Below are 65,797 nucleotides of genomic sequence, written 5' to 3'. Positions count from 1 at the left end.
ACTGAGTGCATAGTGTAGGAAGGGAGGGAATGAACTGATTGCATCCTGTAGGAAGGGAGGGAATGAACTGAGTGCACAGTGTAGGAAGGGAGGGAATGAACTGAGTGCATAGTGTAGGAAGGGAGGGAATGAACTGAGTGCACAGTGTAAGAAGGGAGGGAATGAACTGAGTGCATAGTGTAGGAAGGGAGGGAATGAACTGAGTGCATAGTGTAGAAAGGGAGGGAATGAACTGAGTGCATAGTGTAGGAAGGGAGGGAATGAAGTGAGTGCACAGTGTAGGAAGGGAGGGAATGAACTGAGTGCACAGTGTAGGAAGGGAGGGAATGAATTGAGTGCACAGTGTAGGAAGGGAGGGAATGAACTGAGTGCATAGTGTAGGAAGTGAGGGAATGAACTGAGTGCATCCTGTAGGAAGGGAGGGAATGAACTGAGTGCATAGTGTAGGACGGGAGGGAATGAACTGAGTGCATAGTGTAGGAAGGGAGAGAATGAACTGAGTGCATAGTGTAGGAAGGGAGGGAATGAACTGAGTGCATAGTGTAGGAAGGGAGGGAATGAACTGAGTGCATAGTGTAGAAAGGGAGGGAATGAACTGAGTGCATAGTGTAGGAAGGGAGGGAATGAACTGAGTGCACAGTGTAGGAAGGGAGGGAATGAACTGAGTGCACAGTGTAGGAAGGGAGGGAATGAACTGAGTGCACAGTGTAGAAAGGGAGGGAATGAACTGAGTGCATAGTGTAGGAAGGGAGGGAATGAACTGAGTGCACAGTGTAGGAAGGGAGGGAATGAACTGAGTGCATAGTGTAGAAAGGGAGGGAATGAACTGAGTGCATAGTGTAGGAAGGGAGGGAATGAACTGAGTGCACAGTGTAGGAAGGGAGGGAATGAACTGAGTGCACAGTGTAGGAAGGGAGGGAATGAACTGAGTGCACAGTGTAGAAAGGGAGGGAATGAACTGAGTGCATAGTGTAGGAAGGGAGGGAATGAACTGAGTGCACAGTGTAGGAAGGGAGGGAATGAACTGAGTGCATAGTGTAGGAAGGGAGGGAATGAACTGAGTGCATAGTGTAGGAAGGGAGGGAATGAACTGAGTGCATAGTGTAGAAAGGGAGGGAATGAACTGAGTGCATAGTGTAGGAAGGGAGGGAATGAACTGAGTGCATAGTGTAGAAAGGGAGGGAATGAACTGAGTTCACAGTGTAGGAAGGGAGGGAATGAACTGAGTGCATAGTGTAGGAAGGGAGAGAATGAACTGATTGCATAGTGTAGAAAGGGAGGGAATGAACTGAGTGCACAGTGTAGGAAGGGAGGGAATGAACTGAGTGCATAGTGTAGAAAGGGAGGGAATGAACTGAGTGCACAGTGTCGGAAGGGAGGGAATGAACTGAGTGCATCCTGTAGGAAGGGAGGGAATGAACTGAGTGCATAGTGTAGGAAGGGAGGGAATGAACTGAGTGCACAGTGTAGGAAGGGAGGGAATGAACTGAGTGCATAGTGTAGGAAGGGAGGGAATGAACTGATTGCATGGTGTAGGAAGGGAGGGAATGAACTGAGTGCATAGTGTAGAAAGGGAGGGAATGAACTGAGTGCATAGTGTAGAAAGGGAGGGAATGAACTGAGTGCACAGTGTCGGAAGGGAGGGAATGAACTGAGTGCATCCTGTAGGAAGGGAGGGAATGAACTGAGTGCATAGTGTAGGAAGGGAGGGAATGAACTGAGTGCACAGTGTAGGAAGGGAGGGAATGAACTGAGTGCACAGTGTAGGAAGGGAGGGAATGAACATAGTGCACAGTGTAGGAAGGGAGGGAATGAACTGAGTGCATAGTGTAGAAAGGGAGGGAATGAACTGAGTGCATAGTGTTGGAAGGGAGGGAATGAACTGAGTGCACAGTGTAGGAAGGGAGGGAATGAACTGAGTGCATAGTGTAGAAAGGGAGGGAATGAACTGAGTTCACAGTGTAAGAAGGGAGGGAATGAACTGAGTGCATAGTGTAGGAAGGGAGGGAATGAACTGAGTGCATAGTGTAGGAAGGGAGGGAATGAACTGAGTGCATAGTGTAGAAAGGGAGGGAATGAACTGAGTTCACAGTGTCGGAAGGGAGGGAATGAACTGAGTGCACAGTGTAGGAAGGGAGGGAATGAACTGAGTGCATAGTGTAGAAAGGGAGGGAATGAACTGAGTGCACAGTGTCGGAAGGGAGGGAATGAACTGAGTGCACAGTGTAGGAAGGGAGGGAATGAACTGAGTGCATAGTGTAGAAAGGGAGGGAATGAACTGAGTGCACAGTGTCGAAAGGGAGGGAATGAACTGAGTGCACAGTGTAGGAAGGGAGGGAATGAACTGAGTGCATAGTGTAGGACGGGAGGGAATGAACTGAGTGCATAGTGTAGAAAGGGAGGGAATGAACTGAGTTCACAGTGTAGGAAGGGAGGGAATGAACTGAGTGCATAGTGTAGGAAGGGAGGGAATGAACTGAGTGCATCGTGTAGGACGGGAGGGAATGAACTGAGTGCATAGTGTAGAAAGGGAGGGAATGAACTGAGTTCACAGTGTCGGAAGGGAGTGAATGAACTGAGTGCACAGTGTAGGAAGGGAGGGACGAACTGAGTGCACAGTGTCGGAAGGGAGGGAATGAACTGAGTGCACAGTGTAGAAAGGGAGGGAATGAACTGAGTTCACAGTGTAGGAAGGGAGGGAATGAACTGAGTGCACAGTGTAGGAAGGGAGGGAATGAACTGAGTGCATAGTGTAGAAAGGGAGGGAATGAACTGAGTTCACAGTGTCGGAAGGGAGGGAATGAACTGAGTGCACAGTGTAGGAAGGGAGGGAATGAACTGAGTGCATAGTGTAGAAAGGGAGGGAATGAACTGAGTGCACAGTGTCGGAAGGGAGGGAATGAACTGAGTGCACAGTGTCGGAAGGGAGGGAATGAACTGAGTGCATAGTGTAGAAAGGGAGGGAATGAACTGAGTGCATAGTGTAGGACGGGAGGGAATGAACTGAGTGCATAGTGTAGAAAGGGAGGGAATGAACTGAGTTCACAGTGTCGGAAGGGAGGGAATGAACTGAGTGCACAGTGTAGGAAGGGAGGGAATGAACTGAGTGCATAGTGTAGAAAGGGAGGGAATGAACTGAGTGCACAGTGTCGGAAGGGAGGGAATGAACTGAGTGCACAGTGTAGGAAGGGAGGGAATGAACTGAGTGCACAGTGTAGAAAGGGAGGGAATGAACTGATTGCACAGTGTAGGAAGGGAGGGAATGAACTGAGTGCACAGTGTAGGAAGGGAGGGAATGAACTGAGTGCATAGTGTTGGAAGGGAGGGAATGAACTGAGTGCATAGTGTAGAAAGGGAGGGAATGAACTGAGTGCACAGTGTAGGAAGGGAGGGAATGAACTGAGTGCATAGTGTAGAAAGGGAGGGAATGAACTGATTGCACAGTGTCGGAAGGGAGGGAATGAACTGAGTGCACAGTGTAGGAAGGGAGGGAATGAACTGAGTGCATAGTGTAGGAAGGGAGGGAATGAACTGATTGCATAGTGTAGAAAGGGAGGGAATGAACTGAGTGCACAGTGTAGGAAGGGAGGGAATGAACTGAGTGCATAGTGTAGAAAGGGAGGGAATGAACTGAGTGCACAGTGTCGGAAGGGAGGGAATGAACTGAGTGCATCCTGTAGGAAGGGAGGGAATGAACTGAGTGCATAGTGTAGGAAGGGAGGGAATGAACTGAGTGCACAGTGTAGGAAGGGAGGGAATGAACTGAGTGCATAGTGTAGGAAGGGAGGGAATGAACTGATTGCATAGTGTAGGAAGGGAGGGAATGAACTGAGTGCATAGTGTAGAAAGGGAGGGAATGAACTGAGTGCATAGTGTAGAAAGGGAGGGAATGAACTGAGTGCACAGTGTCGGAAGGGAGGGAATGAACTGAGTGCATAGTGTAGGAAGGGAGGGAATGAACTGAGTGCACAGTGTAGGAAGGGAGGGAATGAACTGAGTGCACAGTGTAGGAAGGGAGGGAATGAACATAGTGCACAGTGTAGGAAGGGAGGGAATGAACTGAGTGCACAGTGTAGGAAGGGAGGGAATGAACTGAGTGCATAGTGTAGAAAGGGAGGGAATGAACTGAGTTCACAGTGTAAGAAGGGAGGGAATGAACTGAGTGCATAGTGTAGGAAGGGAGGGAATGAACTGAGTGCATAGTGTAGGAAGGGAGGGAATGAACTGAGTGCATAGTGTAGAAAGGGAGGGAATGAACTGAGTTCACAGTGTCGGAAGGGAGGGAATGAACTGAGTGCACAGTGTAGGAAGGGAGGGAATGAACTGAGTGCATAGTGTAGAAAGGGAGGGAATGAACTGAGTGCACAGTGTCGGAAGGGAGGGAATGAACTGAGTGCACAGTGTAGGAAGGGAGGGAATGAACTGAGTGCATAGTGTAGAAAGGGAGGGAATGAACTGAGTGCACAGTGTCGAAAGGGAGGGAATGAACTGAGTGCACAGTGTAGGAAGGGAGGGAATGAACTGAGTGCATAGTGTAGGAAGGGAGGGAATGAACTGAGTGCATAGTGTAGGAAGGGAGGGAATGAACTGAGTGCACAGTGTAGAAAGGGAGGGAATGAACTGAGTGCATCCTGTAGGAAGGGAGGGAATGAACTGCGTGCATAGTGTAGGAAGGGAGGGAATGAACTGAGTGCACAGTGTAGGAAGGGAGGGAATGAACTGAGTGCATAGTGTAGGAAGGGAGGGAATGAACTGAGTGCACAGTGTAGGAAGGGAGGGAATGAACTGAGTGCATAGTGTAGAAAGGGAGGGAATGAACTGAGTGCATCCTGTAGGAAGGGAGGGAATGAACTGAGTGCATAGTGTAGGAAGGGAGGGAATGAACTGAGTGCACAGTGTAGGAAGGGAGGGAATGAAGTGAGTGCACAGTGTAGGAAGGGAGGGAATGAACTGATTGCATAGTGTAGGAAGGGAGGGAATGAACTGAGTGCATAGTGTAGGAAGGGAGGGAATGAACTGAGTGCACAGTGTCGGAAGGGAGGGAATGAACTGAGTGCACAGTGTCGGAAGGGAGGGAATGAACTGAGTGCACAGTGTAGGAAGGGAGGGAATGAACTGAGTGCACAGTGTAGGAAGGGAGGGAATGAACATAGTGCACAGTGTAGGAAGGGAGGGAATGAACTGATTGCATAGTGTAGGAAGGGAGGGAATGAACATAGTGCACAGTGTCGGAAGGGAGGGAATGAACATAGTGCACAGTGTCGGAAGGGAGGGAATGAACTGAGTGCATCGTGTGGGAAGGGAGGGAATGAACTGTGTGGATTGGGAATAGATGAAGGGAATGAACCGAGTGGATTGGGAATAGATGAAGGGAATGAACCGAGTGGATTGGGAATAGATGAAGGGAATGAACAGGGTGCATACGGACTGAGGAGAAAGAATGAACCGATTGTGTAGGGAGCATGGGAAGGGAATAAACCTACTGCGTAACGACTAGGGGAAGGGAATGAACCCAGTGTATCTGGACTAGGGGAAGGGAATCATAGAATCATTACAGCATAGAAGGAAGCCATTCAGCCCATCGAGCCCGTGCTCGCTCTTTGTTAAAGCAATCCAGTTAGTCCTATTCCCCCGCTCTTTTGCCCTCGCCCTGCAAATTTTTTCTCTTCAAATATTTATCCAATTCCTTTTTGAAAGTCACAATTTAATCTGCATCCACCACCCTTTCAGGCAGTGCATTCCAGATCCTAACTACTCACTCCGTAAAAAAGTCTTTCCTCGTGTCATCTTTGTTTCTATTGCCAATCACCTTAAGCCTGTGTCCTCTGGTTCTCAACTCTCTGACAATGGGAACAGTTTCTCTCTATCTACTCTGTCTGGACCCTTCATGATTTTGAATACCTCTATCAAATCTCCTCTCAACCTTCTCTCCTTTAAGGAGAACAACCCCAGCTTCTCCAGTCTATCCATGTCACTGAAGTCCCTCATCCCTGGAACCATTCTACTAAATCTTTTTTGCACCCTCTCCAAGGCCTTCCCATCCTTCCTAAAGTGCGGTGCCCAGAACTGGACACAATACTCCAGTTGTGGCCAATCCAGTGTTTTATAAAGATTCAACATGACTTCCTTGCTTTTGTACTCTATGCCTCTATTTATAGAGCCCAGGATCCTGTATCCTTTTTTAACCACTTTCTCAACCTGTCCTGCCATCTTCAAAGATTTGTGTACATATACCCCCAGATCTCTCTGTTCCTGCACCCCCTTTAGGATTGTACCATTTAGTTTATACTGCCTATCCTCATTCTTCTGGCCAAAATGTATCACTTTGCATTTCTCTGCATTAAATTTCAACTGCTACGTGTCCACCCATTCCACCAGCCTGTCTATGTCCTCTTGAAGTCTATCACTATCCTCATTACAGTTTGCTACACTACCAAGTTTTGTGTCATCTGCAAATTTTGAAATTGTGCCCTGTACACCCAAGTCCAAGTCATTAATATATCTCATAAAAAGCAGTGGTCCCAGTACTCTCTCTTTGCCCCTCATTTCCTTTTTCACTTCTCCTCTGTACTTTCTATATTCAGCCTGATTCTCACTTGTATTATCAACCTGACGTCTGTCATATGCCCCCTTTTCCTGCTTCATCTTACTCTCTACCTCTTTCATCATCCATGGAGCTCTGGCTTTGGTCACCCTACCTTTCCCCCTCATGGGAATGTACCTAGACTGTAACCGAACCATCTCCTCTACTGGAGAACACCGCTGTAGACCTTCTTCCAGTTCGAAAAACAACCATTCACCACCACTCACTGTTTCCTCTCACTTAGCCAATTTCATATCCATGCTGCCACTGCCCCTTTTATTCCATGGCCTTCAATTTTGTTGACAAACCTATTATGTGGCACTTTATCAAACACCTTTGGAAAGTCCATATACACAACATCAACCGCAATGCCCTCATCGACACTTTCTGTTACCTCATCAAAAAACTCAATCAAAGTAGTTCAACACGATTTGCCTTTAACAAATCCATGCTGTCATTCCGTCATTAATCTACACTTGTCCAAGTAACTATTAATTTTGTCACGGATTATCGTTTGTAAAAGCTTCCCCACCACCGAGGTTAAACTGACTGGCCTGTAGTTGCCGGGTTTTTCCTCACACACATTTTTGAACAAGTGTGTGACAATGGCAATTCTCCAGTCCTCTGGCACCACACCTGTATCTTTTTTTTATTCGTTTATGGGATGTGGGCATCGCTGGCAAGGCCAGCATTTATTGCCCATCCCTAATTGCCCTTGAGAAGGTGGTAGTGAGCCGCCTTCTTGAACCGCTGCAGTCCGTGTGGTGAAGGTTCTCCCACAGTGCTGTTAGGAAGGGAGTTCCAGGATTTTGACCCAGCGATGATGAAGGAACGGCGATATATTTCCAAGTCGGGATGGTGTGTGACTTGGAGGGGAACGTGCAGGTGGTGTTGTTCCCATGTGCCTGCTGCTCTTGTCCTTTCAGGTGGTAGAGGTCGCGGGTTTGGGAGGTGCTGTCGAAGAAGCCGTGGCGAGTTGCTGCAGTGCATCCTGTGGATGGTACACACTGCAGCCACTGTGCGCCGGTGGTGAAGGGAGTGAATGTCTAGGGTGGTGGATGGGGTGTCAATCAAGCGGGCTGCTTTGTCCTGGATGGTGTCGAGCTTCTTGAGTGTTGTTGGAGCTGCACTCATCCAAGCAAGTGGAGAGTGTTCCATCACACTCCTGACTTGTGCCTTGTAGATGGTGAAAAGGCTTTGGGGAGTCAGGAGGTGAGTCACTCGCCGCAGAATACCCAGCCTCTGACCTGCTCTTGTAGCCACAGTATATATATGGCTGGTCCAGTTAAGTTTCTGGTCAATGGTGACCCCCAGGACGTTGATGGTGGGGGATTCGGTGATGGTAATGCCGTTGAATGTCAAGGGGAGGTGGTTGGACTCTCTCTTGTTGGAGATTGTCATTGCCTGGCACTTATCTGGCGCGAATGTTACTTGCCACTTATGAGCCCAAGCCTGGATGTTGTCCAGGTCTTGCTGCATGCGGGCTCAGTCTGCTTCATTATTTGAGGGGTTGCGAATGGAACACAACACTGTGCAATCATCAGCGAACATCCCCATTTCTGACCTTATGATGGAGGGAAGGTCATTGATGAAGCAGCTGAAGATGATTGGGCCTAGGACACTGCTCTGAGGAATTCCTGCAACAATGTCCTGGGGCTGAGATGATTGGCCTCCAACAACCACTACCATCTTCCTTTGTGCTCGGTATGACTCCAGCCACTGAAGAGTTTCCCCCTGATTTCCATTGACTTCAATTTTACTGGGGCTCCTTGGTGCCACACTCGGTCAAATGCTGCCTTGATGTCAAGGGCAATCACTCTCACCTCACCTCTGGAATTCAGCTCTTTTGTCCATGTTTGGACCAAGGCTGTAATGAGGTCTGGAGCCAAGTGGTCCTGGCGGAACCCAAACTGAGCATCGGTGAGCAGGTTTTTGGTGAGTAAGTGCCGCTTGATAGCACTGTCGACGACACCTTCCATCACTTTGCTGATGATTGAGAGTAGACTGATGGGGCGGTAGTTGGCTGATTGGATTTGTCCTGCTTTTTGTGGACAGGACATACCTGGGCAATTTTCCACATTGTCGGGCAGATGCCAGTGTTGTAGCTGTACTGGAACAGCTTGGCTAGAGGCGCGGCTAGTTCTAGAGCACAAGTCTTCAGCACTACAGCTGGGATGTTGTCGGGGCCCATAGCCTTTGCTGTATCCTGTGCACTCAGCCGTTTCTTGATATCACGTGGAGTGAATCGAATTGGCTGAAGACTGGCTTCTGTGATGGTGGGGATTTTGGGAGGAGGCCAAGATGGATCATCCACTCGGCACTTCTGGCTGAAGATGGTTGCAAACGCTTCAGCCTTGTCTTTTGCACTCACGTGCTGGACTCCGCCATCATTGAGGATGGGGATGTTTACAGAGCCTCCTCCTCCCGTTAGTTGTTTAATTGTCCACCACCATTCACGACTGGATGTAGCAGGACTGCAGAGCTTTGATCTGATCCGTTGGTTGTAGAATCGCTTAGCTCTGTCTATAGCATGTTGCTTCCAGCTGTTTAGCACGCATGTAGTCCTGAGTTGTAGCTTCACCAGGTTGGCACCTCATTTTTAGGTATGCCTGGTGCTGCTCCTGGCATGCTCTTCTACACTCCTTATTGAACCAGGGTTGATCTCCTGGCTTGTTGGTAATGGTAGAGTGAGGAATATGCCGGGCCATGAGGTTACAGATTGTGCTGGAATACAATTCTGCTGCTGATGGCCCACAATGCCTCATGGATGCCCAGTTTTGAGCTGCCAGATCTGTTCTGAATCTATCCCATTTAGCACAGTGGTAGTGCCACACAACACGTTGGATGGTGTCCTCAGTGCAAAGACGGGACTTCATCTCCACGAGGACTGTGCAGTGGTCACTCATACCAATACTGTCATGGACAGATGCATTTGTGACAGGTAGATTGGTGAGGACAAGGTCAAGTAAGTTTTTCCCTCATGTTAGTTTGCTCACCACCTGCCACAGGCCCAGTCTTGCAGCTATATCCTTCAGGACTCGGCCAGTAGTGGTGCTACTGAGCCACTCTTGGTGATGGACATTGAAGTCCCCCACCCAGAGTACATTCTGTGCCCTTGCTACCTTCAGTGCTTCCTCCAAGTGGTGTTCAACATGGAGGAGGACTGATTCATCAGCTGAGGGAGGGCGGTAGGTGGTAATCAGCAGGAGGTTTCCTTGCCCATGTTTGACCTGATGCCATGAGATTTCATGGGGTCCTGAGTCAATGTTGAGGACTCCCAGGGCCACTCCCTCCTGACTGTATATCACTGCACCGCCACCTCTGGTGGGTCTGTCCTGCCGGTGGGATGGTGATGGAAGAGTCTGGGACGTTGGCTGAAAGGTATGATTCTGTGAGTATGGCTATGTCAGGCTGTTGCTTGACTCGTCTGTGGGACAGCTCTGCCCAATTTTGGCACAAATTCCCAGATGTTAGCAAGGAGGACCTTGCAGGGTCAACTGGGCTTGATTTGCCGTTGTCGTGTCCAGTGCCTTGTGGTCTGTCCGGTTTTATTCTTATTGTGACTTTTCGTAGCGAGATTTTACAACTGAGTGGCTTGCTTGGCCATTTCAGAGGGCAATTAAGAATCAACCACATTGCTGTGGGTCTGGAGTCACATATAGGCCAGACCGGGTAAGGACGGCAGGTTTCCTTCCCAAAAAGACATTAGTGAACCAGATGGGTTTTTTATGACAATCCAGTAGTTTCATGGCCACCATTACTGATACTAGTATTTTAATTCCAGATTTTTATTTAAGTAATTGAATTTAAATTCGCCAGCTGCTATGGCAGGATTTGAACTTATGACTCCAGATTTTCGTCCAGGTCTCTGGATTATTCGTCCAGTAACATAACCATTATGCTCCCGTACCCTTATGAATGAATCAAGTGCATAGGGAGTAGGGGAAGGGAATGAATGGGCGTGTAATGGGCAAATGAATTTCAATATGGTCAGTGTGAGGTGGTACATTTTGGTCGGAAGAAAAGGGAGGCCAAATATTCCTTGGAAAATAAGAGTCTAAATGGGATAGAGGAGCAGAGGGATCTGGGGGTACAGATACACAAATCACTACAAGTAGTGACGCAGATTAATAAGGCCATTAAAAAAAGCAAACCAAACACTGGGGTTCATTCCTAGAGGCATAGAATTGAAAAGCAGGGTAGTTGTTTTAAACTTGTATAGAACCTTGGTCAGACCTGCCTGCCTTTTCATGGGATACGTGGAAAATTCTTTATTCCAGTCCTCTTCAAGTCCCCTCCCTCACCTCTTTTTCCGATACATTGATGACTGTATCGATGCCGCTTCCTGCTCTCACCCCAAACTGAAAAATGTTATCAATTTTGCTTCCAATTTCCACCCTTCCCTTGCCTTCACATGGTCCATCTTCCCTTCCCTTCCTTGACTTCTGTATCTCCATTTCTGGAGATGGGTTGTCAACCAATATCTACTATAAGCCCACCAACTCCCACAGCTACCTTGGTTACACTTCCTTTCACCCCGCTTCCTGTAAGGACTCTATTCCATTCTGCCAGTTTCTCCGTCTCCATCGCATCTGTTCCGACGATGCCACCTTCCACACCAGTGCTTCTGATATGTCTTTCTTTTTCCTCAACCAAGGACTCCCCCCCCAACTATGGTTGACAGGGCCCTCGACCGTGTCCATCCCATTTCCCTCACTTCTGCCCTCACCCCTTCCCCTCCCTCCCAGAACCATGATAGGGTCCCCCTTGTCCTCCCCTTCCACCTCACCAGCCTCCACATTCAACGGATCATCCTCCACCATTTCCGCCACCTCCAGCGCGATGCCACAACCAAACACATCTTTCCCTCCCCTCCCCTTTCAGCATTCCGAAGGGACCGATCCCTCTGCTTCATCCTGGTCCACTCTTCCGCCACCTCCAACACCCACGGCACCTTCCCGTGCAAGCACAGGAGATGCAATACCTGCCCCTTCACCTCCTCCCTTCCCACTGTCAAAGGCCCCAAACACTCCTTCCAAATGAAACTGCGGTTTACTTGTAGTTCTTTCAATTTAGTAAACTGCATTCGCTGCTCACAATGCGGTCTCCTCTACAGTGGGGAGACCAAACGCAGATTGGGTGATCGCTTTGCTGAACACCTTCGTTCAGTTCGCAAGCATGATCCTGAGCTTCTGGTTGCTTGCCATTTTAATTCTCTGTCCTACTCCCACTCTGACCTCTCTGTCCTCGGTCTCCTATGCTGTTCCAATGAAGCTCAACGGAAGCTTGAGGAACAGCACCTCATCTTTCGTTTAGGCACTTTACAACCTTCTGGACTCAACACTGATTACAATAACTTCAGATCATAACCACTGCTCCCATTTTTTGCGGTATAGCAGGTGCTGGTAATGGTTCTGCTGTTGCTATTTACAGCTCCTCTAGACCCATCTCTTGTTTCTTTACTTGTCCCATTACCATCCTCCTTGCCTTGCACCATCATTCCTTTTATCATTTAATCACTCCTGCCCTCCACCCTAATAGAGACCTTCCCCTTTGTTTTTTCCTCCTCTCCTTTCCCCCTCCCCACCCTTTCCCTGGCTCTGTACTTGCTTAAAAACTGTTAAATCTTTACTACTCCCAGTTCTGACGAAAGCTCATCAACCTGAAACGTTAACTCTGTTTCTTTCTCCATAGATGCTGCCTGACCTGCTGAGTATTTCCAGCATTTCTGTCTTTATTTCTTGGTTAGACCGCACTTGGAGTATTGTGAACAGTTCTAGTCTCTGCATTATAAAAAGGATATAGTGGCACTGGAGAAGATGCAAAAAAGATTTACCGGGACGATACCAGAACTGAAAGGCTGTACTTATCAGGAAAGATTGAACAGGCTGGGGCTCTTTTCTCTAGAAAAAAGAAGACTGAGGGGTGACCTGATAGAGATCTTTACGATTATGGAAGGGTTTGATAGGGTAGACGTAGAGAAGATATTTCCACTTGCAAGTAGGCCAGAACTAGGGGCCATTAATGTAAGTTAGTCACTAATAATTCCAATAGGGAATTCAGGAGAAACTTTTTTATCCGGAGAGTGAGTAGAATATGGAACTCCATACCACATGGAGTAGTTGAGGCGACCAGCATAGATGCATTTAAGGGGAACCTAGATAAACACACGAGGGGGAAAGGAATAGAAGGATATGTTGAAAGGGTTAGATGAAGATGGGTGGGAGGAGACTCGTATGAAGCAAAAACACCAGCATGGTGGTATGGAGCATAAACACCAGTCCTGTTGGACCGAATGGCCTGTTTCTGTGCAGTGTAGGGAGAGAGGGAATGAACCTAGTGCATAGAGACAAGGGGAAGGGAATGAACCGAGTGCATAGGGAGTAGGGGAAGGGAATAAATCTAGTGAAAAAGCTGAAGAAAACACTGCATCATTTGTAACATCTATCAATTTATCTATCCAACATATATCAAAAATAGTAAGGCCAATTTTCCTGGATGCCTTATGTCTGGCACTGGAGCGGAACAGAGCACCAGAAGTGCACAGAGCCTTAGAACAGCTGAAATTAATGAGCAGGGTCATTATCATGGCCCGCGGGGTCACACCTCCACCGGCGGATGCAGAACCATCCCCTCGCAGGGCTTTGCCCTGGGAAGTGAAGCAGGAAAGTCGGCTGCTGCTGTGGTCAGGGCCTTCTGACTTCTGTTGGATGTCAGTCAAACTGAGGCCATCATCTTCAGTGCCAGGCAGCACCTCCAAGCCCTGGCCACCATCAACCTCTTCTGCCATCTCAAGCTTGGCATGATGCTTGACCCCAAGTTTTGCTTCAAATCTGCTTTTTTATCAAAACCATTTTCTTCCACCTCCATTACATATCTGCCTCTGCTCCTACCTATTCCCTTCTTCTGCTAACATCCTAGTCCAAAACTTCATCACTTTCAGGCTTGACTTCTCCAATGCCCTTCTAGTTGGCCTCCCCAACTCAACCCTTCACACACGATGTTATAAATGAGCAATGAACGAACACAGATATCACAGGGAGCAGACTGCATGGTCTTAGAAGTAATGTCACACCGTACCAATCTACTGGAATTCTTTGAGGGGAAAACAAAACAGTTGGAGCCAGAAGCAAGCGGTCTTTGTGATGAAGAGGCGATGCCAGAAATTCAGGTTGGCATCAAACAGATGGTCTGGTTCAGCCTGAGGTAGCGGGAGGGAGTGAGGGGAGGAAATCAATGGCAACCTGCACACATCTCTGAGGCAGAAAATGATGCTTTCCGTATATTCAAAGTATCAGAGGGCTACCAGATGGCCTCCTCCTCCTTCCCTACAATCCCCGAACCCAAATGAAACATCAGCGTCATACGACTGCTCACAAAGGATCTACTGCCAGCGGAAATGGCAAACTTCTACCCTAGGGTTCGGAACCTCAGCAAAAATAAGTACCTACAAAGTATAAATTTACCAAGAAAAAGAAGCAGAAAGAACTCTCAGTGTTGGCTTTTTCATCTCTTTATTGCAGGAAGTATTAGAAACCAGGCTCATGTGATGGATCAGCAAGTTTATCCACAGCTCAACCACACAGATGAGGTGGGGTCCCAGTTTTGATCCCTAGCCGGTGTTCAGTTAGCTGATCTCTGCTGGGACAACAATGGGGACATCACAATGGGTTTCAGCTGCCCTGGGTTACAGAGAGGGGGAAAATCGGCCAGGGTTCTGATCACAGCCAAAGATGCTTTTGTAAAAATGCACTGTATTCTTCCCTCGATTTTCTTCCCTCCTTTCGTGAAGGTGCAGGCACGTGTACCACAAGCTTTGGCAGCCCCCACCCCAGGTACTTCTTCCAAGCAGTTGTCCTTCATACGTGAGCCTAGACAGTGAATGTTGGCAGGCTATTCGATCATAGAAGGCATCACATCCGAGCTCCATCCTCTCCTGACCTGATGCTCACACACACATACACTTTGCAGCAGAGGTCTAATGGATAGCGATCAGGAGCGAGAACCCTGGCTCATTTTTCCCATCCCTAACCCAGAGGTGTTTGGGCCCATTATTGCGCTCCCACTGCTTCCCTCTGAGGTCAATTAACTCAATACAAAGCATCACCTGGTCTGTACAGCTCAGTACTGCCCCAGGCTGTACCAGAAGTGCAGTGCTCAAAGTTAAACAGTTAAAAATTGTAAAAAGGCATACACGCTCACTGAAGGAAAAAAAAAGAAAATATTTTTTGCAAGGGAGCGACAGAAACATTTATTCTTCCCCACTCCAGAAAAATAAATAAATGTAGTTTATGTAACATTTCAATTATTAATGCACAAAGTGAAATTTTGTGTAATACTTGCTCGAATTCTTCTATCACTTCCTTTACGTCCGCCGTTCATTTAGTTTTGACTGTGGTAATCCTGGAACTAAAAAACGCAGAGACGGTGATAAAGAGAGGGAGCGCATCAATTATTCATACACTTAACAAGTAAAATATTCATAGTCTTAAGCTAAATGTGCACCCATTTGGCTTACACAAGATTCAGCGACTTCAAGTTATTTTACAGCTCCTACATGAAGTAGACTTGAATTGTCAGGAATCGGTGACCTGCCATCAAGCTGCATGTAAGCCTGTGTTTGCACAGAAATGACCGGAGCTGATCTTCGTCCCTAAACTTTTCTTCCTCTTAAGTCAAACTAGCTATTTTGGACATAATGGTGGCACATACCAAATATACCAATTATTCACTATTAGTGTAAAACGGGCGATAGTGTAAAACGGGCTGCCGATGCACAATCACCCATTTTGCACTGTCGCTCAAGACGATTTTTACTCCCAAAGTCTCTTGTACATAATGGAAGCAAAGAAATAGAACGGATAGAATTAAATTTGAATTCACTAAAACTGTCTTAGTTTTATGTGTGGTGGGGTCCACTTTTCTGTTTCCATGGGTGCTGTGTGCATTATTATAACATCATAACTGGAGCAAGAAAAATGGATTAAAATGCCCTTCAGTAATGAGCTGGGGATGAGCGTCGACCGAGTCCTTCGCTGCCTGGCTTGGGTCAGTTCCCACATGTGTGTGGACACACATACAAAGTTGATGCTGTTCAGAAATGATTCATAGATCATAATCTTTTTGAGAGTCAGGCAGTTAGAAATCACAGACTCAGATAAGTGCTAGTCCTGTAATAATACAGCACGGGAGGGAGCCACATACAATTGCTCTGGGAGTGCCCAGTCATCACTGCATTCTGGAGTGACATTTTTAGCCTGCTGGAATATGTTTTTTTCTTGTGAATTATTCCAAGACAGCTGAATCGGGCTGTTCGGGGAATACTTGAGTCATGAGCTAAAACTGTTTAAAAAATGAATCATAGCTTTTGCTATTGATACTGATATTGGCCAAATGAATCATTCTTTTGAAAGAAAAATTTAAAAATAAAATCGTGCTTCTTGGGGAAGGGGAGGGTGGGAGGGGTGCGTGTTTGAGGCCAGCTGGATTCCTGGAAGAGCGAGTAATAGCCCATAACTAGAACATTGTCCCGGAAATTGGTGCAGTCGCAATTTGCATGAAAGCCACCAAAACGCAGCGCCACAGAGGGCCGGGAACTACGATTGTGTCTACCACAGTCACCTACGCAGCTGAATCGGTGACCTTTAGCCATACTGGTGAGGGGATAGGTCGTGTGAGGACCTGGCATCTTTCTACAGGGAGGGAGAGTGTTCTTTGGGCTGCTCTTACGCACCTCTTGGCGAATGGGTCCAGAGTGGACAAGGATAATTTGAAGGCGCACATGTTATGAGGGGGATACCAGTAGGACCTGCAGAATTATTGCAGTCCAGAGAACAGAAGGATAAAATTTGTTTGCGCACAAACTCTTCTGGTCACCATGTGTAGTGACAGTGCAATTGGAATCGGGAAGATTTCCTCTGTTCTACATTTCTAATAAAATCATACGGTTATTCGAAAAGAAAGATCGGGAGTGAAGAAAGTTCCCTTTCCATTATTTTAACTAAGAAGTTAACCCAGAGAAATTTCTGTTCCTCGGAGAGCTGGCAATTGTCCCACTGGGGGAAAGGTAGTATTCACAAAGTTATGAGAGACACCTATGGAAAGAACATAAAGAGGCAGGTGTTAGAGGGCAGGATACACAGTAGTTGATGTTTGCTTTCAATAAATTTGCATTTAATAGCTCTAATAATGGGATATAATTCCGAAACATTGATCCAAACTAGGCTTTGGATGCCACTTTTTCCCATTCTAAGTAAGTATAGAGACGGCTAATGCTCAAAACATTACATGAAACTCATCATGTGCAGCCAATATGGACTATTTTGGACTCTGGTACCACCTCTGCCTGTTCCATGTAAGGGAATTCCACCTGAGATGTCCCCTTAATCCTATTCTTTTCACAAGAAACCTGAATCAAAATGCAAAATGATTGGAGAAGAGTTCAAATCCAAACTTGGATCCCAACACAACCAATTTTTCTCAGCCTCCACATCAAGACAAAGTGAAAACTTCATTCTATGTAAGATGCCCACAACGGGGTGTGTGCCTTTCACTCCCACCTAGCTGCAACATACTGCAATGTATGATTCATCATATGCTCATGGACTAAACAGTTAGTCAGTCTTGGATGAGGTGGTGATATCGCCTACTGATTTTGACATTACTTATGATCTGGAGTAAGTGAGTCCATGATGTGTTAATATAACTGAGAAAAGAAGTTGATTTTAGTTGTGGTAACTCCAATACAGCACCAACCACAGTTTAAAAGGGGAATCTTCCATCATTTCTAAATCTATTGGCAACTCTCCTCAGTAAGTTCCTGATAAAGTTACAGAACTTAAGAGATCAAATAGCCATCCAAGGAGACATTTATATCAATGGGTCATCTTTCTGTAGTAAAAGCCTTACAGAAAAATCAGCTCTTCACTTCAATACACTCCAGCTTTTGTCATTTGTGTTGTGGGTCAAAAGAGAATATGGTGTATGGTTTATTTGTATTAAAAGAACCAAAATGTTAACTGTTTTCTTGTGAATCATATCTCATATCAGATTCTAAAATACAATTAACTTAGTACATTCACTTCCCAAAATCCATTTGCATTATTTTTATTTTTATTTTCTTTTAAAGTGCCTGATAGATTGAGAAGTTTAAGTGCTCCATCGCTGCTCTACTGGTAAAAAGTCCAACGTACCGCACTTTAGCACATGACATAGCATATACCAAATTGCACACTCCTCCAGCCTGTAATTTTATAACTATTAATTTTAATAGACTGAAAGTCGCAGAGTGGGAGTGTGGAACTTTGCGATCTGCACTCCCAACGCACGCCATGGAGCAACCCATCAGAATTTTTACTGCAAAATGACTACTCAATTCTTGGCACAGCTACGCATATCTTTGAGGATGTAGTTAGTGAGATAGGGAGGTAGTATTGAATAAGGCAGAGTGCACAGGTGAAGAGGACCAAGTGTTGGTGGCAGAGGAAGATCAGGAACTTGATGGCTGCAAGGCAACGTTGGTGCCATCAATGAATTTGTAATTCAGAAAATGTAACAGTGTGGTTAAATTGGGTAACCTGGAACACTCCTGGTCCTCTTAGGTGGGAAAGGAGAAGAAGGTGCTGGGCATGCATCAGTCACCCGTTTGAGATACGTGTGGGCAGTGCATTAGCTGATGCTCCAGTGTTAGCCTGGAAGGAGCTGGAGGCATAAAGGTTGGAGATCAGTAGTGACCTTGATTGCCATTGGCAGTGCTGTCCATATGTTTCAGGTTGGCTGTAGGTGTAACTCTACGACTGGCTTCTTGTTGACCTGGAGCCTGTGAAGGCATTTGCCCCCAGTCATTGGCAGGTTGGTGTGCCTACAGATATGGTGGATGGCCTAGCGTCATGTGCAGGCAGTGTGAACTTGGTGCCTTCTTTCATTTTGGATGAGTGCAGCTCCAACAACACTCAAGAAGCTCGACGCCATCCAGGACAAAGCAGCCCACTTGATTGGCACCCCATTCACCATCCTAAACATTCACTCCCTTCACCACCGGCGCACAGTGGCTGCAGTGTGTACCATCCACAGGATGCACCGCAGCAACTCGCCAAGGCTTCTTCGACAGCACCTCCCAAACCCGCGACCTCTACCACCAAGAAGGACAAGGGCTGCAGGCACATGGGAACAACACCACCTGCACGTTCCCCTCCAAGTCACACACCATCTTGACTTGGAAATATATCGCCATTCCTTCATCGTCACTGGGTCAAAATCCTGGAACTCCCTTCCTAACAGCACTGTGGGAGAACCTTCACCACACGGACTGCAGCGGTTCAAGAAGGCGGCTCACCACCACCTTCTCAAGGGCAATTAGGGATGGGCAATAAATGCTGACCTCGCCAGCGAAGCCCACATCCCATGAACAAATAATTTTAAAAAAATTTGCATAACTTCAACATTGACATTATGTATATGGGCCATGTCAAAGCCCATGTCATTTTACTTTAACTTGCTGACCACCACTCTGCAGCTTGCATTTAGATACCCTTTGACTCCCTGAGCTCCTGTGAAAGTTAGCGTTAGAATATCTCCTTTTTCATATGGCCTAATTATTTCATCTTTTCCTGGTCTGCTGAAGTCATAGAATCATGGAATCTTACAGCATTCAGCCCATCGTGCCTGAGCCGGCTTCTTGAAGGAGCTATCTAATTAGTCCCACTCCCTCGCTCTTTCTCCATAGCCCTGCAAATTATTCCTCTAAATACTTCTCTTACAGTCTGCCTTTTATTGGGCGATAATCAATTAATTTTTTTAAGGATGTGTAAAAAAGTATCTAGCATTATGAGTAAATAAAATGGTCCAAAAGTACTTTTTTTTTAAATCCCAAAAATTAGCAAAAACTTCAAGGGAAAATTTTTTTCTAGAATACTTCATTAAACATCTGTTTACGTCACATCATTGGAACTGACAGCTTGAGTTTTCTCTCAGAATTTATCACATATTTTCTATCTCTGCCAAGTAACATGGTCCCCAAAAATCATTGGCCCCACTCTGCCAGGGTAAATGTGGTGGCAAGGGCTGCACTGACTTCCATCCCTGTCCTTGCCACAGTATCCAGGGTCGGGGCGAGGGTCACCTGATCAGCATATCTTTGGCAGGTTCCTGTACCACAATGGGCACACCGTAGGCACCTGCTGCCTCAGCTCATCTGCTGCTGGAATCCTCATCCATGCCTGTGTTATCTCCAGACTTGACTATTCCAATGCTCTCCTGGCCGACCTCCCACTTTCCACTTTCCATAAACTTGAGCTCATCCAAAACTCTGCTGCCCGTATCCTAACTCGCACCAAGTCCCGTTCACCCATCACCCCTGAGCTCACTGACCTACATTGGCTCCCGGTCTAGCAACACCTCGATTTTAAAATTCTCATTCTTATTTTCAAATCCCTCCATGGCCTCGCCCCTCCCTATCTCTGTTAACTCCTCCAGCCCTACAACTCTCCGAGACCTCTACGCTCCTCCAATTCTGGCTTATTGTGCATCCCCGATTTTCATCGCTCCACCATTGGCAGCCGTGCCTTCAGCTGCCTAGGCCCTAAGATCTGGAATTCCCTCCCTAAAGCTCTCCACCTCTCTCCTTTAAGACGCTCCTTAAAACCTGTCGTTTTAACCAAACTTTTGGTCCCTTATCCTAATATCTCCTTAAGTGGCTCTGTGTCAAATTTTGTTTGATAATCACTCCTGCGAAGCGCCTTGGGAGGTTTTACTATGTTAAAGGCGCTATATAAATGCAAGATGGTGTTGTTGCTGGAGTGTGGGAAAGTAGTACGGCTTTGGAATTCACTCAGAGATTAGCCGGCGCCACTGGATCAGAGGGGTTTTTTAACCTTCTGGCCATTCAGCCCACTTGAAGGACGTGCTGAAGGTTTTAGGTTGTCAGGCCAGGAATCCGAACCTAGACCCCAGATCGGCCCCACTTCTGTCCCCAAGCTGCTCTGTATGTCGGTTTCTTCCCAGTATCCACATCGTTGGGCGGAAGGGAAGAGGGAACCAAAGACATTCCTGGCAGGGCAGCCCTGCCTCCTCTGATGGCAGGTGCTATGATTGTGGTGGACGGAAGCTCCACCCGGGCTCCTGCACAAAATGGCTTCCACAGTTCTTCTGGGTGGAGACGCAACAATTTCCAGGTCCCGCCAGAATGTTCATCTTAGCGGGGCTCCTGTCGCCATTCCACCAGCAAGACCAAAGAACTTTGGGTCTATAGACTGAAAATGATGTGTTAATCTTTGTGTGTTCAGAGCTACATTCCTCTGGTCAGGTTGCTCCAGAAATGGACACCAACCCATTGCTTGCCATTTCTATAGCTTTTTAAAATCTAAACTTGGCATCTACTTACCTGTTCTTCTCTCCTACATTTTTCAGTCTTAGTGCTGTCTTGCACTTTGGGCCCTTCACTTCGGTTCACTCAACACCATTCCACCACTTGAGCTCATGATCTAGGCTGTCACTTCAGTGCAGGGATAAGGGAGAGCAGTAATATCAGAAGCACTGTCCTTCAGATGAACTGAATGTCTGTGGAAAGCGACCTGGGTTATCTTCCTATGAGAGAACAATAGATCCATTTAATGTCGCTGGACGTACACAGAGATTTCCACTACATACCTAGATCACTTCAATTTATATCAGTCACACCAGACACTTTCGCATTAAGGTAAACTAACAAACAGGTTTATTCTCAGATAGTCATTTACAGTTGCAAACAGTAACATTGAGTTGCTGATGAAAGTCCAAGTAACACAGCAGCTTTGAAAGGGTTAAACAGAAAAATCAGTCAATTGAGTTCCTTTGAACGGCAGAGAGACAAACATTTCTCATGGAGGATATTAGCTACTCGATCCCTACCAGTTGGATCCCTTTTCAGGATTCTGTAGGCATTCCTACCTATAGAGTTCACATCTTGCCTCCATGTCTTTTGTGGCCGGGTCCAAACCATAACTAACTGACCTATCAAAAGTGTTCAACCCTTAAACTCCTAACACTCTTTGAAATACGATCTAAAAGACAACCTTGCAAGACCAAGGAACTTTTCTTGCACAACCAGTTCCATAACACACACACAAAGGTATGTCAATGGCCAGTTTTGATGTACGGGAATTGCTGGACGAAAGAAGACCAAGGCCCATCTAGTTCACCTTCTACCATCCTGGTAGTTACATGATCCAACAATAATGGAGTTGTTGACTAATGTAGGATTAGACTGTAACGTTGCTTATTGGCATATTGTATATTCATTCTTTCTTGCGTTTGGGTGATTGTTTCTCTCCGACGTGTACGTGAGCTAGTAATCAACAGTATTGGCTTCTTTCTGATGTGCTTCAAGCAGGGCCATTAGATTTTAAGCCAATTTTCCAACATGCAGTATGAGAAGATATTTGAAGGTGGTATCTTTCTTGAAAGAATGTTTTTAAATTGAGTAGCACAGTGCAAAGACAGGACCCACAAACTACGGACAAAAATACTCCATTTTTGACAGAACCCAGTCTGCTTTTCCAGTTGGATATTAAAGTTCCCAAGGCATGTCTTGTAGAAGAACAGTGAGTTGTCCTGGTGTCCTAAGCAGATGAACTGATCATTTAACTCATTGCTTTGTGGTATCTTGCTGCAAGCAAAATTACTGTATTTGCCCACATTACAACACTCTAATTCAACGTATGTTGAAGTGTCTTGGCGATGTTTCTGAGCTGTGTAAGGTGCCATATAAATGCAAGTCTTCTCAATTCAAAAACATGATGGTAGGGAACTGAGCAAAGAATGAGGAAATTGTGACGCTTGTACACAGAGGAACAATGCATGCCACTGCTTTCTCAAGCCTTAGTCTGTCAGCAATTCTATAACATTTCATACCTCCGCAGGCCAACTATCTTATCTAATGCGAAACCGGTGTGATTCATCCCCTCCCGACGAATATATTTGTGGAAAAGGCTGTAACATGCACTGTGTGCTAAATCCATCTCAGATGTGGGAACTCTATTAATGATGGTATCGAAAACCAAATGTTTCAGTTTGAAAAATATCATACATTATCAAGTAAAATTGTAACACACTGTGCAATTAAATCAGCCAGTTTAAGCTGTGTGTCACGTCCCAGTGCGTGCACTATGAAGATGAACTCAGTGAACTCATCAAATTCCAGCATATTAACCAGATACTCAGAGTCCTTGCTTGTAGAATGCTCACGAGTTTCTCACAGTTTACCCAAAGTACTGGACTTTCAAAGCCAGATTGATACATTAAAAAGAAACCAAACACTACAGATACCAGTATGATGTTTCCTGCATTAAATCTGTGCCCTGAATACTGCTAACTTTAATTTTGGATGGGGCAATTGTTTTTCCACACTTTCAAACCACATTTGGAAGGTAGAAAGTTCAAATGTTCCCAAGATTAAACAACTTTTTAAATTTCCTTCAGCAAATCTTCTTTTGAGGATATTACGACAGACCTGAGGGTTTCAAATCATAAGAATCCTCATATATTGTAGATACAAGGAAGGAATTTGCAGCTTGCTAATCTGTGTCAATTTTTAAAACAGTCTGCCGTGTCTCAGGTTTGTTGACGGGCTGGCTGTGTTGCCCTGTATAATAGAAAGTGTGCAATATGCAAAGTGATCCGAGCTCCCAAAAGGAAATGATTCATTCCTGTTCATGATGGTTTGCTATAGACAGCCACTCCATCAAAACAAAGTAGGTTAACTGTTTGACAGTTATGTTAAATCTTTATAAATCACTGGTTGGGCCTCAGCTGAAGTATTGCGTCCAATTCTGGGCACCACACTTTAGGAAGGGTGTCAAGGCTTTGGAGAGGGTACAGAGGAGATTTACGAAAATGCTACCAGGGAATAGTACAATTTTAAAGGAGGTGTAGGAACAGACAGACCTGGGGGTGTATGTACCCAAATCTTTGAAGGTGGCAGGGCAAGTTGATACGGCTGTCAGAAAAGCATTCATGATCCGTGGCTTTATTATGCTAAACCGTTATAAATCATAAGTTAAGCCCCAGCTGGAGTATCGTGTCCAATTCTGGGCGTCACACATTAGGAAGGATGTCAAGGCCTTGGAGAGGGTGCAGAGGAGATTTACTAGAATGGTACCAGGGATGAGGGGCTTCAGTTTCGTGGAGAGACTGGAGAAGCTGGGGTTCTCCTTAGAGTAGAGAAGGTTAAGGGGAGATTTAATAGAAGTGTTCAATATCATGAAGGGTTTTGATAAGGAGAAACTGTTTCCAGTGGCAGAAGAACCAGAGGCGAGATGAGCAGAATTTTTTTTTTTTTGCAGTGAGATGTTCTGATCTGGAATGCACTGCCTGAAAAGGAGGTGGGAGCAGATTCAATAGTAACTTGCAAAAGGGAATTGGATATATACTGGAAAAAGCAAAATTTGCAGGGCTATGGGGAAAGAGCGGGGGAGTGGGACTAATTGGCTAGCTCCTTCAAAGGCACGATGGGCCAAACGGCCTCCTTCTGCAGTGTAAGATTCTATGATTCTATGAATGGACACATATGCCATTTAGGACCAGGCTACTCATATTGCCAAGAAAGGACAGTAGATGCCAAATTCACTCAAGTGATAGAAATTATTAATATTGATCAGCTGGCTGTCATCCATATCCTATTTATAGGATATGGGCTTAAAATTCTAGGGAGGTCATTGAGCAAGTGGATTGCACGGGGGAAGGGGAGTCCCAATTTGGGGCGAATCCCAAATCGCCAGATTTCCGCCTGTGTAAAGAGTTGCCCCAAATTTTGTCTGGGGAGAGAATTTGGGAGTCTTTCACCCACGGCCTCTACGTCTTTAGGACTGCTTTGTGGCTTTGTCTGATGGAGTTCCCAGGCTACCCCCAGGAATTCTGCCCAATGCAGTCACCCTAATCCCAGGAGGCACGAGGTCTGTTCTTGGCCTAGTAAAGACCCCAAGACTGCCGAAGAGAAAGTTAACCCAACCCGGAGAGGATCCTGTGGAAGCCTGCCACGTTGTCCCATCAAGATGAAGAAATAAAGCAATTCCTGTTTACCTGATTGGGCTCTAAAAGGGCTCCTTCTTCTCCCATCAGAGCGGCATACTCGAATTCTTCGGATGGCTGTCATGACGGGCACTTCTGATGCACCTGTAAAAAGAAAGACTTGCATTTATATAGTGCCTTTTCACCACCTCAGGATGTTCAAATGGCTTTACAGTCAATGAAGCATTTTTGAAGTATAGTCACTGTTATAATGTAGAAACAATTTGCGCACAGCAAGGTCCCACAAACAGTACTGAGTTGGCAAATAATTTCGGGGCCTGGTCTTATTCCATCAGAAAGTCCCTCAGGAAAAGACGGTGGCAGCTTTACCTTGCCCTGAAAGTATGTGGACTGGTGGCTGGGATTTTGAGAATTGCCCAACACAGTGGCATGTTGCCCTTTTGAAATCTATTTTTGATTTGATTGCTTTGGTTAATTGCAAAGTCGCCTTTTTATCTTGCTTTTATATCAGATTGACATCAAAAGGAGAGGGAGGCTTAGGAATTGGTTGTGCGGCCCAAATTCTTTGGTTGCTGCACTGCTACACGGGCCAGAGGCAAATGGAGAACTCTGTGGGCTGCCTTTCTCAGGTAAGAGCTCTTGTTCACAGATGTGTGGTTCAAGATCACACGACTTACCGCAGTTCTGGAAAGGTTTTAAAAGCACTAGTGAGGAATCAACTATTCCACAATGTACACATTCCGCTAACCAATCCATTTTGCTTCTGTGTTACTTCTGTCTCTTAAAAAGAACGAATTATCAATTTTCAGCACGAATCATACACGAAAAATGTTATTTTTCAACTGATTTTGCAGAGCTCAGGGGGTACATTTTAACGTCAAGCCGGGATGACAGCGGAACGGATTTCCGGACAGGAAACCCGGAAGTATGGGTTTCCCGGGCGTCCTTATGATTTTGACATAAAAACGTCTTTCAATTTTTTTCAATAAGTTTCCCGCCCGACCTGTCAACCTGGCTGGCTGTCAGTCGGATAGGAGAGCAGCCAGAGAGCAGATGCCAGCAGGTAAGTTTTAGATTGGGGGGGGAAGGGGGGGGTTCGTTCATCGGCGGAGATGGGCGTTTATCAGGGGCTCAGTCATGGGGGTGTTGGACATCGGGGGTGTTGGAGCTTATTGGGGGGGGGGGGCTCGGAGCCTGTGGGGGGGGGGTCAGAGATCGTGGGGGGGGGTCGGAGATCTTGGGAGGGTTGGAGGTCATGGGGGATCGGACATAGTGGGGTGGGGGGTTGGCCGATTGCGGGATGGGGGTTGGAGATCATGGGGGGGGTGGGGGGGCGGCCGATCACGTGTGTGGGATCAAGGCAAGTAAGCTTGTTGGGCCTGGATGAAGCACTCCTGCTCCTTCTGGCCCACAAGCAGTGCAATAAAGGCACTTACCTGTTGATCTGGGCTTTCTCGCCTCCTCTCACGTGGCATGAAGCAGAAGGCCCGGGATTCCCGGCCCCCAGGAGCTAAAAATAAAAATGCTGTTAAAATGGAGGCCCACAGCCTCCTTAAAAGATTTTACTGATCAATCCTCCTCCTGAGAGCGGGTTGGTCGCCCGCCCCTCAAACCGCCTATGTTAAAACCGGAAGTGGGCGGGTTGGAGGCGAGTTGGGGTCGGGTTTTACTTTTTTCTTTACAATTCTTACCTTCCCACCCGCCCGTTATTGGGGGTTAAAAATTACCCTCAGGAGTAACGGCAAGCCACACTATTTTCAATACATATCTCATCTGCAAAAGGGTTAACGGTTCACTTTGAGCTCCGATACCTCACGTTGCTTTGTGCGCTCTGTCATGTTTGGATTCACGTGGAGCAGGTACTCGCCTGTGGGGGAGGACCTTTGCGTTGGGATGCGAAGAACTCATGCGGACTCATAACAGGCACGACAGGACACGGAGGGGGCGAAATTTGTCTTGGGTGGCAGTTCACAAGCGGGCGACGGCGCATGGGCACTAATGGGAAAGAATATCGGGCGGGGTGTCAAACGGGCTGCCCATTCGCTATCAGCCCTTTCACCCTGTCACCCACAGAGCATCTTTGGGGTCATTTTAACTTTGCGGGGGGGGTAGCGTGAAACAGGTGATATCGAAACAGCCGCCCAGTATCCACCTCAACCCATTTTCTTTTCCTTTGGCTTCAACGGGGAGGAAAACCGGGGCCAGCTGTACAACGGGTGGGGAAAATGGCAGGGAATGACTCGCCTTCCCGTTTCCACCAGACGGATGGCCTCAAAGTCTACCCCTCAGTCCCTTGTCCTATAATCCTTCCTCTTCCCTCCCCGTCTTCTCTTTTCATCCCTCCTTGCCTGTGACTGTTAACTTCATAAATAAACCTAAAAAATGTATTGCTTTGCATGCCATGGGCCTAGGAGCAGAAACGGACACTGAGCAAATCATACACAAAGAGGTGCAAGAAGCAATGCGCAGGCCCATTCAAAAGTGCGTATTAATACACAAACAAGACATCTATCCTAACGCATTCACACTATCAGACTCATCCACCCACACATAGATATTATCACCTCACTACCGGACAAAATACTAAAATAATGAGGCAAACAGTTATCAATATTATTTTTTAAAAATTGAAATAGGTTCAATCGAGAAGTGCACTGTCTGGAGTGGAACTGAGCCAGTTCCACAAGAAGGCCCAGGCTTGGTGCCCAGTCCGTGCAGAGTTACCTGACCTCGGCCAGGGAAACTGTAGGGGCATTAGAGTTGACCTGGGCATTCCTGGGCGAGGGAAAGAAAACTTCAGCCAGAGATCGTGGGGGGAGTTTTAACCCCCCCCCCTGACGATGGGCAAGAGAGGGTCGGGGAGATTGGGGGTGGGGGTTAAATCATTACAAATGTGAAACCCGAGCCCATCCCGCCATGAAGGTGCCTATTTCCGGTTTAACCGCGGCGGGTTTGGCGGCGTCAAAGTAACCCGCTCTGGAGAGGCGGGTCCGTGATTATAATATTTAAAAAGAACGAATTATCAATTTTCAGCACGAATCATACACGAAAAATGTTATTTTTCAACTGATTTTGCAGAGCTCAGGGGGTACATTTTAACGTCAAGCCGGGATGACAGCGGAACGGATTTCCGGACAGGAAACCCGGAAGTATGGGTTTCCCGGGCGTCCTTATGATTTTGACATAAAAACGTCTTTCAATTTTTTTCAATAGGTTTCCCGCCCGACCTGTCAACCTGGCTGGCTGTCAGTCGGATAGGAGAGCAGCCAGAGAGCATTTAATATTTAAATGAGGCTCCGTTCCTCAGATTTTGGCAGCCGTTTGAATTTTCCCATAACGACTGCGGGCCGGGTTTCCCAGGGCTCGGGAATCCCGGCAGCTAAAAGGAGACGTGATATGTCGGATCCAACAGGTAAGTGCTTTTCCAGGAACTGCTTGCGGGCCAGGAGGAGGAAGAGTGCTCCCCCACACCCCCGGCCCCTCAAGCTAACCTTCTGCCGCGATCTCTCCCCCCACCCCTCCTCGCAGCCGCGTTCCGAGATTCCACCCGCCACCCCCCGATCTTCTCGATTGTCGGGGACCTTGTACCCTCAGGCTTTCCCGCCCACCAGCTTTCAATCTGGCCGGCTGCCGAGTGGGAAACAGGGTAAAAGAGTTCTAATGAGTCCTGCCATAATATTCAACGGCTCCTCCGGTATTTCCGGGTTTCCCGGCCGCTCCCCGCCTCCCCCTTGATATCGGGGCCCCTGTTTCTGGAACGCGTTGACAAGCATTGGCATCGGGTGAGGACAGGACTGGGCTCAGCTGCAAGGTCTGCACAGTCAAATGACCCGTGAATACTCGAGGGCGAAGAATAACCACTCGGGTATAGGTTGATTGGCACTGGAGGAATCACATTCCAGCAATTCGATTATTGCCTCAGATTTTGTGTGGCTTTACTTTTAAAAGCTTGGCTCTCGGCTTCCTCCAAAGCAATAAAAATGCAAAGATCCTGCCTGGGATCTTGTCTTGCACACAATTAATGGTGCCAGTCCATGGGTGTTTGGCCTGAACACATTCTAGTGCGGTGAGTAAGGTTCAAATATTTACTCCCATTTTTATGTTCTTTGATTGAAGGCGCCAATAAAACTAAAATAATGCAACAAAAAAAAATGGCAGAAATAATTGCCGATAATCAGCCAAAGTAAACACCGAATTCTAGAAAACTGAACTATAATCTGGGCCCCGGACATAGTGAACCAAGCATCACTACAGATTTACTCGCTGTCACTGACAACCCAGCTGGTTTGTATTTGTATTTTAGTAGCTGGAATACTATCAGCAGGACCAATGTTTTATGGTGACTAAACAAGTCAAATTCCATTTTTTATTACATTCCGGAACTTTTAGCAGTGTTTTGGGGATTGCATTCAGTGATTACGACCGTTTTCCTGTGAAAATCACAAAGCTCGATCAGTTATTTTTTTTCTCGGAACTTAGCCGGTGGTCACTGATCTCCTCCTCACTGGTAAAATTCAGCGACGTCAAATTTGGATTCTAAACATTGCAGTAGTTCCTGCACCTACTTCTGAGGATTGAGCTCAACATTTTTATTCAGGGCACGGGGCCGGGAGCTAAACTGTAACCGAACCATTGACCGGCTGAAGCGTATCTCTCACTGCCCACGTTTCAGCCAATCGAAAGCAATATTGCTGTAGGCTGGCTTGATGGTCATGAAATGCGAGAGGTCAAAGGTGATGAAAAGGAGGGCGGATTGACAGGTGTAGTGACACAGTAAATGCAGGCTTCCTTTATTCGCTGTTTTCAGTAATATCATTAAGGTGTTTCAAAAAATACACAGGAACACTAGCAGAGGAATTCTTAATCTGTGGGGGTAATTTTAACTTTGGGCTATGCTGTAAAATGGGTGATATCGAATTAGCCGCCTGTTAAACACCCCGCCCGATTTTACTTTCAATTGACGTCAACGGATGGGAAAATTCAGGTGTGGTGTATAATTGCCAATTCGATATCGCCCGTCTTACAACATCGTGCATAGTTAAAATCACCCCCCATGCTTTTATTTTGTGACTAAACTGAGAATGGATTATTCTGTCAGCAGGCTCGGGTAGGATTTACTGTCCAAATCAGTTTCACTAGCGTTGGTGTGGGGCTTAAAGGGACAGGTATATTCACCACCCCCCCCTCAAATTTTTTTTTCTTTGTTCTCTGAATGTGGGCATCGCCGGTAAGGCCATGTTTATTGCCCATCCCTAGTTGCCCTGAGTAGGTGGTGGTGATGGGCCTTCTATCGATTTGTTAAGTGACTTGCTAGGCTACTTCAGAGGCCGCATTAAGGGCCAACCTTGTGGTGTTGGACTGAAGTCACGTGTGGGCCAGACTGGGTACTGGTGGCAGGTTCCTTTTCCCGAAGACGTTCGCGAACCGGTTGGGTTTCTATGACAACCCAGCTGCTTTCATGATCATTTTTCCTCCCTAGTGCTAGACCAATTTCACAACTTTCTGTAGTAGAATTGGAACTCACAACCTTCCAAGGGAAGTAAAAAACAAAACAAAAGACTTGCATTTATATAGCGCCTTTCACAAGCTCAGAACTTCTCAAAGTGCTTTACAGCCAATGAAGTACTTTTGAAGTGCAGTCACTGTTGTAATGTAAGAAACACGGCAGCCAAGTTGCACACAGCAAGATCCCACAAACAGCAATGTGATAATGACCAGATAATCTGATTTAGTGATGTTGGTTGAGGGATAAATATTGAACAGGACACTGGGGAGAACTCCCCTGCTCTTCTTCGAATAGTGCCATGGGATCTTTTACATCCACCCGAGAGAGAAGACGGGGTCTCGGTTTAATGTCTCATCCAAAAGAAGAAAGAATAAGAGGAAATGGGGAGAGACAGAGCGAGCACAGGGAAAGATTTCAATGCATTTATTTTTATGTCAAATTATTAGGTTTTTGGTGTTCGTAGCTTAGAGTTAACATTCCCAGTGATAAAGCTGTTGTTTAAGGAGCATTACTAATAGAGGGTCAAGGGAAGGCAGAGGTGATGGAGGTCAGAGTGGGAAGGTGCAGCGGCACTATTGGACAGAGGGGAAAGATAGAGGAGGGTTAGAAGTCAGGGAGGGGGAAGATAGAGCAGGATCAGACGGCAGGGGGCAGGTCTGATCTATAAAATAGGGAGAATGTTTATTATTCTTATTTTTGAAACGATTAAACAAAACTGTAAGCAGGGTGTTGGCGGCAGCGAAACTAGCTGGGAATCCCCAGTCCCCGATTGATCTTCTACACCCCTCATTAATCCTTGTCTACAGCAGATCCCCGCACTCCTTAATGTATGCCTGTTTCCTGAATGATCCCTCTACTCCTTGATGTATCTCCTACTCCCCAATGGATCTCTCAGCCCACAATGAATCCCAGGCCCCTGGTTGACTTATCAGTCTCTGAACACGGGCACAAGCCAAATTATCTGAGCACTTGGTCATGGACAGTTAGTGTGTGTGTGGATGGAACCTGATTATAAACCACCATTTTTCTCAGAGGAAATTTGTATATCTAAATTCTTAAGGTACTGTCCCCCTCCCCTTCAAATCTGCCGTCATCACCCACCTCCTCAAAAACCCACCCTTGATCCCTCTGTCCTTGCAAACTACTATCCCATCTCCAACCTCTCTTTCCTCTTCAAAGTCCTCGAACGTGTTGTCACTTCCCAAATCCGTGCCCATCTTTCCCGCAACTCCATGTTTGAATCCCTCCATTCAGATTTCCACCCCTGTCGCAGTACTGAAACGGCCCTTATCAAAGTCACAAATGACATCCTATGTGACTGTGACCATGGGAAACTATCCCATCTCATCCTTCTCGACCTGTCTCCAGCCTTTGACGTGGTTGACCACACCATCCTCCTCCAACACCTCTCCTCCGTCATCCAGCTGGGTAGGAATCCTGTTGTAGCCAGAGAATCGCTGGCAATGGCTTCTTTTCCCGCTCCCGCGCCCTTACCTCCGGAGCCCCAGAGGATCTATCCTTGGGCCCTTCCTATTTCTCATCTATATGCTGCCCCTCGGCGACATCATCCGAAAACACAACGTGAGGTTCCACATGTACGCTGATGACACCCAGCTCTACCTCACCACCGCCTCTCTCGACCCTTCCACTGTCACACTGCTTGTCCGACATCCAGTACTGGATGAGCAAAAATTTCCTCCAACTAAATATTGGGAAGACCAAAGCCATTGTCTGGTCCTGGCCACAAACTCCGTTCCCTAGCCATCAACTTCATCCCGCTCCCTGGCCGCTGTCTGAGGCTGAACCAGACCACCCGCAACCTTGCCGTCCTATTTGACCCTAAGATGAGCTTCCGACCACATATCCGCTCCATCACCAAGACCGCCTACTTCCACCTCCACAACATCGCCCATCTCCACCCCTGCCTCAGCTCATCTGCTGCTGAAACCGTCATCCATGCCTTTGTTATCTCTAGACTCGGCTATTCCAATGCTCTCCTGGCCAGCTTCCCATCGTCCACCCTCCATAATTTTGAGCTCATCCAAAACTCTGCTGTCCATATCCTAATTCGCACCAAGTCCCGTTCTCCCATCACCCCTGAGCTCGCTGACCTATATTGGCTTCAGAAGATGGCGGGGTGTGGAAATGCTCCACAGCACAACCTGGTGGCCACAGTCTGTAACTGCCTGCATACTCAAAACAGTTGGTTTGTATCCGTGTCATAGAGCGTCACATTAACATTGAAAACGCCTAGTAGAGCATTGCAGGTGTCACAGATAAATGGGTAACGGACTGGTGTGGACACTTTTAAAATGGAAATTCCAACTGGAGGAGTTTTCAATGGAAGCTGTGACAAACGTATACTGTATAGATGTTAATATTGTTTCGAGTATTCCCAAAGCACCAATTTTCATCTTTGTCTTCAAAACAACAACAACTTGCAATTATATCGCACCTTTAACATAGTAAAACATCCCAAGGCGCTTCATCGGAGCGTTATCAGACAAAAGTAAAGGGAATTAGGGGTTACGGGGAGCGGGCAGGAAATTGGACATGAATTTAGATTTGAGGTTAGGATCAGATCAGCCATGATCTTATTGAATGGCGGAGCAGGCTCGAGGGGCCGATTGGCCTACTCCTGCTCCTGTTTCTTATGTTCTTATGTTCTTAAAATTCGACATTGAGCCACATGAGGAGATTTTAGGGCAAGTGACCAAAAGCTTGGTCAAAGAGATAGGTTTTAAGGAGCGACTTAAAGGAGGAGAGAGAGGTAGAGAGGCGGAGAGGTTTAGGGAGGGAACTTTGGAGTTTAGGGCCTAGGCAGCTGAAGGCACGGCCATCATTGATGGAGTGATGAAAATCGGGGATGCGCACGAGGCTAGAATTGGAGGAGCGCAAAGATCTCAGAGGATTGTAGGGCTGGAGGAGGTTACAGAGATAGGGAGGGACGAGGCCATGGAGGGATTTGAAAACAAGGATAAGAATTTTAAAATCGAGGAGCCAATTAGGTCAACAAGTACAGGGGTGATGGGAGAATGGGACTTAGTGCGAGTTAGGATACGGGCAGCAGAGTTTTGGATGAGCTCAAATTTACAGAGGCTGGTAGGTGAGAGGATGGCCAGGAGAGTATTGGAATGTCCAATCCCTCCGCACTATTGCACCAACCAACCTCTGATAGAACCTCTGGCCTTACATTCCCACTCGCATTCTCCACTGTTCCAAATCAGTCCTACTATTCAGTGCCCCCTCCCTCTGCTCCATTAGAGGTGATGTGGAGATGCCGGTGATGGACTGGGGTTGACAATTGTAAACAATTTTACAACACCAAGTTATAGTCCAAAGATTTTATTTGAAATTTACAAGTTTTCGGAGGCTTCCTCCTTCCTCAGGTAAATGTCAGGAACTCCTCGAAGCCTACGCATTTATAAATCACAGAACAATACATGGTGATTACAGATAGTCTTTGCAACAGCCCATTGCCAAGGCAATCACCGTGTTCAGACAGAGAGGTGTTACCTACAGAGCCCCCGAATATACAGTCAACAAAAAAAAACAAACAGAAAAAAAAACAGAGAGAGAGAGGCAGAAACATCCGGAAGGCAGAGAAAGCCAGCAAATGACCCGTTATATTAAAAACAGATAGCTTTTGTTCGCTGGTGGGGTTACGTGTAGCGTGACATGAATCCAAGATCCCGGTTGAGGCCGTCCTCATGGGTGCGGAACTTGGCTATCAATTTCTGCTCGACGATTTTGCGTTGTCGTGTGTCTCGAAGGCCGCCTTGGAGTGCGCTTACCCGAAGGTCGGTGGCTGAATGTCCCTGACTGCTGAAGTGTTCCCCGACTGGGAGGGAACCCTCCTGTCCATTAGAGGTGGAAGTGTCCTCGCTCATCAGCACCCTGGAACTGCCTTTCTATACTCCTTTCCTTTGCCACATCTATCCTCACCTCATTAAAACCTACCTTCTACCACTACTGCATTCACCTGAAATCTGGAACTCTCTCCCCCAAAAAACTGATGAGGCTGGAGGTCAATTGGAAGTTTCAAAACTGAGATTGATGGATTTTTGTTAGGGAAGGGTGTTAAGGGTTACAGAACCAAGGCAGATAGATGGACTTAAGCTACAGATCAGCCATGATCTAACTGAATTGGCTGAATAGCCTACTCCTGTTCCTATGTTCCATGGACCAAATGGGTCTGTCCTGGGATGCAGGAGTTCACCTGAATTCGCCAGCACTTTGAGTGTTAAAGGCGAGAGATTCAGACATGTTTAAAGGCATTGATATAAGTGAATATACTTTCCACTCCAGCCAATTAAATGATGTAATGGAAGAGTCCATTACTTTGCTGGTATTTCAAGAAGTAATTATTCTGAGAGATGTCAAAGATTTCTGGGAAAATCTAAATGCATTTGTTTGTGATATAAGTTGTTGAAGGGAAAAATTTCAGCTTCAATTTCCCTTAATTTACCTGTAGATGCTTTGCCACAGTCAAGGATTACATTCATCTAAATGACTACATGTAAAAGGTTTTTATTTTCCTCGGGCCATGAAAGACCCTCCTCTTGCCAAAGTACGCATGTGGAAACATTTATGCTTTCCCAGTTCTACATTTAGGAAATTCATATTTTGACATCAATGTTTGGGGTTTCAGAATACATTTCACTGAGATTGCACAGTTGAAGCTAATTTCTTTAGCATGACTGATTGCAGACAATGCGTTTGGTATTCCTCGGTTTATTCGCCTGCCTGTTCTTAAATGACTCAATGACCGCAATCTGAACACCTTTGTTAAACAGTTTGTTTGCCTCCGTGTGTGCTGATTTCCATTGTGGCTTTGGGCACTTTCCAGCCAGTTTCTAAGCTGTTCCTCTGTTGCTGCTTTACCTTCTTGGACTAGATTTTACCGTAAGGAAACCCTTGTATGTCCCATAGGAATGATGAAGGGTACGATTGTGTCAGAATATGGGCATGTCAGGATCATAATGACCTTTAGGCCTAGGCAAATTGCTGAAGAGAGAAAGCACAGTTTTCTATTAACTCAGTGTTTGTAGATGTTTCCACACAATTTCCATCTGATTTCTATGATTTTTTTTTCATTCTGGAAATGTTACAACTGGGATCTTGGCTAGACTGTGGTTGCCTTATGTGCTAGTAAAAGAAAATGCAGCGAACTTCTCAGAAGACAATCTGTGTGTTCTTGACTGTTTTGACTATATTGTTGTACTTTTTTGATGAGGCCTGAAAGGACTCACTGCTGAGCTATGTCCATCTGTCTATGACTGCATCTGAATTGGTTGCCAATAACTTTAATATGTACACATAGATTTGTCTTCAAAATGTACTTTAGCGAAGGTCATGTAAAATATAACATTTTTGTACTGATTCTGGTATTCACGTGTTTTTTTTTTAACATAAAAGGGTTCCGTACTTTAGATTCTGGCCTAACTCAGTTTTTTTGGAAACAAAAATTGTCACTGAAATGCTCAGCCATAACATTTCCAAGTAGCAGGGTCCATTTTCAGCCATCTTATAAACCAAATAAAATATGGGTTACTGTGATTGCAGTCCAAGTGCATGATAGGGTAGCATACCTGTTTAGGCCCTAATTTCAAAACGTCAGACCTAGTAATAATACTGGAAGACTGGATCAGTAAAAGAGATATTTTAAAATTAGAAAGTAAACACTTGCATTTATTTAGTGCTTTCTAATGTTCTCAAGATATCCCAAAGTGCTTCACATATAGGTAATTGCTTTTTGAAGTGAGATTCCTGATGTTGTGTAGGCAAATGCAGTAGCCAATGTGCACACAGCAAGGTCAAATACCAAGGAGGTAAATGACTGGTTTATCTGTTTTTGGTGATGTTGGTTGAGGGAGGGATGTTGACCAGGACACCGGGATAACTCCCTGCTCATCTATGAAAAGTGCCATGGGACCTATTACATCCCTCTGAACAGACAATCTGAAATAATGCCGCACTCCCTTGGTACTGCACTAAAATGTCAGGCCAAGTAAAGGCCTCATGGCCTGGAGTAGGATTTGAACCCGTATTTTTTTTGTATTCGTTCATGGGATGTGGGCTTTGCTAGCGAGGCTGGCATTTATTGCCCATCCCTAATTGCCCTCGAGAAGATATAAACGTATAAAATAATTACTGTAAGTAAAGAAATACACTGATGTTAGGGGAGGTTCTAAGCATTAAATCACAAATGTTGTAGAGATATTAATCACACAAAATAAGATGGAACAGTAAATCAAACAAAAAGATAAAATAGCGAGAAAGAAAAGATACTTCAAAATGGCTGCCAAGAGATTGTGATTAATATGAAGAACTGATCCAGATTAATATGCGGTCACAATGAGTGCTTTTGCATCCTTGCTTCTGTCTCTGGCTCATCTTCTATGCTCTAAAAGGATTACTGTTGGTTGTGTCAGGGGCTGAGTGGTGCATTAACTTCCAACTCAGGCTTGAGTCCAGCGGAGACTGATAGGACAAAGGCCTCCTCACTCCCCCTGGCTGCAATGCAAAGGTGAAGTGACTTTGGGTAGTCCCAACGCGGTTCATTATGGGTCTAGGTCCACAACAGGAAACTGCCCATCAAATAGCACTAAACTGGCAATCTCCGAGAGAAAGAGACCGAGACCATAAGAATCACTGGTCTGGGATAAGAGGACCAAAATCATTTGTTCCAGTAGTGTACTGAGAGATTTATATCTGAGCTGAGAGTGCCTAATGTTAATAGTGAAAACGTGTTCCACTAGCCAGCACTAACAACTCTGCATTAATGAGCACAAAAATATACAAACCCACTAAACCCATTAACTCCTCTCCGTAACAGCAGTCTTGTTGACTTTCACTTGTTCTCCTGCACGTCCTCCCACCCCACCCCACCCCCAACCCTATCATTTCATTCAGTCCTGTAAAGGGACTCGCTTCTCTCCCACTATCCAGCTCGGTTGAACATTCTACACCTGAAACTTTAAACTATCTTTTCTCCTTTCAGATGCTTACTGACCTGCTGAGTATTGCCAGCATTTTCAGTCTTCATTTGAGCCCATTTTAACTGACGCATCTGTGGTGTAAATCCACTGTTATTCTCCTGTTCCCTCATCCCAGACCATAACCTTTTCTATTACCAGCCTGCCTTGGGTTTGAGTTTTAAATCATCTAACAAAAACACATCCAGTTCCTTTTAGAAAGACTCTGTAGACCCAGTGTTCATTCTCCAAGGTGCCAGTTTTATTACCTAAATAAACAATTCTCCACGAGAAGTTCCTTCTAAACTCTCATTTAGTCAGCGGCTTTATTTTTTTTGTAAGGGTATGAACTGCTCTTTTACAAGTTATTAAAGTTATTTTCTCTCCCCATTTTTTCCCCCTGGTCTCCCTGGACAACACATCAACTGTGGCTAACAAGGTGGGCGGCCTGCTCCCATGTCTCTCCCTGGCCCGTGCTCTGCGTCAGGTGCGAGTGGGGACACAGCAAGTTTCGCCACAGCGGGGAGAGTCGGGATTGCGGCCGAGGTTGGGAGCTCGGCAGGGCGAGGGCGTTTTTCCCTTTTCCGCTAGATAACACAAAGCGAGGTGCCACTGAGGAGGGGGAAGAAAGCGGCAAGTGGGCTTCCATCCCTGCCCAACCCGCGCCATCATTCAATCCTTTCTCTCCCACTCTTCAGTCCAGAGAAATCCACCCGGGGGATGTGGATAGTTCTGATGAGGGTTTTTCGCCTAGTGAGATACAATACACAAGGGGGCCAGAGGACACAGAGGTGCGAATGAGATCTGACAGTGGGGAGAGTGAACTCCGCAGAAGTCGGCCCCTGACTCCAGGACCTGCAGACTCAGTTCTCTGGGGTGTGAACTCAACAGCCGCACTCCATTGATCACCAGCACGTTGCACTACAATGGCACCTTCTCCGAGTTGTCCCTTCAATTTGAACGCACCTCTTCCTGCCCAATAAAGCCAATTCATTTCAAAGTACTTATTGGCTGCTCCTTCTTGCCGTAATACTTTAAAGGCCTAAGGCCCCGAAAATTCCGCCGGAGCTGCGGCAGTGAGGCCAGGCGGTACTTCCACCCGTCGTAACGTCCCAGTCCTAATCCTAAATGGCAGGGTCGGGTAACTAGAATGTGGAGAGACATGCAGGCTGTGTAAGGCCAGCCTTTTATACCTCAGACACACTGGGATGGGGGAGGTCGTAAATTAATGAAGGGGCTGGAGTCAGGCCCAAAGTGGCCCTGAACGGCTGGCAAAAGGGACGAGCGGAACATGGAGATGGGTGGGGCGGATGTAAAACATGCTGCTTAATGGTAGCACTGGAGGAAGCAGGCAACCTGGCAAAGATGGCAGCCATATCGAAAAAAAACAGCGACAAACTTCAGGGAGTCTGGCCTGAATATCCTCCTTACAGAGATACAGAGCAGGAGGGACTGACTTGTTTGGGAATTTCAGGCCGTGGATGGTGGCTCCCCAGAACAAAAGACTTCTGACATCTCATGAGGAAGAAGCCCTGGAGATCCCGTGGAGCCATGGAGCAGAACTTGTTAGAAATGGAGGTGTAGGACGGCCAGAGGCAGCTACAGGCTTATCTGGACCATCTGCATTCTGCCTGTATGATGGTTTGGGAGCACAAACACACTAGCAAGAACCATGGTCGGGCATTTTCAAAACGCTGCACAGGAACTGCCACTACAGCTGCCTAACATTTTAACATCTTCACATTTCCTTTTCCGCTAGATAACCCAAAGCAAGATGCCACTGAGGAGAGGGAAGAAAGCAGCAAGTGGGCTTCCATCTCTGCCCAACCTGCGCTATCATTCACCCTTTCTCTCCCAATACAATACACAAGAGGGCCCAGAGGACACAGAGGTGCAAATGAGATCTGACAGTGGGGAGGGCGAACTCCGCAGAAGTCGGCCCCTGGCTCCAGGACCTGCAGACTCAGTTCTCTGGGGTCCTGCTATAAAAAGGACGCTAGATGAGTTTCACACTCACAAGGAGGCACCAAGGACCTTCTCAGAGGACCTGTGACGGATGTCAGGTGTCGCAGCAGAGTCCTATATCATCCTCAGTATGCGAGAAGGATTTGACACAATGCAGCACTATTTGGAGCGAGTAGTGGCACCAGGAGTATCTGACAGAGATACCTCCAGACCAGTCATGCGTCCTTGCGGATGCTTTAACGATTGTTCTGCAGGTCTTGGGGGACGATGGCACCCAGCTTCCAAGGGATTCAGGGCACAATCTCTGAGGGTCTGCAGGATCTAACTGATACCATCAGGTCTGCCCACCCGCTGACCAGTGGGTAGTCAGGTCCAGGGCCCAGTACATGAGGCGTGGCTAGAATCCATCTTCACGATACCATCTTCTCTCCTGATGACAGTTCAAGTTACTTTTCCAGCCAGTCCTCTCAGATACGTGCTCATGTTGGTGTTGGGATACAGGACCAGGCTGCCCACCCACATGTACTGACGAAGCAACCTGCTGAAGAGTCTTTCCAGGGCTCAGAAGCCCTGAGAAGACAGCTGCCTCAGTCCCAAGAAGCTCAGAATACTACAGTGCAGTAATCACCACTGCTTCCTTCTTCATGTCTTGTAGAGGTTTGCTTAAGGACATAGAAGTGACCATAAAAAAGTCCTCTCAAACATTGTTTGGTTTCTAACAAAGAACAGCACCTGGCCTTCGGGTATCACCTCGATGCAGCCTCAGGATAGGTTTAAGAACAGCACAGAGAGGAACCACGGGCAGACACAGTGGTAAAAAAGAGCATTCACTGTAAAAATCCAGATTATATATATATATATATATATATATATTTTCACACACACATGATATCCCAACTTTGATATGAAATCCAAGGTATGTCTGTTCTTTGTTAGAAACCAAACAATGTTTGAGAGGATGTTTTTATGGTCACTTCTATGCGCTTAATGAATCATTCCCTCCTTAAGCAAACTTCTACAAGACATGAACAAGAAGCATTGTGGTCTTCAGATTCTGTTGGAAGATACCTTCTAGTTGGTGGTCTTCTCCTTTGGTGTAGCCTGATCTTGCGTGCTTCTGTCATTTCCTCTTCCTGCTGCTCCTGATCCACCTTCATTATAACAACATATCTGGGAATGGCCATACTGAATCTCTTGACCGAAGGGTGGGAAGCAAAAGATTTCCCTGACTGAATCTGTTGAAAGGCAGCTTGCAGAATCTTTCTTAGTGAGAAAAGAATTTTCAACCAACATTATCATAAACAGATCATCTGGTCATTTACCTCATTGCTGTTTGTGGGACCTTGCTGTGTGCACATTGGCTGCTGCGCTTTCCTACATTACAAGAGTGACTACAATTCACGAGTACTTCATTGGCTGTGAAGCACTTTGGGGCATCCTGAGGCAGTGAAAGACGCTATATAAATGCAAACTCTTTCTTACCTATAATTGCTTCAATCCGAGCTGATGATAGTGATGAGTAATGAGCCAGAATTAGTTAACAACATAATGGTAAGGGAACACCTAGCTAACAGTGACCCTGACATGACTGAACTCGATATTAGGTTTGAGAGGGAGAAGGTTGAGTCACGAACCAAGGTTCTAAATTTAGTACGGCTGACTTTGAAGGGATGAGGCAGAAATTGACCATAGTAGACTGGTCAGAACTGTCAACGGGTAAAAATAGAGATGAACAGTGTTCAAAGTGGTATTTGGTTCAATATAAGACCTGCACATACCCCATAAGGGCAAGAGTTCTACTGGTGTAATTAAACAACCCTGGTCAACAAAAGAAGTGAGAAATAGTATAAAACTAAAGGAAAGGACTTATACAAATGTAAAGAACAGTGGAGATCCCACGGACAGGGAGAGATATAAAGAACAGCAAAGGGATGCAAAGGAAGTAGAGCTGCAAAAAGGGAATACGAGAAAAAACTTGCGAGGGATATCTCGGACAACATTTAAAGGGTTTTACAAGTGTATTAAGAGAAAGCGGGTGACTAAGGGGAATGTGGGCCCCTTAAAGACAGGCACAGGCGATATTGTAATGGAAAATCAGGAAATGGCAGACTTGCTAAATACTTACTTTGCATCGGTCTTCACAATAGAGGAAGAGGATGAAGTACCAGGGATACGAGGAAAACTAAAACTAAATCAAGGGGAGGAACTTACCAGATTTAATATAAGTAAAAAAGATGATAATGGAGAAAATAATGGGACTAAAGATAGATAAATCTCCAGGACCTGATGGTTTCCACCCCAGGGTATTAAAAGAAGTAAGTGAGGAATTTGTAGATGCTCCAGTCATGATCTTCCAAAACTCTCTCGATTCAGGAATTATCCCCTTTGATTGGAAAAATGCCAATGTCACTCCATTATTTAAGAAGGACAAGAGAGATAAACTAGGAAATTATAGGCCTATTAATCTAACGTCTGTTGTGGGGAAGTTACTCAAATCTGTTATTAGGGACAGAGTGACCGAGCACTTGGACAAAGATGAACCGATCAGAGAGAGCCAGCATGGATTTGTAATGGGTGAGTCATGTCTAACGAACCTAGATGAATTTTTTGAGGAGGTAACTAAAGTTGCGGATTCCACAACAGGCGGACAATCCACTCCCCCAGCTTATCGTCCAGGATGTGAAGGTGAAAATGACCCCCAATGATCTGTACTGAAAAGCACCATCTGGAGCAGGTGAACATTCATAAAAGAAAGAACTTGCATTTATAAAGCACTGTACCATGGACGTCGCCTAGCACGTCATTACCAATAAATTACCTTTGAAGTCCTTGTTACATGGGCAAACATAGCAGCCAATTTGCAATTGGTCCCAGAAATAGCAAATTAGTTCAGTGCCAGTCAATCTGTTGGTGGTGTTGGTTGAGGAATGAATGTTGACCAGGACATCAGGAGAACTTCCTGCTCTTCTTCAAATAATGCCCTGGGATATTTTATTTCCACCAAAACAGGCAGACAGGGCCTAGGTGTAACATCTCATCTGAAAGATGGCACCTCCAACAATGCAGCCCTCCCTCAGTACTGCGCTGAAATGTCAGCCCAGATCATGTGCTCAAGTTCATATTGGAGTTTCAGCCCACAAATTTCAAACTCAGGCAGGAGTGTTAGAAACTGTGCCAAACTGACATGAGAATAGTTTCTCAGGGTCTTCAATCAAGGACATTTTGGCAGTACTTTTAACCATCATTACCATTCTTTAAATGTTTTATGCAGCCTATAAAAGAGAAAAAATAATGGATAGTTGGGAGTGGATAAAAAAATATTTAATGCCATATTTAAACAAACATTCATAAACCATTCAAGTTTTGTCCTTGCTGTTTATTATATTTTGTGAAAGACTTCATGAAATAATAGCCTTCTCCTCCCTCCGCCCATCCGTTTATGTTTCCATACAGACGCGAAAAAAAGACAAAATCTTTTACCAGTGCCTGAAATTCTGGAGAAGCAACCTTTTATAGTATCTTACAAATTGTGAGATCAGCCACAAGTTAACGATGGTGTAATGTGACATTCACAGCAGAGTGTTAATAGTGTTTGCAGTGTTAATAGTGTTTGCGATAGCAACGCTGCAAGTTTAAGAGAAATAATATGCATTTGATTACAGGGAATCCTGTGCCCTGTGTATACTGTAGTAGAAATAGCAACAACTGACATTCCTTCATATTCAGTCTTACCACAATGCAGCATCAACACATCCTTCTCTCAGGTTGCCTCTACTTTCTACATATTGCTCCCACTATGCCAAGCTGCCTTCACTAATATTCCTCCCCATTGGCATTACTGTTTCCCTCTTCGACACTGTTACTTTTTCCCAAGCCCACGCTGAACGAATGGAATGACTGCTGAAAGTCTTCAGTATCTGTAAATACACAGAACCTAAAGATAAGTTAGCTTCACTCCTCCAGCCAATTTTCATTTCTCCTCACATCCTGCATCTTGCTATAAAAGCTTATGTAGAAATATAGGGCACAGGACCACAGAAGACTACTCTGTTCCATCAGGTTAGTCCCAAAGTCTAGATGTCCAATGTTACCTATCACTCTATCTCTCATACCCCTCAATCATTTCTCTCCTCAAATATCCATCTAGCGCCTTCTTAAATTTACCACCACAATCCGCCTCCACTACCTCACCAGATATTTAATTCCAAACATTTGTCCCTCTCTGTGTAAAATAATTAATCGTTTAACTGCCTGCACATTATTCCTCTAGCACAATCTGAAACCAGTCGCTAGGAGGTGCGAAGATGCAGCCTGAGGTGATGACTGGCCCCCACTCCAATATTTTCCCCCAACCTTCACTAAGTGCTTCCACCTGATGCGAAGACAGAGAGCAGGAAGTTGCTGGGTAGGGAATCATGGGGATGAATATGTTCAGCATTGAAGCATCGATGTACGGATGAGATGCCAAACCGAGGCCCTGTCCACCTGTTCAGCTGGGCCTAAAAGATCCCATGGTATTATTCAACAAACAGCAGCGAGTGTTCTGGGTGTCTTGGCCAATATTTACCCCTCCAACACCACCAAACAATAGATCAAGTGGTAATTTATCTAATTGCTGCTTATGAGAACTGTGCACAAATTGGCTGTCGCAGTTGCCTACATAACAATAGTGATTATACTTCAAGGTAATTCATTGGCCATGCAGCGCTCGTGGATTATCTCGAGGTTGTGAAAGGCGCTATATAAATGCAAGTTATTTCTTTTTTTCTTACATACTGTACCACTGTGTCACCCGTACACTCTGTCTTCTGAAGTGAAAACATACTTTGGAATAACTTTGCCTCTCAAAACAAAAGTGGCTTAGTATTAGCAATTGTGCAGTGATCCCCTTAATGCTGCTAACATAGGTTCCAATTGAATGAAAGGTTATAAAAAAATATATAATTGGAATAATTGTATAAATTAATCCACTCCGCTCGTTGCAGGAGGCAACTGATTCGAGCCTTCTCGGTCCACTGTGACCAGAAGTTGACCAAGCAAGCCTTAAGAATTCATTTAGTTTGTCATGTGAATTTATGCTGACATTTGAATGGATCCTGAATTAGCACCAGGTCAGCAATTGTTTACAATGGAACATAGCTATTTAATTTGTGTATATTTATTTCTGAACTGGCATTTAATCTTTCCTTGGAATAACAACACAGAACTGTAAAAGTCTCTTTACTCCCATCTGACACATACACACACACGCGCATTTTGCCAAACATTATAAATCCTTAAAAAGAACACTGAGCACTTTCAAACTGCTGAATAAAAACTAATCCATAGGAAAAAAAAGCAAGAGAGGGAAGTAATTTGATATAGCAATAGTGCCACTGAGAGGGAGTTTTACATTTAGATGCGATACAATGGCTAGCTGCTGTTATTTCATTTAATTGCGGAAAACATGGCTTACCATCCATTTCCTCATCAAGCACTGAGTCTGTCTGCCAGAAAATTTCAAGCACATTGAACATGCTCCTGATGTCAGCCCAGTTTACTGCCCACATTAAACGTCCTAACTGTCAGGCAAATGCCTTGAAATTAGGCTCTTTAAATCTTTAAATGCTCGCTTACTGTCTTTGTATTAGATTGCTTTGTCTGATGTGTAAACAGAGTCAACATTTAAAATAAACGTTTTAATGCCTCCATTTCAATAGTGGACAATTTTTATGCAAACCTGTTAAGTGTTCACATTTTAATATTTGAAGGGCCTAATTTTAAGACAAAAAAGGCTTAGCTGTACCAGCCGACAAAAAGAAAAGGTTTAACAGAGCAAGGTTATTTGTATATTATGAGGTAACTTCAGTGCAACCCCATTTTTCCCTTGTGTTCTCTGAGCTTTCATTTTACATAACCACTGTGACGTTACACCACTCAGTGCGCCCTTGGCTGCAATCAATGGCATTAAGGGATAGATAGATTAAAACAATGTCCTTGCACACCTAGGACCTGGGTACCAAATCAGTCCAGACTGATGCGACGAAAATCTTCGCTCTCTGCCAGTAGTAAGAGTCCTATGTGAATTATGTTTAGGCAATTACTGATCATCCTATGGATAAGTACAATCGCTGTTCACCCGATGGAGAAGTGGAATCACCAATCACCCTATGGATAAGTGGAATCACCAATCACTCTATGGAGAAGTGCAATCACCAATCACCCTATGGAGAAGTGGAATCACCAATCACCCTATGGAGAAGTGGAATCACCAATCACCCTATGGAGAAGAAGAATCACCAATCACCCTATGGAGAAGAAGAATCACCAATCACCCTATGGAGAAGTGGAATCACCAATCACCCTATGGAGAAGAAGAATCACCAATCACCCTATGGAGAAGTGCAATCACCAATCACCCTATGGAGAAGAAGAATCACCAATCACCCTATGGAGAAGAAGAATCACCAATCACCCTATGGAGAAGAAGAATCACCAATCACCCTATGGAGAAGTGTAATCACCAATCACCCTATGGAGAAGAAGAATCACCAATCACCCTATGGAGAAGTAAAATCACCAATCACCCTATGGAGAAGAAGAATCACCAATCACCCTATGGAGAAGAAGAATCACCAATCACCCTATGGAGAAGAAGAATCACCAATCACCCTATGGAGATGTAAAATCACCAATCACCCGATGGAGAAGAAGAATCACCAATCACCCTATGGAGAAGTAAAATCACCAATCACCCTATGGAGAAGAAGAATCACCAATCACCCTATGGAGAAGAAGAATCACCAATCACCCTATGGAGAAGTAAAATCACCAATCACCCTATGGAGAAGAAGAATCACCAATCACCCTATGGAGAAGAAGAATCACCAATCACCCTGTGGAGAAGAAGAATCACCAATCACCCTATGGAGAAGAAGAATCACCAATCACCCTCTGGATAAGAAGAATCACCAATCACCCTATGGAGAAGAAGAATCACCAATCACCCTCTGGATAAGAAGAATCACCAATCACCCTATGGAGAAGAAGAATCACCAATCACCCTCTGGATAAGAAGAATCACCAATCACCCTATGGAGAAGAAGAATCACCAATCACCCTCTGGATAAGAAGAATCACCAATCACCCTATGGAGAAGTGGAATCACCAATCACCCTATGGAGAAGAAGAATCACCAATTACCCTATGGAGACGTAAAATCACCAATCACCCGATGGAGAAGAAGAATCACCAATCACCCTATGGAGAAGAAGAATCACCAATCACCCTATGGAGAAGTAAAATCACCAATCACCCTATGGAGAAGAAGAATCACCAATCACCCTATGGAGACGTAAAATCACCAATCACCCGATGGAGAAGAAGAATCACCAATCACCCTATGGAGAAGAAGAATCACCAATCACTCTATGGAGAAGTGGAATCACCAATCACCCTATGGAGAAGAAGAATCACCAATCACCCTATGGAGAAGAAGAATCACCAATCACCCTATGGAGACGTAAAATCACCAATCACCTGATGGAGAAGAAGAATCACCAATCACCCTATGGAGAAGAAGAATCACCAATCACCCTATGGAGAAGTAAAATCACCAATCACCCTATGGAGAAGAAGAATCACCAATCACCCTATGGAGAAGAAGAATCACCAATCACCCTATGGAGAAGTAAAATCACCAATCACCCTATGGAGAAGAAGAATCACCAATCACCCTATGGAGAAGAAGAATCACCAATCACCCTGTGGAGAAGTGGAATCACCAATCACCCTATGGAGAAGAAGAATCACCAATCACCCTATGGAGAAGTGGAATCACCAATCACCCTATTTATCAGAAGAATCACCAATCACTCTATGGAGAAGTGGAATCACCAATCACCCTATGGAGAAGAAGAATCAGCAATCAACCTATGGAGAAGAAGAATCACCAATCACCCTATGGAGAAGAAGAATCAGCAATCACCCGATGGATAAGAAGAATCAGCAATCACCCTATGGAGAAGAAGAATCACCAATCCGCCTCTGGATAAGAAGAATCACCAATCACCCTATGGAGAAGAAGAATCACCAATCAGCCTCTGGATAAGAAGAATCACCAATCACCCTATGGATAAGAAGAATCACCAATCACCCTATGGAGAAGAAGAATCACCAATCACTCGATGGAGAAGTGTAAACACCAATCACCCTATGGAGAAGAAGAATCACCAATCACCCTATGGAGAAGTGGAATCACCAATCACCCTATGGAGAAGAAGAATCACCAATCACCCTGTGGAGAAGTGGAATCACCAATCACCCTATGGAGAAGAAGAATCACCAATCACTGATAACATTGCTGTGAGTCCCCTGTATTTTACACATTTCTTCCCGTTTTCTTGGTGGTTTTCTGGTATATTTTTCTTGTGCCTCAAATGGAGTGTCAATGCACCAAGAAAAACATGGAACAACTCCTAGCATTTGGGAGGGTAGTGCATGAGATTTCACTGTCCAGTGGATGGGGTGAGTTTTGACGGGCCTGAAGATCTCCCCTCGCCTTTCTTCTTGTAACGACACTTGTTTTGATACTTTGCTGCACAGCAAAGATGTGCATCACCGATTCACAAATGCCACTTCCACAATTTGTTTGGAATATCCTGCTTACAGCCTTGACCCTCTCACATCACAAAGCACAGCACCGCTGCACGCAAGTGTGTTCCACCAGCAGGACTTTTTAAGAGCTGAAGGTGATCCTCCATTCTCAGAGGTTAGGGCCTGGATGTTCCGCGGGTGCCCTTTTCCCACTGGAGATGCCTTGTGACTCTGCTGTCACCCCAACCCATTTGGCCAACCCGCTGGAGAACAGTTGAAACCTGTGCAGCCGAGTCTGTGCCTTTAAGAGCGGCAGACAGAAAATAGTGGGGAAGATTACATACAAAAACGGCTTTATTTTCCAAAGATAAGGGGTGAAACTGGCCTTGGCAGATGGTGCAAAATGGGCGATAGCGAGTTGGCAGCCCGTCTTACACTCTGCCCCATTTTCTTTTCCACAGTTTCGCTCCCAAGATTTTTAAAGTGCATTACCAGCCTCTCACACTGGTGGGCCGCATGCTTTCTCGGAGGGTCTTCAAATTGCCGGTTTACCATTGCTCTTAGAATCAGTAGGTTACTGCACCAGGTGCTGGTGCCGTTCACCCATGAGAATAAAGCAACAATGTGTGCTCACGGGGTTATGGGTGTTTCATGCTTAGTGGTGACACACTGGCAGGAACTGCCGTGGAATTAATTCCTTTGTGTGTGTAGCTGTCACAGTGGGCTACAATGTCACATCGAAAACTGCAATTAGTTGTCATGGAATTAATTTTTCTTTTTTTTTTACGTCTCACTGGGTCTCCCGGTCGTGCAGAACACTGTAATTAACCATTAGGCAACATTATGGAACTGCAGTGTGTGTCACAATGGACGTCTGCTACATGAAACATGGTCATTAACCGTTCTGGAAAACGGTTTCAATTAATGACCTCTGCCACTTTAAAAAAAAAATAAGTGAGCTGCCTGAATCGGCTCCATCAATTTATCGAGAAACTCGTGCTACTGGACTGAACTCCAGTTGCTATAAAGTTACATTTGAGAAGCTGGGCTGCCAACCTTTCAAGATTGTCCTAGAGTCTCCAGGAATTAAAAATTAATCTCCTGGACACTACTGTGAGTAACCCAGGAGAAATATCATCAGGGCCTAAAAATTGTGGGTTTTTTTCATATTCTTTGAACACTTGTTTATTAGTTATAAAAATATTGGCGATGGGAAAAAAGCTGTTTGACTGGTCGGGACAGTTGGAGGCGGGACGTCATGTGATGAAACCTCCAGGAATATGTCCAACCAGAGTTGGCAACCCTATTGAGAAGTGACTCTTTTTAAATGATTTGTTTTGCCTGCTAATATCTTAGATGAACTGCATCTGTTAGATGTGTTCCCATTGGCAAATTGTCCTACGAACAAAATATTATAATGAGGAGGCAGCCATTCCACTTGACGGCGGTGCTGCGAAGAGCAAGTTCCATTGAAGAGAAAGCTGCAGCTGTTTCAAGTTACCCCCTTTCATTTTTTAGGTTCCAATTTTTTTCGCCTACTCTTCTGATTCTTCCTTAAGGGGGCTGTAACGTGCTCAAGTGGCCATTCTTCATGTGTCCAGCTTAGACAGTGTCCATCATCGGGCAGTTCAACTATAAAGGGAATCACAATTGAACTTTATCCTGCCACCAACTGATATCAATGCACGAGCTCTGCCCAGCAGGGGAAAGTCACTGGGTGACAATTGGGAACGGGATCCATGCCTTGTTGCCACTTTGCAAAGAGGCAAATGACGGGCCCGCCAATCTGTGCTCCTGATATAGAATCTTAGAATAATACAGCACAGAAAGAGGCCATTCAGCCCATCGTGCCTGTGCCGGTTCTTTGAAAGAGCTACTCAATTAGTCCCACTCCCCTGCTCTTTCCCTAGAGCCCTGCAAATTTTTAAGTATATATCCACTTCCCTTTTGAAAGTTATTATTGAATCTGGTTCCACCACCCTTTCAGACAGTGCGTTCCAGAGTATAACAACTCGCTGCGTAAAAAAACTTCTCCTCACCTCCGCCCTAGCTTTCTCACCAATTATCTTAAATCTGTGTCCTCTGGTTGCCGACCCTCCTGCCAGTGGAAACAGTTTCTCCCTATCGACTCTATCAAATTATTCTGTATTTCATCTCGTCCATTAGACTGGAATCACAAAGCGACTCCACGGTGCCCATGATGGTGCGAGGCATCGACTCAGCGTGCAACCAGCCCTTCCCCAGTCTCCACCTCTGCCCCTTCTACTCCCGTGAGGCATGACTCCCCTATGCCTCTGCCTCCCCTCCCCAGTGTGTCTGTAAGCTACGCGTGCCTCAAAAGGCACTGACGCTCAGTAAGTACAGTGCTAAGGCTTGCTGCTCCTTGGGTTTTGGCGTATCGGTAACAAGAGGGAAATGACACAGGCACAGCTAACTACGCTGCGGTCATGCAGACAGCACATGGCATATTTCACATCATCGTCACTGCTTTACAACCACCTTGGCACAGATCAGGGTACACGATTATAACGATACAAAACAGCACCATGTTACATCTCCTCCAGCTTACATATCACCCACGCAAATCACTGCGTCCCAGACGATAATCTCCATTATCGCCTCCTTCAGGTCGATCGAGAGGTTTGAGTCGCCGAGTCTCGCTGCCAGTCTTGCACTGATGCCTTTTTTCTGTAAAGTGAGAAAGAAAAGATATATTGAATGAGGAAGTATTCTGCGCTGTGTATTTTAAGCCGCAGCAGAGTTTTGTGGCTTTGTGCACAGTTTACCTGAATGTAAAGTACTTTGCTCTAAGAATGTTTGGGAGGTGTCTGAGTGTATCGTAACTGTCAGCTGTATTAGTGAAAAAATAAAGTCAGTTCTCAACTTTTCTCAGCTGCATCTTACTAGCATCTCCACTTTTTTTTAAATCCGGCTTTACTACTTCAAAAAGTACGGTCCACACCTGAAAGGTCGGGAAGGGGATGGCGGGGGGGGGGGCATTTTCGTCCCTCAATTTCAGGCGTCCCAGTTTCAAGCGGTAGCAAGATGGAAGAGGAACAAAAATCCGGCAGCAATCAGTTTCGCCAGATTCCCGCTCAGCTACGGTCCCGCTCGATATTCAAAATGGACCTGGGGGGGGGTGCGGTGGGACATTTGACGTTCCCACCCGAAGCAGACAGGAGCTTCATTAGCAAATTAAAAAGGGAGAGGAAGGGCTCTGCGCCATTTTTGACTCCAGGCGCATGCTGGACGCTGAGTCCCCACCGCGCCAGTGAAAGGTGGCGAGGACAAGGCCTCACGTAGACCTCGAGGTGGGAGGGCCTTTAAAAGGCCCACACGCTTTGAAAGTAAGTGCATTAGGCCTTTTAAAGGTCCTTCTTGCAGTTTTTTTTTGCTTCCAGCTGGGACTTAGGCATTCATGAGCTTCAGTGCCAGGCACAGTTATTTATTTATATATTTATTTTGCCCCAAGCTCCCTGTGTTAGCACCAGAAAATTTGCCATCAGGTATCCTTCAGGTGGTGTGTTTCCAGTAAAAAAGAGCCAGTGGAAGGATGCCAGGCAGGTGAGGCTGCTTGGGAAGTGCTCTGGGCCCTCACACCCACACCTGCACCCCTCACTTTGGCAGATGTTGTTGGTGGAGGCACCTCTTCCCAATGGCAACTATCCCAGCATTCCCCCAGTGACATCTCAATGAGTTGTGGATGCCTGTCTACCCCCTTACGCTGGAAGGTTCTTCAGAAGCCTGCCAATCACATTGTACCCTGCTTTACATGGCACTGCACAAAAGGAAGCATGCCAGGCTGATCAGGAGCCGGGGGTGTCTGCCAAGGGGCCACCGACCATTTCTGCGGGCACTGGCAAAGCTACCTGGGAATGACGGCGGTAACCTGCCCTGCTCGGTGTATGGATCAGCAGAGGGGGATATGCCAAGCTGTGCCATTTGCTGCCAGGCTCTGCCATCTGCTGCCAAGCTCTACCATCTGCTTCAAGGACACTAGCAGCTACCATGCAGCACAGAGCTGGCACAAGTGCAGGGTCAGTACCGGACTGCTGTGGCCTGAAACATGGTTGCACCTTCTTGCGGGCATGCTGCAGTGCTGACCTATGGGATGGTGCTGTCGAGTGGCACAGAGGAAGACTGTCCTCGCGAGCCACTTCCTCGACTTCAGCAGCCAACAAAGAAAAGGCCAAGCGCTGGGCTGTACTGTCACTTGTCAGCAGACTCATGCCTGCAGCAGGGGATCCTTTTCCCTTTATCCTGGCCTGCCACTTCTTAATCCCATGGCGCTTCAGCCCTAGCAGAGGCTGCTGATGGGTTGAGATGCCTTTTAACACTCTCCAGAAGCTTTCTAAATTTCTGTCCCCCTCCACGTGACACTCCCCTTTAATTGTCCCCATCCCTTTAAATTTGAGTTGCACACACATTTTGTCTCCTGCCACTGGTGCAATCACTATAACCAGCAGAGTTTGCACCTGGAATTGTGAAACATTGAATTCATGCTCTGATCAGCTGAAAATTTTCAAGGTATTCAGTCACTCTATCCTTAGTTACAGACTCTAGTAATTTCCCAACAACAGATGTTAGGCTAAGTGGTCTATAATTGCCTGGTTTCCCTCTTTCACTTTTCTTAAATAGCGGAGAGACATGTGCAATTTTCCAATCTAAAGGAACAGTTCCTGAATCGAGAGAACTTTGAAAGATTATTGTTGGGGCATCTGCAATGTTCTCACCTACCTCTTTAAAATCCTAGGATGGAAATCATCTGGTCCTGGGGATTTGTCACTCTTTAGTGCCATTATTTTCTTCATTACTGCTAACTTAATTTGCTAACGTTAATTATTGTGAGCCCCCACCCCGATTCAAAATTAGTTTCCTTGGGGTGCTGGCATGCTATCCTCTTCCTGAGATGCTGTTTCCCCTGGCTGAAGAGTCTAGAACTAGGGGTCATAGTCTCAAGATAAGAGGTTGGCCATTTAGGACTGAGATAAGGAAAAGTTTCTTCACTCAGAGGGTTGTGAATCTTCAGAATTCTCTACCCCAGAGGGCTTTGGATGCTCAGTCAATGAGTATATTGAAGATTGAGATCGATAGATTTTTGGACGCTAAGGGAATCAAGGGATATGGGGATTTGAGGTAAAAGATCAGCCATGATCTTATTGAATGGTGGAGCAGGCTCGAGGGGCCGTATGGCCTACTCCTGCTCCTATTTCTTATGTTCTTATGTTCTCTACTGTAAATGCTGATGCAAAATAATTATTTAATATGTCCACCATTTCCTTATTTTCATTTACAATATCACCATTATCAGTTTTTAAGGGGCCCACATTGCTCTTGACCACCCTCTTTTTCCTAATTTAACTGTAAAAAATGTTTGTGTTGATTTTGATATCCCTTGCAAGTTTCTTTTCATACTCCCTTTCTGTAGCTCTTACTATCGATTTGGTCACCCTTTGCTGTTCTTTGTATCTCTCCCAGTCACCAGGATTTGTGCTACTTTTGGCATTTTTGTATGCTTTCTCTTCTAGTTTTAAGTTGTCCCTTACCTCTTTTGTCGTTCATGGCTGTTTTTTTTGGCAAGTGGAGTTCTTGCCCCTTCGGGGTATAATTTGGTTCTGTATCATGTTAAATTCTTTTTTGAACACCTCCCACTGATCTTCTGTCGTTTTAACCATTAACAAATTTGCCCAGTTTACTGTGGACAGTCTCTGTCTCATCCCATTGAAGTCGGCCTTACCTAAGTTTAAAATCTTAGTAGCTGTTACTGGTTTCTCCCTTTCAAACACAACGTTGAACTCGATCATATTATGATCACTATTAGATAAATGTTCACGCAGCATTTGGCTGTTAACTAAATCTGGCTCAGTACTCATTATTAAATCTAATATGGCCTGCCCTCTTGTTAGTTCTAGGACATATTGTTGCAGAAAGCTGTCCTGAACACACTCAAGAAATTCGCTAGCTTTCTGTCTGCTTACCCCAATCAATATGATAGTTAAAATCCCCCATTAAAACCACTCTGCCTTTGCTACATGCTTGTCTAATCTCTGCATTTATACATTCTGCCACTTCATTGGTGCTACCAGGGGGCCTACATACAACTCTCACTACAGTCTTAAATCCTTTTCTATTTCTTAACTCTATACATAAAGTCTCCACTGCCTGCTTACCTCTCATTACATCCTCTCTTAGCATTGAAATAATTTCATCCTTAATCACTAAGGCGAGTCTTCCTCCTCTACTAGTTTCCCTATCCCTCCTATAGACCTTATAACCTGATATATTCAGCTCCCAGTCCTGACCATCTTGCAGCCATGTCTCAGTAATGACTCCCATGTCGTTCCCTCTAAGTTGAATTTGCGCCTGCAATTCATTCAGTTTGTTCCTTATACTCTGTGCGTTTGTATAAAGAGCGTTGATTTGGGCCACACACCCTAACCTGTCCTTCTGCTCTAGCGTTGTTTTTCTCACACATTTCTTATTTCTCTCTCCTGATTTAATTACTTTACACCTTTTAGTTTTCCCTTTACCTGTAGTGCCTAAAGCATAATTTCTGACTATCACTCTACGCTCTTCCTTTTCGTTTGTTTTAGAACTATTATTTATACTACCTTTTCCACCTGAGCGCACCCCCACCACCCCCGCACCCCCACCCCCCATTTACTAGTTTAAAGTCCCAACAACCGGACTATTTATTCTTCCTGTTGGAACCCTGGTTCCAGCCCGGTTCAGGTGGAGCCCGTCCCAAGTTCCTTCCTGATGGGCAAGACTCCCCACCAGGAGCACAAAGTCTGTAAATCACCCCTAAGATGCATGCGTAGAATTACATAGAAATTATAACACAGCAACAGGCAGTTCGGTCCAACCAGTCCATGTTGGTGCTTACCCTGCATATGAGTCTCCTGTCCTCATGATAGAAGGACCTGTGGACTTAGAATCTTACAGCATAGAAGGAGGCCATTCGGCCCATCTTGCCTGTGTCGGCTCTTTGAAAGAGCTATCCAATTAGACCCACTCCCCTGCTTTTTCCCCATAGCCCTGCAAATGTTTCCTTTTCAAGTATATATCCCATTCCCTTTTGAAAGTTACTGTTGGATTTGGTTTGGACTATACAGCAAGGTTGGTGTGCTCCGCCTGCCTCCACACGATCTCTAGTGCTAGAAGTGGGTTGTTAACATCTTTAAGAGATATATGCGTAAAAGATACACAGTTAACAGTTCTACTTTCTTCACAGATCTCACCAGTGATTATTATATAAAAAAAGAAAAGAAACAACATCATAAAATTCAACAGTCCTACGATCTCTTTAGCAATCCCCTCCATAACTTAAGTGGTTTCCTGGAATAATTTGTCCCTATCAATCTTATCCTTTCCAGTGAGAATAATCCAAATTTCCTAATCCTACCTTCATAATAAATGCAGAATAATGGCTAGTCTGGAGGATTGTAATTAATTACGGGCTCTGTTGATAATCATAATTCATAAACCATGACAACCAGTTCAGGCAGCTTATGAATATCAACATGACTGCAAGATTGAATCGCAGCCTTATTACCCCCTCTGCCGTTTAATTTAGTCTTCAACCTAAATGTACCTCAGCTACCTAGATAGACTCAAAGACCTTGGTCTACTTACTTTAAAGCAGCGTAGACTTACAGGCATCATGATAGAGGTTTATAAAATAATTAAAGGGCTGAATAGTGTGCCTATTGATAGATCATTCCAGTTTAACAGATTGGGGAGGACCAGGGGACATGAGTTTAAATTATTGAAGAGTAGGAACAGACTGGATGTTCGGCGGTTCTTCTTTTCGCAGAGAGTAGTGAGCCTCTGGGATACATTGCCGGCTGGTGTGGTGGACGCTGACTCTCTTGTATATCTTCAAGAGGGAGCTGGACTGGTTCCTGACTGGGGCAGAGATCGCATCATTTAGAAAGGAAGTGTCTTTATAGATAACACTTGGTCCATGTCATCTCCTGAAATGGTTTCGATTGCATGAGGTGATGGGGGGTGGGGGTTGGAGAGGAATTTTCCAGTGTATTTTTCTCTTATTGGCTCTAGGTGTTTTCTGTTTTGTTTCCTCTCCCAGGAAATTACATGGCTGCGTGGGGCGGGGGAGGGGGGGGGGATGTCTAGTCATGATGCTCCAGTCATCATGAGGTGTGGGACAGGCTTGATGGACCAGCTGGTCTTCTCCAGCCCATCAATTTCACATGTTCGTATAGAACAGTTGAATTGATGAGATAGACCCATAAAATTAAGAGGCAACTGAGTGACGTGAAAAGAATATTAATGACAGCAGGGAGAAGTGCCTCAAAGGCATTTACCAAAGGCTATTGCAGGCAGTGGTGGGATCATAGGGCAGAATAATGCTCCATGATTTAAAGGGGCAGTTTTATCCAAAAGTTATACGGTCCTTATGTGTAATATAGACAAAAATCTCCACTAAACTGTTGGGGTGTGAAGTGAAAGGATGTAGACTGGAGGGAAGTTTGATAGAGATGGTGAAATAGTGCTTTTTGATTGGTTCCTGGCAAACTTGAGCCAGTCAAGATTTTTTGGGTGACAGACACTTTGGAGGAGTACCGTGTACATACGCATGTGCACACGGCTTTCTTCTTACATGATAAATTCTTTAAATTACCGTAATCTTAAACTGACTCAGTGCCTAAAATTGTATCTGCTGAGAAGAATCAGGGAGGAGCTATTTGGAAGCATGTACACAAATGGGTAATAGAGGTTACAGCGGTGAGGATAGACCATGTCACGATCATGTGACTGCCCCATGGGTTTGAAGGTATATAAAGACTGCCTTAAGGCTGGGGGGAGGTTTGAGCAGCGAGAACAGAACAAAGAGAATCAGACAACTTAATCATGGTCACCTGCTCTCCAAAGGATTGGGGTAATATCCATCGTTTGCCTTGGCTCAGTGGTGGCACTCTCGCCTCTGAGTCAGAAGGTTGTGGAGTCAAGTCCCACTCCAGAGACTTGAGCATAAAATCTAGGCTGACACTCCAGTGCACTAACAAGGGAGTGCTGCACTGTCAGAAGTGCCGTCTTTCAGATGAGACGTTAAAGTCTGCCCTGTCAGGTGGATGTAAAAGATCCCATTGCACTATTTCGGAAATAAGCAGTGGAGTTCTCCTCGGTGTTCTGGCCAATATTTATCCCTCAACCAACATCACTAAAACATATTATCTGGTTATTTATCACATTGCTGTTTGTGGGATCTTCCTGCGTACAAATTGGCTGCCACATTTCCTACATTATAACAGTGATTATACTTCAAAAAGTACTTCATTGGCTGTAAAGCGCTTTGGGACATCCTGAGGTCATGAGAGGCGCTATATAAATGCAAGTTTTTCTTCTTTTTTTGTACTTACTGCCCGTTTATTGTATGTAACTAATTGTACTTGATTATTAAAATCCCGGTTTGCTACCGTATTGGTTGTCTCATTGAATCGGTTTATGTTACTTGAGTATATTAATAAATAGAGGCCAAATTTCCTTGGCCATTCTGCTGGACTACGGTCGTAACTCTGGCAGGAGTCCAGCATAACAGCTCGGAAAAAGGCCTGGAAAGCTGCAAGGACCACTGAAGATTGGAAAAATATATTTTTTTACTGTGTTAGTATCTTTTACATGGGGGATGGGGGAGGCCAAATAGGTTCTCTGGAGGGAGACCTGGGCACTTCCTCAGATAGCTGGTGAGTACCAGAGTTTCTGGCAACATGGGCGATGACCCCATAGTAGCATAGGTGCCCCCTGACTCCATGCTAATGAAATAAAAACAGAAAATGCTGAAAATACTCAGCAAGTCCGACAGCATCTGTGGAAAAAGGAACAGAATTAATGCTTCAGGTTGATAGCCTTTCGTCAGAGACTTCAGCACAAAATCTAGGCTGGCACTCAGGGCAGTACTGAGGGAGTGCTGCACTGCCAGAGGTGCCGTCTTTCGGATGAGACGTTTCAGACGAGCAGAGAATGGTGGTAGGGGCAGCTGTGGAGAGTCCGTGTCAGAGGCCACAATCCTCTCCAAGCTCTGCTCAGCTGGGCAGAGATGCTGAACCCCAGGGGCCATGAGTGAAAAGGAGAATGACAGAGGGTCAGCAGCAAATGTGCGACGTACCGGCAGCTGTGCCTGACGAAAGGTCACCGACCTGAAACGTTACCTCTGTTTCTTTTTCCACAGATGCTGCGTGACTTGCTGAGTATTTCCAGCATTTTCTGTTTTTATTTCAGATTTCCAGCATCCACAGTATTTTGCTTTTGATTCCATGCTAATAAGGTGCCCTCCCAGGGTCAGTGCTGGTCGTCACCAGCACAGATTACGTGCACTTCGGTGGGTCCTGTTCGAATTAGGTGGGCTGTCACCCGGTTTATCACAGCTCACAAGTGAGCATGAGCAGAGAGTGATGGCAGGGGCGGCTGTGGAGAGTCTGCGTCGGAGGGCGCACTCCTCTCCAGGCTCTGCTCAGCTGGACAGAGATGCTGAACCCCCGGGGGCCATCAATGACAAGGAGAATGATAGAGGGTCAGCAGCAAATGTGCGACGTACCGGCAATAGCGTCAGGCACAGTGTCCACAATAGCAGAGAGGATGGAGGAGTCCAGCTCAAACATTTATGGATTGTAGTCGCAGGCCATTGTGAGGATGTCTTCCATGGAGAGAGTGGCCTCCTCCATGGACCTTGAATCGCTGCACACTAATCAGTCCCTGCAGGCCCCGACTACGGCCGTGTAAACTATTAATGCCAACATTTCTGCCGCCTTAAACAGGGTGATAGATAGCTTATCCATGGCCTTACAAGGCATCACTGATCTGCTCCAAGCTGCTCCCCAGCAGAGTGGTAGGAGTGATGTGCCACTGACCCAGGAGAGGGATGATGGCGAAAGGGGACTAGGTGTTCAGTGGTGGGGTTCCTCAGAGGTGTCATCAGCCAGGTTTGAGGGGGATATGCTTTGTCACTTCGTAGCCACCCCTTAAGGGTCTTTCCAGGTATGGACAGGTTGGGGATGTTGGACTGCTGCAGTATGAAAGCATCATGGCAGCTCCCAGGTAATCTGGCACAGACCTGCAGGGACCTTTTCTTGTGGTTGCACACCAGCTGAACATTGATGGAATGAAATCCCTTGCGGTTAACGAATACTCCCGGTTGATCTGGGGGTCCTCGGATTGCCACGTGTGTGCAATCGATGGCACCCTGTACCTGTGGGAAGCCAGCCAGAGACGCGAATCCAAGTGCCCGCTCATTCTGGCTATTGTCATCACAGGGGAAGTTTACATACCTCCCAGGCCTAGCAAACAATCAATCCGTCACCTTATGCATTTAAGTGCAGCCGAATGTGAGATCCTCGATATGTCTCCGGTAGAGCCCGGGAAGGAACCAGAGGCAAAGAAATTGAGGGCGGTGGTGACTTTCTCAGCCACCGGTAATGCGTGGCCACCAGGTCCAGCGGGGAGCAGGTCTTCTAGGAGGCTGCAGAGCTCTGCGACCACCTGACGTGACAATCTCAGCCTCTGGGAGCACTGCTCTTCCGAGAGGTCAAGGAAGCTGAGCCTGTTTGTAGACGCAGTTACCTCGACCTCTCTGTTGTCCACCTACAGCTCCCTCCACAGCCCTTGCTGCTGTGGATGCTGATTGTCTTCCTCATCTGAAGTCCAATCAAAAGCAGCCATAACGCAACCCATCCTGATGTTCTCTGTGTGAACACCTCCAAATTATACAAATAAGTCTCTCACAATAAGTACTCTCACTAAGCCAACTCCCAGAGGAAACTATGAAAGCAGCTGTGAGAACTGAGCCTTTATTCATATCGGGAATCCTGACCTTTAACCATTCCCATGAAGTGCCGCTCAATCTCACTGACAAGTTCCCGAACCCCTGGGAAACCCACGTAGGAGGCGTTAGTTTTAAATGGCTGCCAAAATCTCCGGAAACGAGCCTCATTTAAATATTATAATGACGGACCCACCTCTCCGGAGCGGGTTACTCCGATGCCCCGCTATCCACCGCAGTTAAAACAGAAACGGGTGTTCGGGGCAAGTTGGGGTCGGGTTTCGCAAATTTGCCAATTTAACCCGCAAACCTCGCCATCGTGAGGAGTTTAAAATGCCCCGCAATGTGCATTAGAACAAAACACCCAGATATACAGATATATAATACCTACAACAAGGAATTGGATTATCTGGTATGGATTAAAAATTTGATTAGGTTGGTTCACACAACTAGTAAATAAATATTGGAAATCCTTTAAAATTAAAAAGAAAAACTTTGAGATTTTGCCATAATCTAATTCAAGTGCAGAGTACACTGCTCATGAAACCAGCGCAGTTCTACAACCTGTAAACATTTATTACGAATAACTTAAATCCCAAGCTTTTAATCAGAAGTAAATGTTTCTTGAACTGCATAAACCCAACCGAGTTCTAGAACTAAACCCGTTCAAGGGAATCGCTTTCTTTTCAAAGGCAACACCAGTTAGTGCAAACAAGTGCACTAAAAATAGCATTTATTTTTTAAAAAACAAAATAAGTTGGTAACTCATGCGCCGGTGGTGAAGGGAGTGAATGTTTAGGGTGGTGGATGGGGTGCCAACCAAGCGGGCTGCTTTATCTTGGATGGTGTCGAGCTTCTTGAGTGTTGTTGGAGCTACACTCATCCAAGCAAGTGGAGAGTATTCCATCACACTCCTGACTTGTGCCTTGTAGATGGTGGAAAGGCTTTGGGGAGTCAGGAGGTGAGTCACTCGCCGCAGAATACCCAGCCTCTGACCTGCTCTTGTAGCCACAGTATTTATATGGCTGGTCCAGTTAAGTTTCTGGTCAATGGTGACCCCCAGGATGTTGATGGTGGGGGTTTCGGCGATGGTAATGCCATTGAATGTCAAGGGGAGGTGGTTAGACTCTCTCTTGTTGGAGATGATCATTGCTTGGAACTTATCTGGTGTGAATGTTACTTGCCACTTTTGAGCCCAAGCCTGGATGTTGTCCAGGTCTTGCTGCATGCAGGCTCGGACTGCTTCATTATTTGAGGGGTTGCAAATGGAACTGAACACTGTGCAATCATCAGCGAACATCCCAATTTCTGACCTTATGATGGAGGGAAGGTCATTGATGAAGCAGCTGAAGATGGTTGTGCCTCGGACACTGCCCTGAGGAACTCCTGCAGCAATGTCCTGGGGCTGAGATGACTGGCCTCCAACAACCACTGCCATCTTCCTTTGTGCTAGGTATGACTCCAACCACTGGAGAGTTTTCCCCCTGATTCCCATTGACTTCAATTTTACTAGTGCTCCTTAGTGCCACACTCGGTCAAATGCTGCCTTGATGTCAAGGGCAGTCACTCTCACCTCACCTCTGGAATTCAGCTCTTTTGTCCATGTTTGGACCAAGGCTGTAATAAGGTCTGGAGCTGAGTTATTGATAGCTTGGTGCCGATATTGATTGGTATTTTGCATGGGTACTAATTGTTCATTTACATTTATCTTTAGTAGTGCTGGGTTTGTAGTTTTTGTTTCTACATTCTACAATTATGATTGGCTTAAATTTCATATTCATAAAACTGCAGCCAAACAGATGTATAACTGAGCTCTAAAATCCTGGTCCAGGGAAGGGAAAATCAGCGAGGGGCGCTATTCCTGATTGTTTTCCAGTAACCCTTGCCGGAGGGTATGCACGTATGGGCCACTGAAGAGAGAGTTAGGCTGGGCTGGGCTGTGATGTCCCATAGTCACAGGCTGTTTCCCCTGGCTGGAGAGTCTAGAACTAGGGGACACAGTCTCAGGATAAGAGGTCGACCTTTCAGGACTGAGATGAGGAGGAATTTCTTCACTCAGAGGGTTGTGAATCTTTGGAATTCTCTACCCCAGAGGGCTGTGGATGCTCAGTTGTTAAGTATATTCAAGGCTGAGATCGATTGATTTTTGGACTCTAAGGGAATCAAGGGATATGGGGATCGGCTTGAGGTCGAAGATCAGCCATGATCTGATTGAATGGCAGAGCAGGCTCAAGGGGCCGTATGGCCTACTCATGCTCCTATTTCTTATGTTCTTATGTTCTTGGGTGAAGTTAAAGAAAAATATATATTTTTTTATTTTTCTCTCTGACTTTCTCTCCTCCTTTCTGAAGACATTGATTCCCTCACTGGGGCAGTTCCACGGACAGCAATACGTTCTCTCCAGGACCTCAACCAACTGTCCATTATTCACACTCAAGCCTTGGTGGCAAGCTATCAGACATAGGAGTCCTGTCCTCAATCAGCGTCCACACACACACACTTCTGCTGGGCATGACTGTACACCAATCCGGATCAGGAGCCCTGGCCAATTTGCCACTGCCTAGCCCAGGGGGGCAGGCGTCCTTCCTGGTCTGTATGGCGTAGAGACAGAAGGGTGAATTTGCACTTTTACCACCGAGCGATAGCTGATCAGTGTCCCAGTTTACACTCCACCCCTATATTAGTTTCCACTGCAGGCAATGGCAAGGAAAATCGAGCAGGGGGTTTAAAACTGGAGTCTGATCCACTAACACTCAGGGGGTAAAAGTGAAAATTCAGCCCAGAGACTTCACCTTGTAGCCAATCCTGACAGGTACTATAAACTGGTCTAATTCATCCTCATATATCTAGGTCAAGGACAGAGACAAACACATGATCATTTTTTGCCAATCAAAATGGAAATTTTCAACTTTTAACAGCGGCCAACGCACCAGTTTTCAAATGAGCAGGATCAGACTTTTTAATAAATTATTATTCCATAAATATTTGTGGTGCCTTTAAAAATGTGACCGCATACAAAAAAAACAAATCTAAAAAATTAACAGATACATTCTTTATACTGCTCTGGGACAGAAGTCAACATCAAGTGTTTTCAGAAACACAATTATGTGTTGGGCTTGTTTCTAAGTAAAGCCTTGGAATAACTACAGTACAAGGCATTCATAAAGAATGTTTAGTAGTTTTAATGTGGGAAAGCCCTCTTACGTTAATTTCAAGGATCACGGTTCATATTACTAACTGGAAAATCCGTGACATCACGTAGAGTAACATTTTCAGTTGAATAGCAATAGTATTTTTTTTGTAACCACCAAATTAATTCAGTGTTTCCTGGCACAATCGGTGTAGTGTTTCCTCACAATCAATGAGTTACTCGAGCTGTCTGCTTCTTGCGCCCCCAGAAAGCCAATAGGTCTTTCACCAGCTGGATGAAGTAAAGAAAACAATTATGTAACTGCACTCGGAGAAGAAAATAAAACAAAGCATAGTGGCCTGCTTTCAGCTCCTGTCGGTGCGGTAGGAAAAGCAGGTTACCGAGAGTGCTCTCCAGTAAGACTCATTCTTCCAGTAACCGGCATTCCAAAACAGCAATGTCATCATCTCCGCAGCTGTGTGTGTGTGTGTGTGTGTGTGTGTGTGTGAAGTGAAAAACATGTTAGCAGGAACAGGGATTTCCATTTGGATATTAGAGTCTATTGAAGATCTAAACGTGCAGTGGCAAATCCATGGTAATCATTAATCAGCATCCTTTCATAAGTTCTGTAGGGAGAGGGATAGAAAAAATAAAGCATCGCAGCTTTGGGGCTGAAGCTATGAAAGTTTAGTAGACCGGACGTGTGAAGGAGCAAGGCCTCTGATCAAAAAAAGTTAAGACAAAGCTTAAACTGTGTAGAATTCAATAAATGATTTCCCAGTACCCATAACAGTAGTTTTCTGAGTATAGGCCATCGACACAAATTTCCCTTAATAAAACTGAACATAAGCACAATCAGAAATTCTCACAGTTTTTATTGTTATTGCACAATGTAATTGGTTTAGGATTTTCACTAGGTTAGGAGTTCCAAAATATTTGTGGCGTTAAGTTCATTCAGCACCTGTCCTATGTGAAGAGAGTAAACTGTATAATACAACATGATGTAGAATTGAGTGGTGTGGTGTGTGGTAAGGGTGTGTTGTATTATGATGTACTTTTGGTCCAATCTGGTGCTACAGTACTGTGATGTGTGTTGTGGTATAGTGTGATGTATCGTAACATCGTATAGTGTAGTGTTGTTTAATACAACACAATGTAGCACTGTACAATACAATGTGTTGCATTGCATTGTGTGGTATAGTGCAACATGGTGACATGGTAGAGTATAATATGGTGTGATACAGTGTGGTGACATTGTGTTGTACATTTTAGCACGTTATTTTTATATTATATTCATTCTTGGGATGACAAGGCCGGCATTTATTGCCCAGTGCTAGATGCCCTGAGGAGGTGGTGGCCTTTTTCTTGAACTAGTGGCTTGATACAACTGACTGAATTGCCCTGTGAAGTGGCCTAGCAAGCAAGAGTCAACCACATTGGTGTGGGACTGGAGTCACATATAGGTCAGACCAGGTAAAGATGTTCTTCAGGGAAGGAAGCCTGTCCAGGCCTCTGGATTACTAGTACAGTAACATAACCACAACACTACCACATCCCTGTGATATGCATGTTATTGCAATGTCATAAGAACATAAGAAGTAGGAGCAGGAGTAGGCCATACGGCCCCTCAAGCCTGCCCCGCCATTCAAGTGTGATGTATCGTAACATCGTATAGTGTAGTGTTGTTTAATGCAACACAATGTAGCACTGTACAATACAATGTGGCTGATCTTCTGCCTCAACTCCACTTTCCCGCCCTATCCCCCTATCCCTTGATTCCCTTAGTGTCCAAAAATTTATCGATCTCAATTTTGAATATAATTAATGACTGAGCATCCACAACCCTCTGAGGTAGAGAATTCCAAAGATTCACAACCCTCTAAGTGAAGAAATTTTTCCTCATCTAGGTCCTAAATGGCCGACCTCTTATCTTGAGATCATAACCCCTAGTTCTAGACTCTTCAGCCAGGGGGAACAGCCTCTCAGCATCTACCCTGTCAAGCCCCCTCAGAATTTTATACATTTCAATGAGATCACCTCTCATTCTTCTAAACTCCAGGGGACATAGGCCCATTCTGCTCAATCTCTCCTCATAGGACAACCCTCTCATCCCAGGAATCAATCTAGTGAACCTTCATTGCATCGCCTCTGAGGCAAGTATATCCTTCCTTAGGTAAGGAGACCAAAATTGTACACAGGACTCCAGGTATGGAGTCACCAGAGCCCTATATAATTGCAGCAAGACCTCCTTACTCTTGTACTCTAACCCCCTTGCAATAAAGGCTAACATACCATTTGCCTTCCTAATTGCTTGCTGTACCTGCATGTTAACTTTCTGTGATACACTGTTAACTTTCTGTGATTCATGTGGAATGGTATAGTACAATATACATTGTGATAGTGAATGGTATAGTAGTGTAGTCGGGTGTATTTTGCATGTTGTTCCAGTGTGGTATGAAGTATGATGTGATGTAATATTGTGTGGTATAGCATAGTGTGGTCTAAAATCATCAGCTACTGGGGGGGGAGTTTTAACCCCACCACGATGGACAGGAGAGGCTCAAGTGGATTAAAAATTTTAAATCACGTTACCCGACTCCAACCCGCCACGTATGTGCCTGTCGCCATTTTTACGGTGGCGGGTTGTGAGGCAGGACACCTCATTCTAACATTTAAATCAGGCTCCCACAGAGGCTCAGAAAAAAACCCGGCAGCAAAATAGAGATGGGAGCAGCCGGATTAAGCAGGTAAGTGCTTCTTCCAGTACTGCTTGTGAGCCAGGAGGAGCAAGAGTGATCTTTCGACCCATCGCGCAAATCAGCTTCTGTCAGGTCTTTTAGCTTCCAATAATCTACACAGAATCTCACAATCTGGTCCGTTTTAGACCAACATCACTGGCAATGCCAATGGGCTCTTAGTTCCAGGTCCAGCATCTCCTGCACCTCCTCTAGCTATGTGTTCCCTCAAACATTGGGGCATGGGGAATGCATGTTGGATTTGAAGTGCCCATGTTTACTTCACGCACAAACTGCTTTGTATAGCCCGATTTGTTCGACGACAGTGAAACCCTGGAATCAACATCCTAGCTCGCTGTTTCTGTGCAGGAAATAACTGAGCCAATGGAGTGATCTTGTCCACCTTCTCTCCCTCTGCCAGGCCAGCCATGATATATAGCTTTTCCTTGCAAGTGAGGTAAGGTTTAACACATTCACGTGGTAGGCGCAGCACTTGCTTGATTGATTGGGTACCTCTTCTTTGATATAAGTAATAGTCTTACACA

General features: G+C 45.5%; 1 long non-coding RNA gene across 1 annotated transcript; it reads right to left on the bottom strand.

The window, feature by feature from the left end:
* Positions 1-34,606: 34,606 nt before the first annotated feature.
* On the bottom strand, positions 34,607-50,291 carry LOC137327673 (uncharacterized). Its single transcript, XR_010964504.1, has 2 exons — positions 50,178-50,291; positions 34,607-35,099 (listed from the first exon to the last, which is right to left on the bottom strand). It is a non-coding gene; the product is annotated as an uncharacterized lncRNA (long non-coding RNA).
* Positions 50,292-65,797: the final 15,506 nt, after the last annotated feature.

The sequence above is a fragment of the Heptranchias perlo genome, chromosome 12, assembly GCF_035084215.1.
Source record: "Heptranchias perlo isolate sHepPer1 chromosome 12, sHepPer1.hap1, whole genome shotgun sequence".
Classification (NCBI taxonomy): domain Eukaryota; kingdom Metazoa; phylum Chordata; class Chondrichthyes; order Hexanchiformes; family Hexanchidae; genus Heptranchias; species Heptranchias perlo.
This window is presented reverse-complemented; position numbering and strand designations above follow the sequence as displayed.